Here is a 72,089-nt window from a genome sequence, read left to right as displayed (position 1 = left end):
CCCTCTGTCAGCTCTGCTCTACTCCTTAGTGGCTGAGCCCCTGGGTCTGGCGATCCCCAGTAAGGAGGGGGTGTGCGGTGTCACCTTGCCTGGGGGCACCGCCACCTCGTTGATATACCAATATGCTGACGACACCACACTGACGTTGGCAGAGGTGGCGGAGATCTCGGCCATTTTGGAGGTGGTGCAGGCCTCCTGCGCTGCCTCGGGCGGCAAGGTAAACTTGGAGAAGTCTGAGGTCATGCCATTGGGGAGGGCAGACCTTGCACCGCTCCTCGGCAACCCTTTCAGGGTGGAGACGGGTCACCTGAAGGTCCTTGGCGTCTACATTAGCGCTGATGAGCAGGCCACTGGGCTTCTCCTGTGGAAGGAGAAGCTCATTAAGATGAGGGCCAGGCTAAATCAGTGGAGACACAGGTCCCTGACCCTAAAGGGAAGGGTCCTGCTCGTTAACACACTGTGCCTGTGCCTCTTGTGGTACCCAGTGTCTGTGATGCCTCTTCCTGAATGGGTAGAGAACGAGATTAGGCAACTTGTGGTGGGATTCGTGTGGGAGGGGAAGCCTCCACGGGTTGCTCATGACACCCTCATTGGGGAAATCTCCAGGGGTGGGCTGAAGCTGTGTGATGTAGGCCTGAAGCTGAAAAGCTTTAGGCTGAAAGTAGTGAAGAAATTCCTTGACCTGGATAATGTCGGCATTTGGAAGATTTTTAATGGTACGGTACCTCGATGACTTGTGGGGGCTTGGGGCAGGAGACCCTCCTGATGAGGCTGACTCCGGGGCTGGTAAAACATCTGCCCCCCTTTTACAGGGAGGTCCTGCTGGCGTGGGGGGAGTTCATGTCCCAGCATGTCTCCTACACGCCGGAGACCCGGGCCCAGCTTCTGGAGCAGCCTCTGTTCCTCAACCCCCTGCTGGGGTCTCGATGGAACAGGCGGCTCTACGAGGCTGGCATATCCAAGGTCAAGGATCTTCTTTATGAAGTAAAGGACAGTTTTCTGCCCACCCAGGCTATTGTCGACGCTGTCCGAGAGGTCGACAACAAGCTGCCTGTCAGTAAGATCCATCAGGATTACGAGCAGCTCAAACTCGGTCTCCCGGACAGTTGGCTGGAGAAGCTCCGTCCACAAGACGGGGCAGCGGGCCCAGCCTGGCTGGAGCTGAGGGTGAAGTGGGGGGACCGTGGGGTGGACCTCCTGGAGTGCACCACCAGCATGTTCTACAGGCTGATGGTGGCGAAACGGTTCAGTGTGCCAATCTCTGAGGAGTTCTGTGGTAAGATCTTCCGCCACCTCGAGCCGACATGGATCTGGGCATGTCTGAGGCTGCCTTTCCTGCCCTAGAGATGCAAGCAGCTGGACTTCATCCGTCACAACTGCGTTTTCACCAAGATGGTACTGCAGCGCTTCCATGCTGAGGAGGACTCCCTCTGCCCTGTGTGCAGGAAGTGGACGGAGGGGCTGCTGCACCTCTTTTTTTTCAGTTGTGATGGATTGAAGGATTTGAGGGCGTGCTTGACGGATCTGCTGGATGGCCTGTTTCGCGCTGTCCGAGGAGCTGTTCTTGACGGGGTGCCCTGGAAAGAGCTGTTCCTCTTTGGATACCGTGGGTCTGCATCCCATAACCTTTAACGGCAGATGCCTGGGTGAGGATTTATTTTAAAAGTAAACATTTTAGTAAAGTCCGTTATATTGTTAAAATCTATAAGCATTATAAATATCAATTTTTTGCTTGTGCTTAAAAGTTATCGCTGCTAAATGTGTCTTATTCAATTATTTTAACACGTTTATGACCTATCCACTAAAATATAAAGACCAGCCCCACAATGCTCTTCTCAAAAAATAAAATAAGTTACATTTTTTGATTCAATGTAATTTCTTTTCTAGGCAAACACACAACATTTGAGGTTTGGGTTGCATGTGAATATTTTTAAGGTTTAAAGACTTTACATTCACGGTATGTGGAAAATTATTTCAAACTTTTGAAAAGCTGTTAAGAATTTCTCATCAAAAATAAGCTTACGTATTTTAATTCAACGTGATTACTTTTCGCTCTCGATAAAACACGTGTGATTTTGGGGCAGGGGGATATGGTGGGGCATTCTAAAACATCACAACCATTTGAAAACTGTCTTGAGCTATGTAGGCATGGTTACGGATTTGGAGTTTATGCTTAAATGAGCCGACTTGCCGGTTTTGAAGTGTGACACCTTAGCTGTCAGGCCCCAATATTGACTGCTGCGAAGATGGCTTCTTTGAGTAGTGAATCATCGGATTCCTCTGCTATGCAAACTGAAGAGGTAAGTTGCTAAAATATTTTTTCTGATAATGGAATTGTTGTTTCAATCTGCGCTTAGCGTATATCATTTTCAACACTTCGTCTTCTTTTTAGCAAAAGCTGACCCCGCACTCAGTGGTGTGTGACAGTGGCTGTCATGTGAGCACGTACGGGGAATCTGGTGTTGGTGAACCGTCAACGACTGATGATAAAGAGTCGCTACAAATAGTCAATATTAAACCGCGGTGAGTGTGGAGGAAACGAAAAACTCTAACACAAAAGAGGCATTAAAATGGTAAATATTTTAGGTAAAAAGCATGCCTATTTATTTTGTTAAGCCTTCCTTTTCTTTTTTCCTTTAATAGAATAACGAAGAGGTCGACGCATCAATCTTCAAACTACCATCGAGCTTGAATGTTTCGTGTCTGTGCATATGTATTCGCCAAAATGTTAATAATGATGTTCAATTTAGTTTAGCTAATGATGGCTCTAATGAGCCTGATGCTATGGATCAGATTGTAAAGTCGGTGGAATGTTGCATCTTCAGCCATTGTTTAAAGGGGGTTCTGATTGATGAATGCGAGGCCTGTTTGATTAATCATCCAGGTCAACGGGGTCACACATGCCTGGTTGACGGGTGCGCGGATGGGTACGAAGATGTGTCGTTTGCTGCGTTAGAAATTTATACGTCTCTCGGTTTAGCCCAAATTTTATCGGCTGTTCTGTACATCGCCAGGGGCCTGGGTGCCTATACCATTACAAATCATACTGAGCGGAGTATAAAACACTTGCTGAGAAACATAATTGACAACCGATCGCTCCTTACTTGAAAAGGTAGATGGAAAAATACTAGACGTGGCTTTTGGTGCATTGCAAAAGAAACATTATACTTATTTTTACACAAGAGAAAAAAAGATCTATGTAAAACCATGGCTGTGTTTTAGAGACGGGTGAGCCATCGTCCAAAGAATGAAGAATTCCGAATATATACGTTAGAATTCTTACAAAGAGTGCTTTACACCCTTCTTTCTGCAAAGCTTGAAATTAAAATCAATAAACAGAATGCTCATGTCCTTGAATTTGTTAAAGAGATAGATGTGTATGTAAAGAACATGAGTGAAATTACTGTGATTCTGATGTTTTCAGATTAGAAACTGAAGCCTAGCGGATTCAGCGGTGTGTATTCCAAAATACAACGTATTTTACATAGAACCTGTGGTTACACCGTCCCTCTGATCACTCAGGCAAATTTATTTGATCTGTTAGACAGAGTTGCCCAGTTTGGTGTTCATGGCTATAGAAATGGCGAGGGAAAGGGCCTTATGAATGCTTTTTCAGATGCTGCTGAGTTTCTGAACAATGTTGGGGTGATAGCTACAACTGATTTTCTGCACCAACATTTAATTGGTGATTGCAAGCAGTAGTCTGTAACGTGTTTGAAAAGTTCAAAAGTGTATACTGGGATGTTTCCTTTGATGTTTCTGTATTTGAAAACCTACTGATGAAGTAAAGTGGTTCACATTTCACATGTTATTTGTCCTGCGAGTTCTTTCCGTGAGACTTTGTGTGTATGTGTGTGTGTGTGTGTGTTTACACGCCCTTGCTGTATTTTGAGACTTGCTGTCAGGGTCAACCACACTGTCACCGGACCCTGGCTGCAACAGCCCACACCCCGGGATCTCGCGGCCCACTTTACTCAGTGTGTGTGTGTGTGTGTGTGTGTGTGTGTGTGTGTGTGTGTGTGTGTGTGTGTGTGTGTGTGTGTGTGCGCGCGCGCGCGCTTGATGTTTTTTGAGACATGCTATCAGGGTCAACCAGTCTGACACCTGGCTGCGGCTGGTGCCGCTTACACCCCGGGAACTCGCGGCCCTCACCAGACTCCCCACACACCGCCGTAACGCCCCGATTCCTTAGGGTTATAATAGAGCGCGCTGAAACCTACGGCAGACTTGATCACCTTCCAACCCTCGTCGCTAATACGTGCTTTCATACACTTATTTATAAATTGAGGGGGATGCGATGGTGGGTATTTGGACCCTGAGGCCCAGGGAGTGGAAGGCGGGACTACAACACTCATAATGACACACCATTGGCTCTGGAGGGGGCGGGACATCCTCTCGTAATGATGCACCAATAGCCAAAAAGGGGGCAGGACATCTGCCCATGGCGGCCTCCCATTGCCTGAAAAAGGGGGCGTGGTACCTGTCAAAAAGTTTGACGAAAGGTGTCACTTTATTCTACTCCCAGGCCAAAAACAGCCCTCGGCTCATCAACTCAATCCGGAACTCCTGGTCTCACAACCGCATTCCCTCGGTGCTTTCCTACCACCCTAACCCAATTTCTATCCCCAGGACCATCATTAACAATGACTCCATTTTACAGGACGATCCCTCCATCGGTACTCTTTTTTCCCGACCGCCCAATCATCTCTTATCGCTGACCACCACATAAGCTTCTTGTTCACAGCTCCCTCGCACTTGGCACCTTCCCCTGCAACAGCACTCGCTGCATCACTTGCAAATACATATCTAACGACATTCAGGGCATCACAGGACAATTCCGGATAACCCTGACAACATCCTGTATCTCATTTACTGTATCGCTTGCAAAAAATGCCCAGCTATCTACATTTGGGAAACCGAAAGGAGTCTAGGAGAACGCTTCAGAGAACATATTAGGGCTGGGAAGGTTAAAGATTTCTCCAAGCCCATAGTTTTTCTTTTCACCTCAAATGGCCAGGATCTCTCAATGACTGACTTATTTTAATGTAATCTTCTCTATTCTCTTGCAGGTCTTGACTTCATACCTTTCTTCACTTCTCTCCACTTTGCACTTCCTGAGTGGCCTCTCTGCCGCTCCTGCCTCCTCCCCTCTCCCAGCTTTTGTTCTTCTGTGCTATTTAATCTTTGTAACCTGCCCTGTCTTTCTCACACCTGAAGGCTTCACAGACGAAACGTTGAGTTTTCTCTCTTCTCTTTTCAGTATGGAATAAACCTATTACTTGTTCCTTTGCAGACTACACATGCTGACATAGTTTAGTTCAGGTGGGTAGCTGCTTTAATATACATTTGTAAATGTCAATTTAAAACTGTAAAAATAGTAAGATTATAACTCCATTTTAAAATGTGGCAAGAAATAGACACATGGCAGGCTACACCCTGGAAAGGACACCAGTCCATCACAGGGCAAAGATATAAAAAATAAACATATAGGCAGCACATATCAAGCCTTGCAAGAAATCATTAACACCCTCAACACACACCACAGGTCCATTAAACTCAAATACACCAAGCATGATAGACTTCCTAGACACCACCACATACAAAGTTTCTTCCTTCAACAACACAGACAAACTGGACATCAAGGTATTTTTCAAAGACACATTCACACGGCTTACTGCACAAGGATAGCTTCCACCCAAAACATACTTTTAAAGAACTGGTAAAATCACAACTCCTACACTTCCACAAAATCTGTACACAACAACAAGACTTTGAGGAAGCCAAATAAACACTCTTCCAAGCTTTATGCCAGAGAAGATACACACAAAGTTTCCTCAAAAATGTGGCACAAACATTTCTAAATAGAAAAACTCCAGATGACAGAAAAATACCCCTCAACACATCATATTTTCAACTCAGCATAAAAACCAACCAAAAACCATGATATTAGAAAACACAAACATACTGAGGGAGCACAAAATCATATCTGCACACAGAAAAAAACAAAAACCTTTAGCATTAATTAGACCAAAGCAAGCTAAAACCTGTACACAACAGATCATATACACCAAGAGCCAAACATTTCATAACAGAAAACAACTATCCAAAACAAAGAAACTAAAGAAATCTTCCAGTTGCAAAGGGCACTCTCAGAAAACATCAATAACGCCATCTACAGCATCCAGTGCAAAAAGTGCGGGGTGACCTATGTGGGGGGAACGGGTAACTCCATCCGAACCCAGCTGACACAACACAGGTACATCAGGAACCATGGGACTGGAAAGCAACCCCAACTGGACAGAGACAGAAAGAAAGAAAAAGGAAAGGGAGTGGATCAAAAGACTTAATACTATCTTTACACAAGACCTGTACATCAGAAAAACCGGGAGGGTTTTAGTCGTTGGAAGGAGAGTCCTCTCCTTGTCCCAGATGGTCCCCTCTCGGATAAAGTCTGGGAGAAGGAGCTTCGTTCCCCTCTCCTAACTAGCCAGATCCTACAGGGACTGGAACTCTTCACCATACTAACACGCAACAAACAGAAGAATAACTGAAACCAATCAGCTATGGAAACTCACACAGCTTGCACAGTCCTACTAGGGAGGAAAACAAAAGACCCTGATTGCCTATTGAGATGTTAATGGTCCATGCATAATCCCCACCAGGGAAAGCAGAAACCCATTCACCAACTGAAACTGCACCTACTCATACAGAAACGTACAGAAGGAACACAGACCATGGGATACAAACTAGCCCCCTAGGAGGAACTACAACACACTGCCCCTTACAAAACAGGATAAAAACAAGCCAGCATGGACACAGTGTTCCAGAACAATGCCTGAAGAAGACCCAGGCAGAAACATAGCGACACACAGAAAGGCAAGATAGTCTTCCTATGGAGCCACAGATTCTACAGAGTTAAAGCTGCCTAACAGTGGAAACCTAACGGTGTCAACGAAGCTTTAGGCATTTAAATGGTAAGTATGGATCAATCCAGAGTTGACAATGCACGCAACCGTATGGTCACCCTCCACACTGCCTACACAACAAACATGTCAGACAGGATACCTTCCACCAAGGAACCAGGATCATCTACAAAATGATCCAAACAGTCCACCATTTACAAAACACAGCAGTTTTATTGGACGGTAGAACCGAGCACCCGCCAGCCTACGATGGAAGACTGAGGAACTTATAAAACCTGCCAAGCCACCTAAACTCACATATCTGAAGCTGGTAAGCAATGCCAAAAATTGGCTTCACACCACACTGCAGATCCTCGAAGAGCACTAGGACGAAAATCTGTCATACAACTAGAGGATCTTGAGCTTCCCCACTGGGAGGAAGCTTTCACACTTACTTCCAACTGATCAAAGAAACATTATGGGAGGAAATTGCAGAACACCACCTTTGGACCCTACAGTACACAAACTATCAATACTGGGTTAGGGAAGGACACTCGGGCAGATCAAATTATCACAGCAGTTTTTAAATTCTACAACGACTTCTACTGGAAAGACTGCGAACAAGACCAAGTAAGAGTTAAGTTGTTTTATAAAGTCATTATTTTAGAGCAAGGTATAATTCTGATAAAAATACAATAAACAATATGGTGAAGCTATTGGAGAGAAAATTAAGGCTCGGTTAAGAAACTGAAACAGTCTTGACTTGTTCCTTTACACAAAAGTTATTTATTTTCAAAAGAGACCCATGAGGATTCCTCTGGTGTGCAAGACCTGCCTGAAGACATTTGACCAGTTTCCTCCTCACCTAAAGAGGGTGTGTATGAAATGAGCCTCAGCAGAGGAGATCAGCAAGGTCCTTCTCCAGGCCAGGAAGGACTTGTTGAATCACTTGAGGAATCGGCAGGTCGGGGATTGCAAGAGCATAGGGCTCATGTGTGGTGAGAATGTGAGACTGGCGGAGTCCATGGACTGTTTTATGTGGAATCTTGAAGACACATCAGCAAGGTAAGATATTTAGAATTTATAAGGGTTCTTCTGTTTCATTTCTAACCTTTACCTTTATGTAAGGGTATGTTAAAATGATATACCAGTGGTCCAGATGCCCTGAGCAAGAGGCTGCTGTCCAGGAGGAAGAGATGCCAGAGACTGAAGTGGAAGAGGAAGGGGAAGATGTGAGTTCTGGAGAACTTTCTATTTTTTCCAAATGTATCTTTTGTTTTATACTTGTATTCTAGTTTGTCTTAGAAGTAAAAATGTTTAAATGTGTATTTTGTATTCCTTCTGTCCCCCCATTTCTTAAAAGCCATCAGCAGGCTTTCAGGAAGATGGTGACCCAGGCTGGACTGGACAGAACGCACTCCCTGGATGCTCCTCACCTGGCTGGGTTTAAACAGGACCTTACCAAGGATCTTGGAGTGGCAGATTGCTCTCAGGAGGTATTTATTTTTTAAAGGCATTTAAAATTGAGCAGTGATATTTCCATAGCACATGTTTTTACTCCTTAGCTTAAAATTCACCCATGTGAAATCTCAGCCATAAACATAGTGACTCTACATTTATCAGGTAGAAAATGTTTCCAGATTCCTGTTTTTATGGATCCATCTGCATCTTCCTTAAACTTTGTAAAGGGCCTATCCAAAACAACAATTATTGTAACCAAATGAAGACCACTGGACTGTCTCACCAAATCATTGCTAATTATATTAAGAACATAAACCATTTTCCGGGCTACATCCTAAATGATATCAGTGTGAAAGTAGAGGATCCCAGCCTGGCTAACCTCATCATCAACTTCCAAAGTATCCTAAAGGATATTCAGAAGAAGAACAGTAAGAATGTTGCCAAGAGATTACTAAAATTAGGTCATTTTCATTATAAAACTTCTTTCAGTTGTACTTTTAATTTGAATACAAAAAAAGTTGATGAGTACGAATTTCTCCCACAGATATAGACAGTTGCAGAGTCCAGAACCAAGTACGAAGGATTGCTGGAAGGTGTTGATGGTTGCAAAGAGAGATGTGTTGCACAGACTGGGCAAGACATCACCTTGCCTGAGCAGCTTCTTGTACTGTATTACCTGCAGGCCTTTCTCCACCTGAAGCACCTGCAGCACCCAGGGGTGGTAAAGAACATGAGAGTAAGGATACTTTCATACAACAAAAGTAATAAATTACATATATGGGATTTTTACAGTTTGGTGTATTCATTTTTATTTTCTCGCTATTACAGTTCGAGAAATGGGTGCAAAGAAAGTGTTGTCTCAACAAGTGGGCACAAAAATGGTCATAATTCCTGTTAAAGAGCACAAAACCTAAAACAGCAGCTGGCTTCCTTTACATTTAGTGAAGAAGGGGAACATGCAAGTTGATGGCTACATTGATATACCCATCCACTCAATTCAGGGTTGTGGTAGAACTGGAACCATCCTGGCAAGCAGTGGATGCAAAGTACTGTATCACCCATAATGTGACACCAGTCCATCACAGGACTCACTCACACCATGGCCAATTTTCATAGAAGCCAATTAAAATCCATGTTAATACCGAACAAAAGACCTCCACCTGCATAGCTCCAATCATGTACAGTATTTAAGAAAATCTGGAATGTACCTTAATTGCATTTTATTTGTGTTTTATCAGCCGTTTCATCTTTACTTCACTAAACTACGCTGTAATGCCCAGGTCAGCAGCTGCGAAAGGAGACGAAGAAGATGGACTGGTCAGCCAATGTATCAACAGTGTCGAAGTGCTAGAGAATTGGAAGCCCAACACAGGACTGCCACCAAATGACATGCAAATTAAAAAGTTGATAAACTATCAAATCTGGGAAGGCCTGAGCATCACTGACGATCCTGTGAAGGGGAAGAAGTTTGTGACTTCCAGGTGTTTCCAGAAGGGAGAGGTGGTGTGTGATAACAATGGCAAGGTCATCACAAAGACAACTGCTGAAGCTCACAGGGAGAGATGAGATGTCTTTTCTTTTCAGATGAACCTGCACAAAAACTGCATTGATGCTCGTGAAAAACACTGAGCCTGCCTCCTGGATAAGGAGGCAAATCGGAAGATGGATAAATCCATCAAAGAGAAAAGACAATGTAAGGGCTGTAAGAAAGTCATTTATAATCAACGAACAGCCTGTCATAATTCTGTCTGTGACAAAAAGGGACATTGTTGAGGGGAGAAGAGCTCCTCTGTGATTACAGCATTTCCAGGAAATCATTTCAAGGTGAAGGACAAGCTCTGGAGTGGTTGGTTCACTGACCATTTCCAAAAAAGAAACTAAGTAAGTATATTAAAGTGCATATTTTGAAGATATTCATTTTCTTGTACCTTGGAATTAATGTAAAAATTATATTCGTGTTAATGTCTTGAAAATAGCATTTCTCATTCTCATCAGCAAGGATATAAGGAAGGGATATGGGACTGCTAAAAAGATACATGATTTTCAGGAGAGTATAGAAGGCAGATAACTATCCCACTCAATTGTTACTGCAAAGAAATGCCACAGTGTAAACAAAAAGGTGAACCATTCTTGAAATTTATTGACAGAATCTGAATAGCACAGCATTCCCAGACCAGGCACTGGAGTTTCCTGCAGCGTTAGATGGGTAGTTTCTTGGTAAGAGAGAGATCGACAGAGTACTGGACTTCATGAACAACACCTTTCCAATTCATCGAGAACAGAGCCCACAAGATCTAGAGTCTAGAGAACAATTTCTTACAATATTAGTGGTAGTTTCTGAATAGGTTAAGGACAACATAGTTGTAGAGCTATCTTGCAACTTCTTAAAAGTTGTAAAAGTGATTACCATATTGCCAGTGGTTTATATTTAAAACCTAAAGATTTTAAATTGAATCTTTCTTAAACAAAGGACTTTTTTCACAGGAACAGCAGCCTAAATCAGTTGATGACTGTAAATATGACAAGCTTGTGATAAATTTTAAAGTGCAAAACAAAGTTGTATTGTTTTGGTTTTGTCTTCAACATCATATTAATAGGCATGTTATTTTTAGAGCAGCTGCCTGCCATTCACCACCAGCCAAGATGCCACGAGGTACATGAAATGACCCAGAAGTACTTAATGATACAGAGAAGAGCATATGGGGGGAAAAAAAGAAGACAAGAAATATCCATTAACACGTGCATCTAGAAGCCAGAAGACGGGTGATGATCAGCATTTCAAAAGCAGACACTGGAGGTTGAATTCAAGTTTTAACAGTGATTGTCTATGTTTGGCCTCAACACAAATCATATTAATATGCTCACATTATTAATTTGTACAAAGTCTCCAATATTCATTACAGGCGACGTTCCCAGGAGTACACACGACCCAGCCAGAACATGGCTAGCTGATGTGCAGTGGACCTCAGGGAAAGAACTCTTGCCCACACGGATGTCTCTGCTCTGAAAACCACTGGATAAAGGTACATGGCGGTCTGTTCTCAGCTGTTGATTTTGTGAAAAATATTGAATATGAAAGATTGAAGTGTCACTATTCAATGAAGTTCAGACATAAGTATTATATTGAGAAGCTAGATCTGTTCTACTAATAGCTTTAGTACCTCAATATTGTACTGTTTGCTCTGGTTTTCAGACATCAGTCCAAGATTATTGGTGGGTTAATTGATTTCTGGTAAGATTGGCCCCACGTTTGAGTGTGTGTTTACATTTCTATCTGGCATCCTCAAAAGATGGTTTTGTTTCCTTTTCTTAATTGCTCTTGATTACTAGAGTTTATTTGGCATGATACATTTGTGATAAATGCTTTTTCTTTGTGAATAGTCTTATTTTAATGTACATAATGTCAATGAGTTAGTACCTTAAAGAACAAGCAGTAAAAGAAATGACATTTCAGGTTTATTAGCTAAAGTTTTTATAAGTGAACAGATTCCTTTACAGTGCAGAGACCCATCTTTAATATGCTGTGTGTGCTCATAATGGACTTGAAATTTGTTTTTGTCACAATGTAAAGGTATAATAAATAGATAATATACTCTATTTATCAAGACTTGACTATTTTAATTCCATACTTCCATTGACTGCTTTGGAATGCATTTCTTACAATTTTCCTAAATAATCATTGTCTTACAGTGTAGACCTGGGTGACATAACAGGGGTTAGGGCTGTGTTGACTGGAGGTATGTGTAGACTGGCCATTGTCTATGTGAGACTGTGGGATCACTAGGGGTTCCCCCCCCCCCCCCAACACCTGTAACATTGTCAAGTGGTATAATTACCTACAAAAGCTAAAGTTTCCTCCATTAAGGGGTCACTATTTGTTACATTCTGGCGGAACAAGAGACAAGATAAACCTCTCACTGTCACTGACGGAGCAGTCCGGGACACTCTATGCTAGATTGGACTGTTGTCTTTGGAAGATGGGGTCACAGGTGATGAAATAGACCACAATGGCAGTCCTGCCTAGCTGTTATATCACTGACAGACTCACCCACACATTGAGAAGAGAGCACTGGTTTCTGTGCAGAAAGCAGAACAACACACTTTAACTGGTCAATTAGGTCTAATTGTTATGGGTTCGGTAATAGGGACCGAACCAGTGAGTGAACCCACTTGCAGGAGCGAACAAAACCAAGTCGTAATCCGAAAGCAAACCGTAATCGTAGGAACGAGCCGAGAGTCCAGGGGAAGCCAGAAATCCGAAAGGGAACGAGTACCGAAGCCGAAGCGAGATCCGAAGTCGTAGTCCGTAGAGCAATCCGAGAATCCAGGGGTAGCCAGTAATCCAAACAGAGCGAAAGTAACCAATCCAAGCCGAGATCCGAAAAGCCGAAGTCCAAAGGGAAAAACCGCAAACCGAAAGCCAAGACGAACACAGAGTAGAAGTAGCGCAACCAGGAAGCTCGAAAGGGAAAACCAATACTGAGCAACGAGGTAGGGAAGGACAGGTGTTTAAGTAGGATGAGACGGGGGTGTGGTGGTGAATGGGAAAACTGATAGGTGAACTGATGGATAGGGGCTACGCCTATTTCTGCCTCCTCCATTGCCGGGAGGCAGGGATCGTAACACTAATGAGTTTTATTGCCCTTGACATCTAACTTACTCCAGCCCCCCTTGTGGAAACAACCCCTAATTACTGTTCATGAGCTCCTGGCCAAACTTGTTCCCAGTGGAACCAACCTGGAGCAGCAGAACAGAGGTTTTTGTTTCTTTAAGTTGTCTGCTGTTGTAAAACAAGTCATCCCTTAGGAATAAAAACTCTCCCTCTAGTCTGGTTGCTATCTCCTTTATTTGCCCTATATTCCCAGGGCAAAGCAGCTGAGTGATCAAAAGCTGAACTGCAAGGAGCTGAATTTCACACTGGGTTACAACAGACCCTGGTGGGAGAATGGGCAGGAGAGGGCCGGTTGTGCTCCTGAACTAGTCCCCTCCTCTCCTACTCTCGTATTTGCATCACAGTCTATAAACTCCAGCCCTATTGCTTTTCTTCCAGTTCATTTTTTTTAATACAGCTCGTGAATTATGTATACTCTTCTGAAGTATCAAGAAAGCACTCTTATCTTTATTTCACGTACAGTATACAACAGACTGCTTGATAGTAACCACAACTCCAATAACTTTAACTAGAGGAAGAAACCCAGCTTCTGCTCAAAAGAAAAAAAACATTGAAATCATAAATCTCCAACACTGGCTGGAGACTCTGTGTGTCCGTGCTCAGCGGTTATACAGGACAGGACTCAGCGCGCAGCAGGTGCGGCTCATTGCTCTACGCTCCCCGTGCGGAATGCACGTCTCCTCCTTCCAGACTCGTAACACCGCTGCATACTGTACATCCCTCTTAAATCCCAGAAACACAGAAACTCCGGGGTTTCTGTGAGTCAGTACTGGGTTTCTCTGTTCGAGATTACAAGCAGAAACCAAAAAAGCGCTGAAAGCAGGAAGTTATTTCTGTTCGTAGGCATAAACGTGTAAAAATACATTTTCTGATTCCTAAAACCCTAATAAAATCCATCTAAGTCTCCCTTTCGTTCCCAATGCACATAACTGAATATAAACCAGTCAAGTTCAGGTACTTTTCTGATGTACAGTATCTGAATAGTTCTGGCGCGGCTGTTGTAACAAAGATACTTACGAACTTTTTTTTCATACGAACTCTTGCCATTTTTAAAATGAATATTTTTTTGAATTAGCTAAATCACACGAAACACCAGCATCACTTATCGTAAGCATCTGACCAATTACATTGCTGAATGTTAAACCCATTTAGTCTTATATTTATTTTATTTATTTATTTTTATTTATTTTTAACTTGTTTTATTTTTTTTAAATTACACACCTGTTAATGTAGTCCGGATCGCGGTCACCGAGGACCACTCCTGTCTCCCCAGATGACACTTTTTATTTTTAAGATAAACGCGAGATAAACGTTTGTTTGAAACTGCTCCACAAATTTTCTCACATGCACGTATTCTCCAATATCACCACAACAAAACCATAAAGTTTGTTTCCACAGACATGACACTATTATGCAATAAACCAATAAATTAATGAACTAGCAGAATCCCAAAACACATGGCAACCCGGCAAGCACAGCATGTCAATATCATACATTTTTACCAACAAAACCGCAAAAGCAAAAACCAGCAAATATATATATATCCCATGTTTTTACCTTATTCTGGAGCATGATATATATCCAAAATAACCCAGACTAGTTTATCTCAAGAGCTAGAGACTAGTAAACGTTACTGATTACGTAGTAAATGTTTGAAGAACGAGCGCCAGAAATAAGGCGATTTGATTGGTAAAAATCGCTGTCATTCTTTGTATTTTCAGCCATTCAGAGCCCTTAGGGGGTGAGACTTCCTCTAGAAGCTTCAGGCTGCATTTTTAGCTGTCAATCATTGACTCAGAAGGGATAATCAATCAGTTTTTTATCAGTTTCTTATCAGTGCTCCTTTTTTTCACACCAGAAGGCAACTCTGAGGTTTTTTTTCATTGCATAACAGCAGATAAAGGCTCTCTAGCAGTGTCTTAAGGTTTTTATAGCAATTGCAATGGTTTTTATTCTTATTATTTTCAATATTTTTATGATTTTTTATTATAGGCGTGAAATTTCATTCCAGGTCCAGTCTTCACAAAACATGATGTAAAATTTTTTCTAATTGATCAATTTGTCCCAAATTTTATCCAAGCTAGTAGCCACCTAGAACAAGGTTTTCAAATCATTCCCAGGCCCTTGACATGCATATAGTTGAAAAATCTGACATCTGAAGACCAAAAAAAAAATGTTCGCCAGCTTTTTTTTTTTTTTCATATGTTTGTCTGCTGAGTGGACACATTAAGAAATACAAGACTATTCAAACTCAAAGCTATGGGGGTTAGCTTCAATTTAAGACCTGAACCAGGCTCCTGCTATGTTCTGCTGCAGAGATATAACAAATGTTTAAGGGGGAGGAAATTCCAGGCAGACATTGGCTAAATATGTCACTGGTAGTAAAAGGTTAAGTATTCTTGCCATTTTTAGCATATTGTAAGTGGATTTTTTGCAAACATTTTATTTTTTAAATCACATGAAACACAATCAACCCATTGTAACTTCACATTGATAATTCCTAAGCTTTATAACTGTGTATTATTTCTTTTTACCTTGTTTTAATATTTTTTATTATTTTTGCATTTTACAGAGCTTTTTAATATATTGTGAGCATTTTAGTGTCATTTTAAAATAGGACTATCAATGGTCCTGACTTTTAAACCTGTATTTATTCTGACATTATTCTCTCCACCTGCAGATGAGGGAGGTATTTGATTTTAAATTTGTTGATTTGGGGGGAAAATATACATTCATTTCCTTGTATGTATCACCAGTGGGAAACTTGGCATTTTTGGATGAATTGCAATCTTTACTGCAAGGCCTTCAGACTGATATAGAAATGACGGGAGATTTAAATGACACGTTTGATAAATCAGACAGGCACAGTACAACATCTAAAATGGCAGAACCCTCTAAAGTACTGAAAAATTTCCGGCACTTTCATAATAAATAAAATTTAATTTAAAGCATAAAATTTGCTTTAAAAAGAAAACCACAATTTTTACGATATCATATTTCAATATCGACGTTCAGATGAAGATTTTGAGGATTTGAATATCAATGGAGAGTACATTGATTTTGGGACAATGTTTGCATCTGAATAATCCTTCCTCCTGGAAAGAAGGAAAAAAAAAGTTTTGAGTCTCAGTCTTCAGGATCCCCCCCAAAAAACGTGCAAATTTGTTTCCGATGTATTTTGGATAAGATATAACTCTCATAGAAGATACATTTTATCAGTTGAATGCAGTCGATACTTTCGACTTTTTATATGATGATAGGACCTACATTTAGGGCTCAGTACTGATAACACTGCTGCTATTGATGGAGTAGAAATATCTGGCAGTTTTTTTTTTTCTGAGGCAAGAAGTCCTAGAACACCTCCTATAAAAATGTTAAGATTCAGAGCAAGAAATATTTTTCCACCTCACCTAATGCTATTGCATTAACGAGGCTGAAGTTGGCTTCTTATTCGCCAGTTGCTGCTTTGAGTTTTTCGTTCCATATTAAATGCTGGTGCTGTGATGTTATGTCGTCTTTCGCCTGTAGATGGCTCTCTACAGTCATTTTTAAAAATACTTATCAGGATGTATTACTGTATTTTTCCTCAGTAAAGGGGAATATGTAAGTAGAGACTGTCCAAATTGCATTTTTGTATGAAACACATTTCAGAAACACAACTCACAATAAAACAAACTGGCATGTTATACCACGAGTAAATAAGACAAAGGCAAAACGTAAATTCACTGGCACTTTCTGCATATTTTCCACGACCTTGCCTTCTGATCATAAAAAGACTCAAACTCTTGCATTTTACAAGAAATTTTAATATAGCAGTTTTAAATGGGACATTTAGAACATGGTATATGAGACTATATGGTTAACTGAGGATGAGCAGAGGGTGATCGAACCTACCTCCTGGTTATAAAAATGTCTAAAAATTCTGACACAGATGTGTGAGAGACAATGGAAAAGACTATCAAAATCCTGAACTTCAGGACATTGTACTGTACCGTTTTTTAAATACAGCCCTCTGAACATGGCATGAGAGAATACATTGTCAAATGGTTAATGCAATGTTTGCTATATTTCCAGGGCCCTCCCTCCTGATTTTAAAATCATCTCATATTTCTGACATCAAGGTGTGAGACACAATATAACAGACTGTCAAAATCCTGAACTTCAGGACATTTTATGATACCATTTTAAAAATATGACCCTCTGAGCATGGCATGTGAGAAAATGGCATGTGAGAATGCATTGGGAAAAGATGAATGCAATTTCTGCTGAATTGCTATGGCCCTCCCTCCTGATTACAAACTCGTCTCACAATTCTGAGACTGAGGTGTGAGACACAATGTAACAGACACTATTAAATTGTGAAGTACAAGAGATTATACTGTTACGTTTTTTTTTAATTTTTGACCCTCTGGCATGTGAGGACTTGTAGTCAACAAAATAGCACACATTTTGCCAATTTGCTTTGTCCGTCCTTCCTCGTTACCAAAACATCTTAGTATACCGAGACTAAGGTAAATGTCTCTAAATCCAGAAGTTAAGTTGTCAAAGTATATCGGAGTCAACCGATACTGATCAGGTTCTGCTGCTGCTGAGCCCGCAGCCTTCACCATAAGGTCCAATTCCCCAAGCCTGTACCCTTCAGAAATTGCAGTATAGAATGAAAAAAACTCCAATAGATATCGGCCACTGTTGGCGATTTTCCTTTAAGAGAGATAGATAATACTTTATTAATCCCGTAGGGAAATTGACAAATGATTCTCCAGAAATTTTACGGAGTGTATCACTTTCACTGAGACCGAGGAGTGTTAAGCTGTACATGAGTCTTTGTGGCTCGGTTGTTAACAAAAAGGGTGGTGGTTTGAGCCTTCCCAGGGACGCTATGAGCCTTTTAATGTACACACCCGTCTCACTTTACCTCCACGGCCGGTCTTGTACCGCAATCAAATACAGAGCCCGCAGGGGGCAGTAGGCTCGCAAATATAGCTCACTGTGTATATAATGAAGAAGCGGAGGTTAGTTTCTCATCTGCATGTTACAGAGCCTTATGCAACTCGCAACAACAGTTGGGGTTTGATCCCTGCACGGGCTATTAGTTGAAAGACCATTGTAAATGACGTGTAACAGATTTATCCAGCTGGCTTTTATGTTTCATACTAAATTGCTATCTTGAAACCAAAATAATTAGAAATATGGAACACAACTGTTGTTTCCCATGGAGGAAAGCTGTTTTACACTGACGTCACTCCTTTTTATTTAATCCAGATTTTAAAAACAACTCCGCCCTATCAAAGGAAAATGTTACACAAAAGTTGGAAAGCACACTCTGAATCCATCTGTATATTTGATTTCCGCAATCCGTTCAAGGCTGCCTATGTTAATCGTAAGTGTATAGATGAAACATTTAATATATTGTTCAGTTTAAATCAAAATGCTTTACTACTACAAGAGAGAAGTATAGTATGGAGGATGCGACAAATGTGTGATTTCTTGGAAGAAAACTACTTTTCTTTGCGTTCGAAATTAATTCGAAACAATTGACACACAAACCCTTTGTCTTTTTTAAAGAGATTATATCTTTAAACAGACAAATGTATAAAATGTGTTTTTTTTACCTAGAAATTTTGGACAGGGGCGATGTATTACTAGTAGAGGCTGCTCCCCGTCGGTAATCAAACCCCGGTTTCCCGCGTGACAGGCTGGGACACAAACAACTTTACTAACTAGGAGCGCTTGCTAGCTATTAGGAGGCATTTACTCTTAAATATGTTACTGTTTTGGGTTTCGACTTTAATTTTCCCGATACCAGTTTTTTACAAAAGTAAAGGCACATGGCACATGTGTGGCACATCACGTCCGAGTTTAGTGACAACTACCTCAGAGATTGTAAGCTGGGTAGTTTCAGATCACTTTTTTTTAAAGGTTCAAGCAAACCCGAATACCTTTGTGTAATCGTTTTTCATAAAGTGTAATTGTATTATAGCATGTGCCCTTAATGATTTTCTTGATACGTTATATGTGCTCTTGTTTGTATTGTATGTAGTTTTGTTGTTCAAATAAAACGTAAAAGACACAACTTTCCGGATGCGGCTGCTGTAAAAATAAAATGACATCAAGGGTGCTGTACGCAGAGGTCTGAAACCTGCTCCACAGAAGATCTTTATCCAGAGGTGTTAAAGAAGTCGAGATCTCGCCATGAGAGGGGAAGCATCTCAGAAAAAGCAGGTGCAGTCGGTTCCACGGTCATAACGCCACTAATTCGGGCGACAAGAGCAAAACCCACCTGGCTTCCTCCGGGCAAGTAATGAAACAAAGAGACAGTGCCCAGCGGGTAGCGTGGCCGAGCGGTCTAAGGCGCTGGATTAAGGCTCCAGTCTCTTTTGGGGTGTGGGCTTGAATCCCACTGCTGCTAGGAGTTTTTGTGTTACAACCACCAAATGGAGCAATGTGTTAAAAGCTACTTTATCAGCTTAACATCAAAGCAGGGAGAAAAAAGTGCTTCTTCTTCTCAACACAAATTATCGTTTCCACCTTCGGCATGGAAGTTTGTCTACCAAGATCACTTTTGAGTCAGTGCAAATCACAGTGCGCCCTCAATTTTAATGTCGGTTGTGCTCCTTTTTTCTGTGAAACGTTAATGTTCTGCATTTTCAAGTCGAGTCATCCTCAGGGGTAGAGCTGATTATGTCTTTCCGCATAGCGCTCCATCAGAAATAACTTGTCTAAGTTCAAAAGAGATTGTGGGTTTCACTTCAAGCAATCGCAAAGCATACCTCACATGTCAGATCTAAATGGGGAATTTGTTGGTTACGAAGCTGAACGTTTTTCCATGTTCTGCTAAAGTATCCACTGGCTTGCCTTTATAAGCAGTCTTGGAAAGATAAGCTGTGCTTCATCTCAGGAAAAATCATCAGTACTGTCATTTTATTCTGTGTGTATGGCCGTTATTTAAAGTATATAAAAATCACGAGTTCATAGACTTATCCAAATATCAACGGCACCTTGTAAACCTGTCATAAGAATTCCTTCAATCCAATAGTTTCACTCCAGGGAAAAGGCAGGGAAACATAGAGAATTCTTATTTAAAGACAACATTTGTATTGGATTGCATGTAAGCAGGCACCACTCAGAATTCCTAATATGATTTTGAATTCAGTTTTGCAGTGCTTTAGTGCTTTACTACTTTCAGAGAGTCCTTTATTGACCTTGCTGAAGCAGAGAAGCGACATAATCACAATTGTGACCAGTTTTTCTGCTGTTTCTGGTTAATACTGATTATTATTTTGTATTTTGATTAGTATTTTTCGTAGAGTTCTTCCTCAGCTTTTTAGTTATTTGGTGAGCAAGAACCACTGAGAACGAGTCTGAATCAATCAAGAACACATATGGTACTGCTGTCCTGTGTATTACTGCTTCATCCTAATTGAGCTTTTCAGTGTTGAAGAAGACGTTTCCAATTTCGATTGCTGGTTTCAGAGGATGTGCTACAAGATCACAGATTCATTTGAAAAGATTTGGAGATGCATTGGCTGGGATTCAAACCTGGCTCAATTGCATGAAGGCACCTATACTCAGCAACGAGAGGAAAGGAGAAGGGGCCAGAGGTAGTGTGGCTGAATGGTCTAATATGCTGGATTTTAGGCTCCACTCTCTCAGGGGCGTGGGTTTAAATCCCACTACTGCCCAATGTTTCAAGACCTTACTTCCTGTGATTTGTAATATGGTCAGTAAAAGCACTTTATGTAAGTATCTCTTATGTCAGCGCTACAAGTCACTTACTGCTCCACAGGACCGGGGTTCAATCCCTGGCATCTTCAGGTGTTTTATATAACTGTACTCACATCGAAATCTTCTGTTGAGTGAGAACTCTTTGCTCGTGTTCATGAGAGCCAGGTTTACCTTTTGAATCTCACCCGGGATTTCCTGAGAGATCATTCAGTGAGCGAGTCCTCCCTCTGGACTCCGCACTGAGCTGAAAGCTGCACGAATTCCTCACTGTGTGTCCTGTACTGTTACAGGTGGTCCAGCGTAAATGTGCAGCACAGTGATATGAACAACTTGAATTTTTCTGTATGTGAAGGAAAATGCAAAAGAGCATGTAAAGTATTGATCATATAAAATATCCATGGTACAACTCGAGAAAAAACTGAAGCACAAAACAGCGACTTTTGATGATTACAAGAGATTCAAGAAACACAACCGTCCGCAGATGGGTTCGGATCCTGAACGCTTAAGTCAAAAGAACAAAAGCGAAGTAAACTCTCTTCATTGTCTTATAGTTTATGTAATAAAACAATTTTTTACTTTCTTTATAATTTCTTACTGTTGATAGACGATTTATTGAATTTTAACAGAATCACAATTACAAATATTTGGGGTTAAACTGTTATTCACATACTCTAACAAAGAGAAACGTTAGTGTCTTCCGGTGTGTGAGCCAATTTCTCAAAACATTAAAAAATAAGTTATAGAAATTGAATTGTTCTACTTTTTAGGCTTGCATAGTCTTATTCATATTTCAGTTAAGCCTTTTCTTCTGTAGTAATTTCATTTGATATTAAAATTAGTCCCGATTTACAAGAATTTTGTAATAAGTTTCAGTTTAGGAAAATCGTGCCCAGAAGCTACCAAAACTGGTAATGTTCACATAATGTGTAATGCCAAAGCAGCAGTTGGGGTGGGAAACAAAAGGATTCTTGGTATGAATCCTTAAACTTCATAGATGGCGTTCTAGGACTTCTTGCTTCAGATAAAGCTGTCAATACATCATAGATTTCTACTCAATCAATATTAGCAGTGTTATCACTACCGAACACTAAATATAGATCCTGGCAATAATTCATAAGTTGTTTGTAAGAAAATTGTTTATGGTTTTTTTTAACATATTTTCAATACCAGACAAAAAGTCGAAAGTTTCAATTTCATGCAACTGATGAAATCTCTCTTCAATGGAAGTTATAAGTACAGTACATCCAAAATACTGCGGAATCAATCAAATTTACATGTTTCTTGTGGATCCAGAAGATCATTTTGAGACTCAAAACATGCCTGTCTTTTCTTTTTTCGAGGACGAAGGAGTAGCAGCAGTAGTAGCAGTTATGGCAAGAACGTGTTTAGAGTTCAGCACTTCTCATTTCTAATGCAGAGCCATTGACTCGGAAAGCACCGCCATCGATAAAAGAAATTGCAGAATTGGTCTGTTCATGCTGCCTACACGCTTTGAATTGCTGGCATTTTCTGCAAGCGTTCCTTTTTGAGGGTTCATGAAATTCCTCACATTTGAGCCAACACTAAAATATTTCATTCGGGGTCGCCTAATTCATAGTGCAAACCGAATCTACAGGGGAATGCTGTGGCACATGAAGCCGTTTGTTATTCTGTTGTGAGGTGTGAGGGGCGGAATGCAAATCGAGTTGGTGAATAGAAAATGAAACAGGAGTCACTTCTTGAGCTACGAATTCCAAAAAGTATGAAAACCTGTGCATTTTAACAGTGCAGAATACTCACAAATTGCACTGAGTTGCTTGCTTTCTTCTGCTGCTTTTATATTTCAGTCATTCACTGTAGCACTGGAACAATTCAAGAGAGGTAAAAGCAGAAGCTGTCAGGAGTGGCATTTGAACCCACGCCTCCATTTGGAGACCAGAACACCCAAGCCAGCTGGAAAGACACATGTCTTTGAGTCTGGTGCCTTAGACCACTTGGCCACCCTGACAAGCACAAGCAAGTGGTGTGCTGAATGCACCAGTAGTTGACTAAACTGAGTTTATTCCCTGAAATTATTTGCTTGCGAAGAGCCAAGTTGCCTTGAATGGATCTTGGAAATCAAATATACGGATGGATTGTTATTCGGTTGTGAGTTTTGAGGGGCGTATTATAAATTGAGTTGGTGAAAAGGCGCTTTTTGTTAGTCTGTCGGGAGGCTGCACAAGGTGTTTAGAGGGAGAACTTCTAAAGGGCAGGCTCTCTATGTTTAACATCAAGAAAGATTTTTTTTTCTCAATGGAAATGCTCTTTGGCGCTTTCAGCTTTACGTAGGGAACAACGTCTGCCGAGACCACTTTTGAGCCAATGCAAATGGTAATGTGCCACCAAGTACATTTAATATTGGCTGTGGTAGCGAGCTGCTTTTGTTTGTGAAGCTTTCACTTCTTTAAGCTGAATCATCGGCAGGAGTAGCTTATTAAATCTTTGCTCATTGCGCTCCATCAGAAATACCTTGTCCATGTTCAAAAGAGATCAGGGGATTTACTTCATGCTTTCACATGGCATACCTTACACGAAAGATTTAAATGGGGAATTGATTGTGCTTCTTGATGTTGTTCCTGTGGTTGCCTTGGTTACAATGGTGAACGTTCTTCCACGTTCTGTTAGAGTATCCACTGGGTGGGCTTTATCAATTGGCTCGGATAGGTCATCAGTGCTCCGTCTCCAGAAAAATAATCAGCACTGTCTTTTTTCTGTGCGCATGACCGTCTTTTAAAACATATAAAATCACGAGTTCATTGATTTCTCCAAATAACAACAATACGTTTTAACCCTTCAATCCAATAGTTTTACTCCAAGTAAAAAGCAGCGCAATATATAGAGAGATGACATTCAAAGATTTCAACGTTCTTATTGGATTGCCTGTATGCAGATATCGCTCAGAATTGCTAATATGATTTTAATTCAGTTTTTCTCTACTACTTTCAGAGTCTTTTATTGACCTTGCTGAAGCAGAGAAGTGACATAATCACAAATGCAACCAGTTGTGCAGCTGTTTCTGGTTAATAATGATTAATGCAAAAAAAAAAACAGCTCCTTGCATTAAGAGTCCTCCCTCTGGATTCCTCTGAAAGCTGCGCGAATTACTCACTGCGTGTCCTGTACTGTGTAGCACAGTGACAAGAATGCCTTGAGTTTTTTTCCGTATGTGAAGGAAAATGCAAAAGAGCATGAAAAGTATCGATGGTATAAAATATCCATGGTACAACTCGAGAAAGAACTGAAGGACAAAATAATGACATTTGATGATTACAAGAGAAACACAACCGTCCAAACATGGGCTTGGATCCTGACCGTTTGCGTTAAAAGACAAAGCAAAGGATATAACCTGTAAATGTCTTCATGTCTTACAGTTTATGAAATAACACAATTTCTTACTTTCTTACTATTGATAGATGCTTTTTTAAATTTTAACAGAATCACAATTACAAACAAATGGGGTTAAACTGTTATTCACATACTCTAACGAAGAGAAACGTTAGTGTCTTCCGGTGTGTGAGCCCATCTCTCAAAAAATAAAAAAATAAGTTCTATAAATTGAATTGTTCTATTTTTCAGGCTTGCATAGTCTTATTCATATTTCAGTTAAGCCTTTTCCTCGGTAGTAATTTCATTTGATATTAAAATTAGTCCTGATTTTTGGACATGGTTCATCTTAAAGAATTTTGTAATAAGTTTCAGTTTAGGAAAATCGTGCCCAGAAGCTACCAAAACTGGTAATGTTCACATAATGTGTAATGCAAAAGCAGCAGTTGGGGTGGGAAACAAAAGGTATTTCTTGGTATGAATCCTTAAACTTCATAGATGGCGTTCTAGGACTTCTCGCTTCAGATAAAGCTGTCAATACATCATAGATTTCTACTCAATCAATATCAGCAGTGTTATCACTACCGAACACTAAATATAGATCCTGGCAATAATTCATGAGTTGTTTGTTAGAAAATTATTTATGGTTTTTTTTAAACATATTTTCAATACCAGACAAAAAGTCGAAAGTTTCAATTTCATGCAACTGATGAAATCTCTCTTCAATGGAAGTTATAAGTACAGTACATCCAAAATACTGCGGAATCAATCAAATTTACATGTTTCTTGTGGATCCAGAAGATCATTTTGAGACTCAAAACATGCCTGTCTTTTCTTTTTTCGAGGACGAAGGAGTAGCAGCAGGAGTAGCAGTTATGGCAAGAACGTGTTTAGAGTTCAGGACTTCTCATTTCTAATGCAGAGCCATCGACTCGGAAAGCACCGCCCGCGATAAAAGAAATTGCAAAATTGGTCTGTTCATGCTGCCTACACGCTTTGAATTGCTGGCATTTTCTGCAAGCGTTCCTTTTTGAGGGTTCATGAAATTCCTCACATTTGAGCCAACACTAAAATATTTCATTCGGGGTCGCCTAATTCATAGTGCAAACCGAATCTACAGGGGAATGCTGTGGCACATGAAGCCGTTTGTTATTCTGTTGTGAGGTGTGAGGGGCGGAATGCAAATCGAGTTGGTGAATAGAAAATGAAACAGGAGTCACTTCTTGAGCTACGAATTCCAAAAAGTATGAAAACCTGTGCATTTTAACAGTGCAGAATACTCACAAATTGCACTGAGTTGCTTGCTTTCTTCTGCTGCTTTTATATTTCAGTCATTCACTGTTAGCTAGCTCTGGAAAAAGTCAAGAGAGGTAAAAACGGGAACTGTCAGGAGTGGGATTTGAACCCACACCTCCATTTGGAGACCAGAACACCCAAGCCAGCTGGAAAGACACATGTCCTTGAGTCTGGCACCTTAGACCACTTGGCCACCCTGACAAGCACAAGCACGTGTTGTGCTGAATGCACCAGTAGTTGACTAAACTGAGTTTCTTCCCTGAAATTATTTGCTTGCGAAGAGCCAAGTTGCCTTGAATGGATCTTGGAAAACAAATATATGGATGGATTGTTATTCGGTTGTGAGTTTTGAGGGGCGTATTATAAATTGAGTTGGTGAAAAGGCACGTTTTGTTAGTCTGTCGGGAGGCTGCACAAGGTGAGTATCCACTGGGTGGGCTTTATCAATTGGCTCGATAAGTCATCAGTGCTCCGTCTCCAGAAAAATAATCAGAACTGTCTTTTTTCTGTGCACATGACCGTCTTTTAAAACATATAAAATCACAAGTTCATTGATTTCTCCAAATAACAACAATACATTTTAACCCTTCAATCCAATAGTTTTACTCCAAGTAAAAAGCATCGCAATATATAGAGAGATGATATTCAAAGATTTCAACGTTCTTATTGGATTGCCTGTATGCAGATATCGCTCAGAATTGCTAATATGATTTTAATTAAGTTTTTCTCTACTACTTTCAGAGTCTTTTATTGACCTTGCTGAAGCAGAGAAGTGACATAATCACAAATGCGACCAGATATGCAGCTGTTTCTGGTTAATAATGATTAATGCGAAAAAAAAAAATAGCTCCTTGCATTAAGAGCAAGAGCAACCAACGCGCTCGCTTGTTGAGTTGGGTATTTTCCGAGCTACTCTTCCTTAGCTGTGTAGAGGTTTGATGGGTTTACTGAGACAATTATTAATTGTAGCAGTAATCACGAGGTGGTTCGTTGTGGCTTTTAGAAAATCAATCGTCAGAACAACTAACAACGCACACACACGGGTTCAATACACGAGATACAGTTATTAATATAAATTGTGCACCAAACATATACCAGTCTGCCTGGATATAAGCGGCAGACCTTACTGTGAGGGTTATCAATATACAAGGTATATAATCTCGAAGAGATGCAAACACAAAGAGATACACAACAAAGAATATATGTCAATATATATCGTTCGGTTACCAAATCGCTAATCAGTGTTATTACCCACTGTTACTCTAAATTCGGAAGTAAATGCAATACTCATGAATTAAATTGATAACAACTTGTGTTGAGGTACAATTGAATTCTCGAGACGCAATGTAGAACATGGGGTTTACTTATCCACTGTGTATGGATTTGGAATTTCCCGGCACGAACACCAAACCAGCTGACAGGCTCTATTGCAGCCTCGGTTCCAGCGGTTGTCCAATGGGCGTTGTCCCGGCGTCCTCTGGCTACGGGCCAACCAGTCGAGGTGCAGCTCAGAGTAGGACGGGTGGAGGAATCTGACTGCGGCGCGCAGGGCAGTCGTTGCTCCGAGGGGATCTACCAGCAGTCCGGCTGGCTAGTAGAAAGTATCTATGCACAGAGTGTGACCGCGAGTCCTCACAAGTCACTCTTTTGCCCGGGAAGAAGCTGGTTCGTTCCCGGTCCAGCGCTGCTTCTGAATAAGCTATTCAGGTTGTCGACGAGGGTCCAACTGTAGGCTGCCGTTGATCAAGCGGAGCATTCACATTGGTAGAATTCTGAGTACGTACGGGATCCTCGGCCTCGCGCTTAGAACAAAGAGACGTGATTGTCTCTGAGGATGCGCGAAAATGGCCAAGGAGAGCCCTGATCTGGGCTTGCACTCCTTTTTTGACCAAGACACAGATGTGTGCTGATTGGTTGAGAGTTTGGCGGGCATTGGAGACCCACGGGGTATTACCACGCCCTGCCAGTCCCTGATTGATTGATCAAGGTGAGATATGAGTCACTTACTCCTGACACTTAGGAATGCAGTCCAGATGTCCATTCGGCACTCCCTAGACAGATAGGCGCCAATGGATGACCATTGATCATGATAGCCAGGCTTAGCTAAATGCATCCCCGTTTGGGAGCTGTCCCTTATCAAAAGAAAACATCTTAAATCAGCCTGCATGAATACTTTCTCTGTGGCTGCACCACAGAGATGGAGGGTGAGATGGGGTCTCATTTAGGAAAGCACACCAACGCTTAATTCTGTCTTATTAACAAGCATTGCCGCTACACATGTCAACCAGGAAGCCTGTGTCATTATGTCTTTTAAAAGAATTTAAAGCCTACAAACAGGATCAAACAACATCACAATCCGATGAACTAATGCATATACAACACAGCCACAGTGTAACGAATGATACAATAAACATAGTACAATACATACAGATGCAGCCATTCAAAGTGCGCGGCACAGACATGTACCGGAGGTTATTGGCTACGGCCTCGGGCATCGCGAAGCGCGATGATGCAAAATATCGCACCACGAGTGCCACTGTCGGTCAACCAATCACGTACCGCGGTATTTTGCGTCATGATGCGTGAGGCCGTAGCCAATTACCCGCGGTATGTGTCTGTGCCGTGTACTTTGAGTGGCTGCATTTGTATACATATAGTCGTATTTTCGCCGTGATATATACGTATATTCAACGAATCACTGCCCACTTCTTATTTACCTTGTGCAATCGTTTTTCATAAAATGTAATTGTATTATAGCATGAACCCCTGGCGATTTTCTTGATACGTTATATGTGCTCTTGTTTGTATTGTATGTATTTTTGTTGTTCAAATACAAAGTAAAAAGCACAATTTTCCGGATGCAGCTGCTGTAAAAAAATCAAGGGTGCTGTACGCAGAGGTCTGAAGCCTGCTCCACAGGAAAACTTTATCCAGAAACTTTATGTTAAAGAAGTCGAGATCTCGCCATGAGAGGGGAAGCATCTCAGAAAAAGCAGGTGCAGTCGGTTCCACAGTCATAAAGCCACTAAGTTGGATGACAAGAGCAAGAGCCACCCGGCTTCCTCCAGGCAAGTAATTAGACAAAGAGACAAGGCACAGCGGGTAGTGTGGCTGAGCAGTCTAAGGTGCTGGCTTAAGGCTCCAGGTTCTTTGGGGGCATGGGTTCAACATTTGTCTTTCATCTTTCGCAAGCTGTATAGATTTCTTTAAAAACAAGTTTTGGAAAAAGGAAACGAACACTTGCATTCACATAAATTAAAAGGCATGGGATTTGCCTATAACGATAAACTCTGTACAGTAAGACATGAAGAAAGGCACCGCTGGGAATTGGACGCAGGATCTCGTGTTTACTAGCCAGCTAAGCCAATTAAGCTAAATCTGTTCTACAGATGTACAATGTGCCTTTCCTCTTGTCGTATTCAAGAGTACTGACTGCGTGAGCTCCTCACTATGTGTCCTGTACTCTACTGTGATTTCATTTAGATCATCTACGTGGAGTACAGTGACAAGATCGCCTTGAATATTTTCACTTTGAGTAAGTCATTGAAGAAAACAGAAGATGTCAGAGTGGCCTCATCAACAATCCACTCAGGCAGCACTCCTCTGTAAAGTGCTGTTTGTTCACATCGATTGGCTTTTTTTTGCCTTCATTCATGCAAGTAGTACAGGCAGATGCCCAATTGTGCCGTGACCCAGATTCGAACCAAGGTTGTTGCGACCACAATACAAAGTACTGACCACTATACAATCGTGGCAAGTTACCAAAACACACGCTGGGGGTGGAAAAGGCTGTGCTCTCTCGTGTGACAGGAGTCACCTGCTCTTGCTTTCCAAAAGATCAGCACCATGTACGAAAGAGACGCATTAAAACCACTCAAACATGTGCAAAACGTGCGAGAAGAGGGGGCTCTTGTTTCCACCTGAAGACTTCTCGCATGTGAGACGAACTGATCATTGCTGCAGCTCGGAAACCTGCAGGAGGTGGGAGGGGTACTCTCGTAGACAGTGCTGACCTTCGGCAAGAGGATTTATACTCTCCAAGATGATATTTGCACTTTCTGGAGAGGAGATTTTCTCCATTTCAGTCGCCCGATTTCGTCGATTGCGTGGAGAGGGCTGTAGAATGTGGCACCGCCTTTCCTGCTCTGTCCATGACAGGCATGCTGGTCTCTGGAGAATGAGCAAGGTCCATCAGCGCACTCCAATAAAGGCACTGGAAGCTGCTGAATCGCATTGGCGAAGCTCGGCACTGGGCCACTGGGAACAGCTTCCCACCGTTTCCATAGTGTTGTGGTTATCACGTTTGCCTCGCACGCGAGAGGTCCCTGGTTCAAAACCAGGTGGAAACAGACCGGCTTCTTTTGTCGCCACGCACACTGTTTGGGGATTCGCCTAGCGCTGTGATTGAACAGACCCACTCACCTCTTAGTGTGGCGGGATCTGCACAGTGCATGTCGCAGCGTATCCTGCTTTCACCTCAATGTGCTTCCTGATGTACCCCAGTCTCCCGCGTCACAGGTGGGGATACTAACCACTATACTAACGAGGAAGACATCGCTCTCTCCGACCCCCGGCATTGTGTCCCGACCAACCATGCTGGAAGCCGACGCGTGCTGTGATTCCTTTAAGGAGCAGAAATGAAAACCGAAGAGCCGAGAGATCATTTCAGCATTTCGCATGTGAATGGAAAACACAAATGACCAACTCGGAATGACTTGCTTTTGATGCTTTTCAAAGCATTCTTTGTGCATCGAACAGACCCACTCACCTCTTAATGAGGGATCTGCACAGTGCATGTTTCCTGCTTTCACTTCAATGCGCGTCCTGATGTTGAGTCGTGTGCCATGCGGAGGCTCTGAAAGTGAGAGCAATGAAAAGGTGCACGGCGCTGTGAAAGAAATGGAGGTAAATACGTCTCTATACATGGATGACGTCACCCTGCTCCTCTCTGACAATGCCTCAATTAGCAGAGCTCTGCAGTGCTGTGATTGGTTCTCTTTGGCTTCCTCTGCAAAAATTAACAAATCTAAGAGTGAGATTTTATATCAGAACTGGAGGGAGCCAAAAGAAGGACATGATCTCAGGCTGCAAGAGAAGAGAATTAAGGTCCTGGGGGTGTATTTTGGAGAAGAGATGGGACCTCGGTTTTACGCCTCCCCCGAAGGACGGCGCCTGTTTGTGCAGCAGAGTGTCGCCATTAGGATGCTGGGGCATAAGAAAGCCACCCAGACCGCAGGGTGAGCGCTCCCTACTGGTCCCAGTCACACCTCTTGCAGGAGCAGCAGCAACCTGAGCTTTTCCAGGGGGAATCTTCCATCCGGGTGCCGGCTAGGCTCACACCTGCTGAGCTGCCATGGGTGAGCCCTGTCGAGAGTCGCAGGGTGAGATCTAGTCACCGGGGAGAAACGATACAAGCGAAGGATTACTCGGCTCCCAGCACTTGAAAAGACCGACAAATGACTCGTTCCCGCCGGAGATGAATGTACCTGCATGTGTCGTGTCGTCTACTTCCCCCGCCCCGCTGTGTTTGCTGTATTGTCTTTGAAGCCGGCCCCCGAGACGAGACGGGCTGTTCCTGTGACCCAATTAACACTTTACAGGTGCCATTCCCCGGCATTGTGGCCATTGTCGGTGGTCACACACCATAAGATAAGGTGGAGGAGAGCGGGGCATGCCCAGCGCCAGACATTCAAGGAGGGGGCTGTGCGAGGTGAGGTGAGGTGCGACACGCGACACGAGGTGAGGTTGTGTGCGCTGCAGCGGTGCCGAGAGAACAGCACAGAAGGCAGCAGGCTCTGGAGAGCGGGTAAGAGACGGAGCCTTGTGGGCAGGCGAGCAGTTTGTTTGTTCTCCTCCAGACAAGCCAACATAAGGGAGCACATTCGCCAACATCCAGGTACGCAATGCGATTTGGAAAGAGGCTCCTTTCAAAAGAGTTGCACACGAACGTTCCTTCAGTCCCGCTCAGGGGGCACGGAGCCCCAGCCACACACAGCTTCAAGTAGCGAGTCAGGCGCCATGGCTTTCGCTTGAGGCCACACCACCCTGAATGTGCCCGATCTTGTTTGATCTCAGAAGCTAAGCAGGGTTGGGCCTGGTTAGTACCTGGATGGGAGACCGCCTGGGAGTACCAGGTGCTCCAAGCTTTTGCTCTCTCGGCCAGCAGGGGTCGCCGTTGGTACCGTAGGCTTTGGGAGGAAAACCTGGAGGATGGAAAGGTGATCTATAGCCTCATCTCTAGAGATGTTTTGTTGCTATGGCATGTGTGTGACCCATATAAAAAAGAAACCCGTTTGTAAAACGAATATCGAAGCTGCCTCTAAATCTGCAAATTTCCCCCCGGAAAAGCTCAGGTTGCTGCTGCTCCTGCAAGAGGTGTGACTGGGACCAGTAGGGAGCGCTCACCCTGCAGTCTGTGTGGCTTTCTTATGCCCCAACATCCTGATGGCGACACTCTGCTGCACGAAGGCGCCGTCCTTCGGGGGAGGTGTAAAACCGAGGTCCCGACCCTCCTTGGCCATTAAGAAATCCCAGGGCATCTCTCAAAAAGAGACGCCGGGGGTGTCACTCTGGTGTTAGTGTTCCCCTTTACCAATCAGTCGGGGTCTCCTCCTAATCCCCGTCTCATATGTAACAATCAATGACGAGGCCCCCCTGTCCCGCGATATTGTACTTGTCTCCTGGCCGCTGGCTGGCGCCGTGAGATTTAGTACTCACACCAGAGCGCGAACGCGGTCCCCCGCCCCCCACAAAGTGTGCGCTCCAGGTTCCCTCTCGGGGCTCTGCAACACAGCGGAAAGGCAGCGAGAAGGAGCCTCTTGCTCTGACGCCGCAAGGCCACAGGAGGGCGGAGGCGCCGCACGCCCGGCCGACGTGTTGGACTGGTGCGCTTTATGTGCTGAAATAAACACGCGACAGCCCAGAAATGTTTTGAGTGCTGTGCACTGGAGGTTTTTGTCTTGTGAAGACTTGCCTTGTGCTCCTCCGAGCAGTTTGTTTGTTCTCCTCCAGTGCGGGACAAGCCAACACAAGGGAGCACATTCGCCAACATCCAGGTACGCAATGCGATTTGGAAAGAGGCTCCTTTCCAAAGAGTTGCACACGAACGATCCTTCAGTCCCGCTCGGGGGGCACGGAGCCCCAGCCACACACAGCTTCAAGTAGCGAGTCAGGCGCCATGGCTTTCGCTTGTGGCCACACCACCCTGAATGTGCCTGATCTTGTCTGATCTTGGAAGCGAAGCAGGGTTGGGCCTGGTTAGTACTTGGATGGGAGACTGCCTGGGATTACCAGGTGCTCTCTTGGCCAGCAGGGGTCACCGTTGGTACCGTAGGCTTTGGGAGGAAAACCTGGAGGATGGAAAGGTAATCTGTAGCCTTATCTCTAGAGATGTTTTGTTGCTATGGCATGTGTGTGACCCATATAAAAAAAAAACCCGTTTGTAAAACGAATATCGAAGCTGCCTCTAAATCTGCAAATGAAGATGAGTCGATAAACCACTTGTTTTTCGTATAACTATACATATATTCCTTTATTACTGATTTCATTCATTGAGCACCAATAGAGGTACAGCCATTCACTGTTTGACATGTCTGCACTGGTACAGAACCTAGCAATCAGAAAACGGGTGAAACTGTCTTGAGAATTAGCATACAGTACCGAGGCCCCCATGACCAAATAAAGGCTAACCTCTATAATCAGCCTAAATAATCCAGACTACAGCAAAACGACTGACTTTGAAAAGGGAATGAATGTCCGGAAGGAGTAGTGTAACCAGCCTGAAATGCTTCTCCGGACCTCTAACTAAAAGAAACCGGGAACCAGCAGTGGCATCGAATCTTAACTCTTCCGTATCCAATATTGGACCAAGAACATCAGGGAAGAGCGCGAACGCAGTCCCCCACTACCAGAAATTATGCAGTCGAGATTCCCACATTTGGGGAATTCGCAGGGGTCAGCACAGCCAGAGTGCAATGGCCGAGCCTCGCTCTGGGTGAACCGAAGAACTTTATTTTCTTTTAAAAAAAAATACAGGACATCACAAATTAGAAAGCTTTACATTAATATACATACTTAAAACAGTATATTTGATCACATCTCATTACTTTTTGACACAATACCAGTTACATAGCAACAATTTCTTTTTTTCTGGTGCAAATCACATTCTTTACTTAAACATGATAATGTTTTTCACAGTCTCTTGAGATATTGACCTATGCTCTCTATTTCCCACAGATTTTCTGCTTCCTCCCTCCTTTCTCTCCACAGATCTCTGAGGTAATAGTTCTCTCGGGTGATGAACAGGGCCAGGCTACCTGCTGCCTTGACTGGGACCTCGATGCCTTTGAACAGCCCCATGTTCCTCACTCTCCACAGGGCGTCTTTCCCACTGTTCACCACGGCCCAGATCCTGTCAAACACGTCAGGAGGAAGTTTGACAGGAGAGATGCCGTTGTAGCGGCAATGCTTGTTAATTAGACAGAATTAAGCGGTGGTATGCTGTCCTAAATGAGGCCCCATCTCACCCTCCATCTCTGTGGTGCTTGTGTATTAGCGTGAGTGTTTTTTATTCTGATCAGGAACAGTTTTACAAGTCCGCAAAGGATCGAGGAAAGGTTTATCGCCAGCTGAAAAGAGACACAGCACTTCGGCTGTGGAGACTTGTTCGGCTGGCGTTCGGGGAGTCGCGTTTTTCAGAATTGTATTGAGATCGTTTTCCACAGAGCTCAGATGTCAAAGCACAGCAGCAGCTCTCAACAGCGATCCTCTATAGCGCCCTTTCTCCCGCAGCTCCGTCCTCATTCGAAGGAAGCAAGAGTGAAAGGCTGAAGTGAAATAGAGCGGGGACGAAGGCAGTGAAGAGAGAGAACATGGGAACGTGCAAACCCTTTATAAAGGGGGTTGTAACTGTTGAAATGTAACCAGTCACATCCCAAATCATGAACAAAGGTTATTTGCCTTCGCCAGACATCAATTATTATATCAATGATTATTCCTATCTAATATCAGTTCATTTCATATAACGAACCAGATTTTGGAGAACAAACGTTCAAACTGCGCAACAGAACCTGAATCCATCTGCTGATTGTCACCGAAGAATGTCGTTACAAATTATCCGCTGAGCTGTTTTAAGTATCCGGCCACCTCTGTCCTTCCTACTTTGCAGGGGGCACAATTCTTTCAGTTTCTTCTCTTGTATTTTCCTTGTTATTTTACTGTCTCTTTCTTCCACGAGGAAATGGATCCACAGCCCAAACCCTGTGTTTCTGCAGTGTCAGTCAGTGTCGAGAGAAATACTTGCACAGCTCCAGTGCACCACTGCACCAATCATTCTCAACAGCAGTGTGCAGTGAAGTCATGCCCAGGTTGTGAGTTTCCTGGAGAAGTCTCGCCTGTGTTTTCAGCTGCAGAAGATCGCTGTTGAATTTATGTTGGTTCTTCTGTTACTTTTTCTGCTCGATGGCCTCTATTAAATCAGGCACACCTGCTTCCTCGGCAAGTTACTTTATCGCTTCTCACAAACCAACATACTGCAGGCACCTCTAATACCGTCACTGCTTGTGGGCCACGTGTTCCTGCTGTCAGCCTACTATACCACGTTCGTGCACATCTAGAAACATTACTACTCTAGTACAAAAGCGAAAAATGAAATGAAAACACAACCACTTAAAAAAAGGTAGTGCTTTGCTGTGGCTCACTTGGTAAAAGTGTTTGCTTAGTAAACAAGACATCCTAGGATCAAATCCCAGTGGTACTTTTATTCCTGTCTTTTTGCACCATTTATCATTATAGACAACATGCTTCTGCATTAAGTTTAATGGAGGTGTTCATTTAGTTTTTGGCACAACTTGTTTTTAAAAAAATACACACATTGTGTGTAAGTCTTACATGTGTTCTGTCACATCTGGGTGTTAAAGTAATAGATGTGTTGTGTTATTTAATATGATTTGACTCCACGCTTGTGTTTCTCGGGAGACAGCAGAAATATTGGGGATTTGCGGCTACAGAAAAATATATGAACTTTATGGGCAAATGTAAGGTTACGTTAAAGAAAAAGAAATTGTCACTGATGAGGATGGGATTCAAACCCACACATGCAGAGCACAATATATTAGTAGTCAATCACCTTAACCACTCAGCCACCTCACCTAGAAACCCACTCCCTTCAGACATGATTTGGTGCCATTAAGATTACCATCTTTCTGCATTCTTGAGGGTCATTTTCCTCTTCCACCTGTAATTTCACTATTTTCCTTGGGAGATGTCAAGTCACCAAGCCTGTGCTATGCTTCAGTGGCGGGTGTAGAGGACACCCTGTTGTACACGGAAAGCACATTGATCTCCTTGGACATGAAAAGTGACAGATAAAAGCCATTTCTCATCCTGTCTCTTACCATCGGGGCTGCTAGTGCATTAAAGGAGGCAACTTGCTTGATGAGTAGGCTCAACGCACACCGAACGCAGATGTCTCATGGCGGTGTGTCCAAGCTGCTATAAAAGAAGAGTGCTCTGCCAGCGCCATGACAAAGTTGAGTAAAACACATGTTTAATAAAGAGGAGATACTGGATCCGAATTCCAGTGGTACCTTTCTTCCTGTCTTGTTTTACAGAACATGTAATTTGGGACACTCACAGAGGTCTTGATTTGGTTTAATGCGTGTATTTATTTCCTTTGCGGAACCCATCTTGCTTTTTTTTTAACCATATAGCTTACGAAAGATGAAATGTGAGCGAATTTTTTGTTCACCAAAAGCATGTAAATGAAAAAAAAAGCAAGGTGCAAGCATTTCTGTGGTGCAATCGGTTTGCGTGTTCGGCTATTAACCCAAAGGTGGGTGTTTTGAACCCACCCAGGGACGCACTTCTTCCTGTAGTAAACATCATCACCGCAAAAATTTTATTTTTCCGCAAAACCTGAACTATTTTGATATTTGCAGTAGTAAACAATTGAGAAAAGAGTCAACATTACCGGGAATTTCCAATAATTACCGACATCGGCAACTTCCAAGCAGATAGTATTCACCCATGTTCATTTATGTTCCAATGGGTGGCTGGAAAATTCACTTCTACTCCCGTTGCATCTTCAGCTAAAGTAATTTAAAAAACAATGCAAAATTGTTCGAGAACTTGACAAGCAAAAACAACAGATCGCCGGAGTTCTATTTTACTATTTAACTATTTTCGTATATTTACCTTAATTTGAATATAAATGTTAACCGAAGTGCTGTTCAATATAATGTAATGTTGTTGTACTTTTAAAATATTTTAGCTGAGGGTGAGAGGGGGGATATTACGCCTTGCCAAACATCTAAAATAACTGTAAAAGGGGATGGCATTTTAATAAAACTGGCAATCAAAAGAAAGTTACAATTTGTATGGTATTATGCTCAATATCCCTCGATATTGAAGGTCAGATGAGGAATTTGAAGAAACTATCAAAGAAACAACGGCAATAGCAGAGGGTGTTGATTTTGAACCAGTGTTTGCACCTCAATAATCCATCAGTCTTCGCTTGACAGGCTTCCTCAAGATATTCGGTGTTCTATACAAAAAATCGACAATTAAGCGCAAATGTGACAAGAGGCAAAGACTGCGGTAGAGGAGGAATAAACTCCACACGATGACTGTATGTATACGTCTGTCTAATATTCGGCCCCTGCAGGGGCATCATATTCGCTGAACTGCCTGCCAGCGTGTGTACGGGCTTATAATTCAAGAATATCAATGGTCAGACGCTTACAACGGGTGTTTGTGTTTGTATTATTTAGAGAACTGAAAAAACATTTTCAAAACTACAGTTTGAATGAAATTAAAAAAAAAGTTTATTTGTCTCTTTGCTGTAACAACTGTGCCAAAACTATTCAGATACATCAGAATAGCATCAGAATGTAACTAGATTTTATTGGATTTTAGGAAATGTATTTTTGCGCATTTCTCTATACGATCAGAATACCTTCCTGTTTTCACAGTGTTTATTGTTTCTGCCTATGATATCTCGGAAAGAAAGACCCAGTATCTGTTCACCAAAATATTTCAGGAGTTTGCTGTGGTTTGAGAGGAGTGTATGAAGGTAATGAAGGAGGGAGGACACGCGCATTCCGCACGGGGAGCGCAGAGCAATGAGCCGCACCTGCAGCTCTCAGAGTCTTTTCTTATACAACCTCTGAGTCCGGACACACAGCCTCTCCAGCCAGTGTTGGAGATTTACAGTTCAGAAAACGGCTGTCTCGAGCAGAAACTGATCTTCCTGCTTTAGTTAAGGTTTGGTTATTGTGGGGGTTTAGCGCTTGTATCTCTCTTCTCTTACTAAACACTATCTACTGTAAAGTATATAAATAGAAGCTAAAATGCAGCTAAAATACTTCAGTAAGGCCGAGCACAAAGGAAAGTTTAATAAAAATGTTCTATGATCTGTGTTCTAGTTGCCCATATATTTTAAACTCTCTGTTCGAGCTCTGATTTAATCCTCTCGGCTCCTGCCGCTGTCACCGGGAGAGTGGCTGCATTCCGTAGGGCTACAGGCTGATTTCACAATGCCACATTTAATGAAATACAGGGGAAACCGCAGGGAAAACAATATGTTTTAATACATCTTCTTCTGGATTTATATTTCGGTCTTTCACCTTTGAATGCATACCTTGACCGTAAATCTTTACTCGATTACAGGCACCCCAAACAGTTCCTAAGGGAGAAATCGAAGCCTATTTGACTTTCTGCTAATCACATTGAAGTGTTCACGAAGCATTTCCCTGCCCATCATGTGCCCGCAAGCCGGTTTCTCCGTTTTCTTCTTTCTGTCGTTGTCAGCGAGCACAAGACAGGAAAAATGCAAGAGAGGGAAAAGCTGTCAGGAGTGGGATTTGAACCCACGCCTCTATTCAGAGACCAGAACACCCAAACAATGGAAAGACAGGAGTCCTTGAGTCTGGCGCCTTAGACCACTCGGCCATCCTGACGAGGTATGTAAGTTGGGGTGTTAAAAGCACCAGTAGTTCACAAAACTGAGAAATGTTTTGCTGGAGAAACACCACGTTGCCTAATGTTGCCTAAACGGATCACGGAAATCAAATATTCGGATCGATTTAGAGTGTGCTTTACAGCCTTTGTGTAATATTTTAAATTGTTTTAAAAAAGTGTGTACTACGTTTAGGACTAGTTAGTGTGGTAGAATATGGAGATCATCTCCAGCTCTGAGCTCAACTGCAACAACACGTTGTGCTGAACAAAGTCAGAGTTGAGTTGAACCTTTGCTCAGTGTGGTGCTCAGGACTCAGGAGTATTGTTGTGGTTCTAATTAGCACGAACTGCAGGGGCTCTGAATCAGAACATTTCAATTTATCTGTTCAGTAAGTTAAAATGCAGGACACGTTAAAATCGGATTATTACTGTGTCTCTGTCCCGTTTGTATATAACTGAATGTTTAAAAGATACCAGTAAGGACACACAACTACTAATGTGGTACTTATTGGAAATAGTCCCAAAACAAGTACGTCCGGCAGCTGGTAGACCCCTGTAATAATTTTGCAGTGACACTTTGAAGATTTACACTCTATTTAAATATTAATTTACTAAATTTCAGTTCTCTTTTCTCACACTCCCTGGCATAACTGAACTCTCACTCTCGCATACTAAAGGCTTTACATGCATTAGCTGTGATACAGATTCTAATAAAGACAGAATGAAACTGTTTGTTTTGTGTCTCATGGTGATCCTCTTCTCGATCCAAATTAAATGTTTAATATGATCCCTCGAGAAAGAAAAAGGAGTCAATTTCCGCCTGGAATGATTGATGCTCCATCAAACATTTTGTAATATCTCCGGAAGTTTATACAGTAGAATCCTGGTTTGTGGCTTAAATTCAAGGTAAACAAGACTAAGGAAACGAGTTGGAAACGATGTCAATCTGGGATTTAAATCATCCGGAACATTTCACTACATTGGGCAGTATGTGCCAGAGAGCAGCTCCTGACATCTGTTGATAACTCAGTTGGTAGAGTGGAGGACTGTAGTTGAAACAAGAGGGAATCCTTAGGTCACCAGTTTGACTCCGGCTTGAAGGAAGGTGCCCTTTGTGTATTTTGTTAAAATAGCTGATCTTTTTTCACTCAGACTTTGATCAAAAGCTCAATAAACGACGAAGCAGAGGCTCTTGTTCCGAATTCAGCTCATGTCTGATTGTCTTGTTTTGGCCAAGATCTGATCTTTGAATTCAGGGACTACTCTGTCTGCTTTGTACAGTAATTCAAAAGTAGATACAAATGTCACATTTTTATTTTAGATATAAAGGTGTTCTCTGTTTTTAAAGGATAGGTACTTAATTGGCTTTATGATTTGGATTTGATTTTGTATCGTTGTATTATTAAGTTTGTGCTTTTTGTGTTTTTAACATATTGTGAACTTATTTTTTAAACAAATGCTTACAAAGGCAGACATGGCACACATCTGTTTATACCAGCGTTGAATTGTATATTTGTATTAAGTATAAGCTACTGCGCACTTCTGGGAGTATAACAGGTTCGATATAAAGTGGCAAAAATATAAAAGGGGAAAATACCCCAGACTGGGTGTAAAGGCCTCGTTGTGACTGTTGTTTTATTGTTGAATACGGCATACTGTGCATGAAATGTTGCAGAAACACAATCTGATAGTTAAATAATTATTATTTTAATAATTTGATAAGTATGAGGCCCCGGATCCAAATATTCAGTTCTGATTTTTTAAAGTGATATCTTCCCTTCCTCTGGAGGAAGTAACACGATGTGAGCAATTGTTTTTTGTTCTTTTTTTTTCACGTTGCGATCCAAAAAGCCTCAGATGCACAGTCTGACAGCAACCAAACCAGAATGGATTCTGCTGGGAGCCGGACTGAGCTCATTCTTGCTCCCTGTGCTGAAAACAGAATTAGCGCTTACCCGAGCACCATCTACAGCTGCTGGATGGTACTCTACGTCCTGCTGCTCCAGCAATTATTTTGACGAAAGACAGATCACTTGTACGCTTTTAACCTTCTCGCAGCTACAGGCAAGACTGAAGCTGGCGATATAAAGGCACGCGCTGGTACACCTTCAGCATGCGTATCTGCAAAGGAACAAGTAATATTGTAGGTTTATTCCATGCTGAAAAGAGAAGAGAGAAAACAAACCTGAAGAAGGTTTCACAGCTGAAACGTTGTGTTTTCTCTCTTCTCTTTTCAGCATGGAATAAACCTATTACTTGTTCCTTTAATATATTGTTCGGTTTGACTCAAAATGCTTTACTACTACAAGAGAGAATTATAGTATGGAGGATGAGACAAATTTATGATTTCTTGGAAGAAAATGTTTTTTCTTTGCATTCGAAATGAATCGAAACTTTAGCGCGACACACAAACCCTTTGTCATTTTTAAAGATATAATATTTTTAAACAGACAGTATAGAAAACGTTTTTTTTTACTAAGCAATTTTGGCCGGGGGCGATGCATTACTAGTAGTGGCGCTGAGGTCACTATGGTGCAGTTGAGCACCGTAAGATTAGGGCCAGTGACGTAATGTATAACGCATCTGACTGTCTGAAGATCAGCTCCTGCTCTGAGCTCAATAGCAATGCAAAACTGTGCGAAACAAAGCTGGCGAGCAGCTGATCTTGTGCTCAGTAGTCAGTACGGTGCTGAGGGTTCAGTTCTGGCGTTGTTCTAATTAGCACGAACTGCAATGGCTCTGAATCTGACCATTTCTATGGAAGCCCGTTTCCGCCAGGGAGTAAAAATAAAAACGCGCTATGGTATCTCAGAATTCCGACTTAGTAACTGAGAATTGCGACTTAAAAACTCAGAATTCCGACTTTATATCTCGTAATTACGACTATCTCACATTTGGGACTTCGAAATAACCCATATTTCATTGTCTGTCCTTTTGTTATTGTAACGGATTCGGGTTCCAGGGCTTGTGCCCTCGCCGCTCCCACCCTAGTTCGTGCCTCACTGCATTGGCTCGAACCCAGGCCTTGCCAGCTGAGCTAAAGAAGAGTTTCTTTTTTAAGTAAAAAATGACATACAATGGAAATATTTAAAAAGTATAAGTTTCAGCTTTTATAATTGTGAATTCTTCTGGATGTGAAGTGTCTATTTCTGTATCTTATTTCATATTCTTTCTTCGTTTTTGTATTTCTGGTGTTTAAATAAAAAAAGAATTTAAAAGCCCACCATCCACTATTCCATCCGTGTACTATGGAAGCCTCACTACCGGAAATGGGATTCCATAAAAATTAGTGTAATTAATTTGATTTTTATCAGGGCACTGTACAAGACAAGTCTTCAGGCTTATAGATCCTATGATCTTGTACGATTCATCAATATAGTGTAACGGAACGGCCAACATACAATTTGTAGTTCAGGTGGGTAGCTGCGTCAGCATGCGTAGGCTGCAAAGGAACAAGTAATAGGTTTATTCCATGCTGAAAAAAAGAAGAAAGAAAATATGTTTTGGCCGAAATGTACCAGTAAACTTTACATTAACAATACCAGCCAACGATACATTATCATTTCACACCGGTTCTACAGGAATCTACAGCAGAGCCCCGAGTTGACTCCCGGAGTCCCACTGAGCCCATAGAATTCCACATCACCCATCACTCCTGCGCACAGTCCGCTGAGAGCGCCTGTCCATAAACTACTGGATTGAGAATGGGATCAAATAATTCCCCATTTTCTTAATTCTACATCAAAGGACTGTTAAAGGTCTATTTGAAGGCATCGATTTGTATTCTTAAACCAGATGAACGCCTGGAATAAGTTAATATTACTTTAAAAAATAAACAGTTGTGCTACAGTACTCCAGTTGAAGGCACGCTTCTAGCTTTGCGGTACTCTGGTGCGTCACAAATTTATGTTTGAATTTCTGTGGATGAACTACTATAGGTGTACCCTCGCTCACTTTCTTTAGCAACAGTCGTTGCTCCTCATCTGAGTGATGTATTTGCCTTGTTTACAGTTCACTTCCCTGCAAGGAATATTCACCTCAGAGCTCTCTTTCACAGACTGCAGGCGCTGTTTGTTAACAGGTATTATAGTAATGACATCTTTCTGTATGATCAGGACAGGAGCTGCAAGTCCACTGTGTTGTGGCTGCAGTACAATTTTAGCTTATTATTATAATACTTTTTAACAGCGACAGATTCTTAAGATCACGAGGTGTTTACGATATTATTTCAGTATTAAGCTGTTACTACATTCGGAACTGTCCCATAGGATTCAGTGTTCCATTAGTTTGGCACTAAACTGCTTAGTCTATTGCAGGAATTGTACTTAGTCCTGTCCTGTAGTGTCCTCTAGAGAGCAGCAGCTGTTTCCTTGGGCTCATTGCAATTGGGAACATTGTGATTACTGAGCAGGGGACTAAAGTCAGCAGACGAGCGAGTTGCAAATCGGTATTAATCTGGCGTACAGAGCTGCATGCTAATCTCTGGATCATTTCCAGTTAATGCGATGCTGTTCTTACCTTGCAATTGACCCAATCTGACTACTGGCACCAACAACCCTGTTATTACAAATAAACTTCTTGTGTACCTACCGTGATACATAAGTTTGCTGGAGAGGTTTGGCAGCCTATATTCAGTCAAAGGTGTGTGTGCAGATCACTGTGATATACAGGCATCAACAAACTGACATACAATATTAAATGTTTAACTGATAAAACCCAAATGAACCAAACCTGAATAAATTAGTGGTGGAAAGGAGTCTTTTTATATATCAAAAGGTCTCTGAGCCTTTGGTAATAACGATGGGTATATAACCCATTGTCCTCAATATTAGAAATGAATCCTTGAGCACTGCTGTTGTACCAACAGTCCTCAAAAGTGCTGCCATTACCCCCGTCCCATAAAAGCCTAACATTACCCTTTCTTGCATAAACTGTAGAACGTGCCTTCACATTTCAGTTGCAGTTTAATCTATTATCACCCTACTCTCCACTTCATAACCTTCACTCTAATTCTGGTCTCCTAACTGTCCCCCAAGCCCGTCTACACTGTATGGGTGACAGGGCCTTCTCCTGTTATGCCCCCAGGCTCTGGAACTCTCTGCCCAAGGATAGCAGAGTCAGCGTCCCTAAACTCCTTCAAATTCAGACTCAACACCTTCTTCTGTAGAAGAGCCTTTACTGAACTGGTTCCATTCTTTAGCCCTCTGCTTCTACTTTCCTTAGTACCACCATCCATGGTCTCCTCTGTCTATTGGAATTGTGTTATCCTGTGTATTCTTATTGTAATTCTGTCAAGTGCTTTGAGAAGCCACCTTCAGAACCATTATATAAAATAGTTTAGCCTAAATCCTTGAAGCTTTAATAGGGCACTGCAGTAGGGCTAAGAATTGACAGTGTTAGTGGGCCAGCAGGATTTGTGCAAATTATAGGTAGTCACAAAGGAAGACTAGGATTCACTTGAAATTCATGACATGGGACACTGAAACAGGGGAGAGGCTTTGTGTAGTAAGCGTTCAATCTCAATCTACACAGTCTGTGCTGCTGGCAGAGGTAGTTGTGAACACCCGCCTTCCCAGTCAAGTACTGGGATCTCCAGTCTCACTCCTAATACTTCCCCATGACTGTCCAATACCACTACTGTGAAACCAACACCCATAAGACAAGATCTCAGAGATTCTAACTGCACAATTATTCACTGATGTTTGTGCACCAGAATTGTTCCTCTGCTAAGGATGGGAAGGCCTACTTTACACCAAGCCCCTGTTGACAATTCCTTCCTTGCGTTTCTTTTAGTCAGTTTGTGCAGCCTAGAATAGGACACCAGATCTCACTCTTACTGGGCACTACAGTAGCAACTCACACTCCATAAGCACTACCCATCTCGGAAACAGGAGGATTTCCAGTATATTGAACACCTCCGTCTCTCTCACAGTAAAAGATCACACTGCCCTGCCCAAGGAATAGTGCGGCCATCTTCCCCCACTACAACGCTTTATTACTCCAGCCATTTTGAGTCCTCATTGGCAGCAATACGGGAAGCATTCTTGAAAGGGGAACCCCCACAAATACTTCCATTGATTAATGGGTCTCACTTCCCTTGAATTCCTCCACCCCATTCAAACCTATAAACCATAAAGAAACAAGAGCAGGCAGAAGGGTCTTTCACAGTTTTATTGAAATGTTGCCATTACAAGGCAAGTGGAGGCAGGAGAGTCACAAGGGCCAGGCTGGAGCCTTCATTCAGGCACCTGGGGAGAAAGAAGGAGAACAATCCAGCTGAACTGCAGGACACCACCCCTACAGGAGCTCCTCCTGCCAGACCCTACCTGTCCACTGGCCAACATCTCCAAAGTCCTCTGTTCCCTCCACATCCTCACTGGTGCTCTCTGCATCTTCACTGGAGCTCTGAGGGTCTCCCTCCTCATCCTCAGTCCAGTCAGCTCCCACATCCAGAGGAGCTTCTACTGGTGCCACAGCCACCCGACTACTGGTCACCAGGCTCCTGGTACCTGTGGACAAGCAGCACCCAGGAGTGAGGGATCCGCTATACCCAGAGACCCACAGTCTACTCATCTACACAGTCTCTTTGTCCAGCATGGGATCATTCCTCAGTTGTCCAAGCATGGTTGTCTCTTGGGCAGAGATGCATCCACAAGGGATAGAGAACCAGACCCACCTTCATTCCAACTGCCAGCACACCTGGATTCACAGCAGGCACAGACCTCATGGTCACCATACAGCTCCTCCCACCTGGAGGAGAGGAGGACAGGTGAGGCCTCCACCTGGCATGTCCCAGAGCACCCTCAGCAGGCTCCTCACAGAAGTACCTCTTCGCCTCCCTGTTGTAGGTGCAGGACTTGGTCCCTGGTGTTGCTTTAGCAGGAGCCACAGCCATGACACAGTGCATGTACAGCTCAGTCACTTCATGCTGCAAGAGGGAAGGTCACAGCATTAAGGGATCAAGGCCAATAGAGGGACAGAGAAGGACCTTCTGCCATCAGTGAAGGCAAGCTGGCAGCTCTAGGCACTACAGCTGCCACAGTCTGGTTCACATTTAGATCATGGATGTGAAAGCAGACCATGGATCAGTAGAGCAAGAAGGCTGAGCAGCCTTTGAGAGCAGTACCTTCCTGGACAGCTTCTTCTGGAAGAGGAAGGCATCAATTGTGAAGCGGAGTACATCCTTCTGCTTGGAGAGGACAAACCTGGACAGGCAGCCATCTGCCTTGCTGTCCACCATGCACCTGGGGACAAGGACAAGGATGAACCCCTGCAGGCTCTCGGGGCTCCTGCCCACCTCTCCTCCCAGAAGGGGCCGTACCCCAAGTTGTCGATCACAGGGAAACGGGGCTGGGAGTGCTGGTCTGGTTTCTCCGTTACGTAACACGAGTGGATGTACAGCCTCTGCTCTGCTGTGGCAAAGTAGGCAGTGGCCTGGAAGTACATGGGCTGACCCAGGAAGTACTCATCCTTAGGAGAGAGCCGGACCCAGCGGGCTGGAGAGAGAGAGGCAGCATTACACCTGCACACAGCACCCCTGCAGGCAGGAGGAGCCACTCGCTCAAGGAGCTTACAGTTGGTGGTGAGCAGCACAAAGCTGTGTTTGTTCTTCAGGTCCTTGAAGAAGGTCCTTCTCCTGGCCCACGTGGGGACATAGCCAACCTTGTAGGAGTAGTGGAACCTGCAGGACAGAGGGGATGAGGGGCATCTGGACACTTTCCTAGCGGCTTCTCAGCAGCAGAGCCCTGCCTACCTGTTGTAGGAGCACTTGACAGGCACAGAGAAGGGAATGAAGCGATGCACAGGTGCACTGGAGGAGGGCGGGGCATAGCGGAGAGTGTTGGAGTACACCAGGCGGCCCTGGACAACCTGCAGGGTCACAGAGGAAGGGATATTCCCAGGAAAGGCAACCCCGACACTGGCCCTACAGCTCACATCGATACACTGCCTGTAGATGAAGACCTGCTTACCGATCGCTCGGTGCCGCACTCGTGAAGCCCGTAGATGAAGTAGAAGTAACTGCGTGTGGTTCGGCTGACGCTGCAGTTGCCCAAGGTCACCTCCGATGGCCGACAGCTGAAGCCGAACAGGAGCCGACTGACCCTCACATACATCCTGCTGGAGTCACACCACACAGCCACTCCTCGAGTGCCCCCGATGGCCGGGCGAGCCGGCTGCCGCCCTCGCTGGGGAGGAAACAGGACGCTCTTGATGTAGGCGGGTAAGGGGCGGCTGCCGGCTTCGGGCTTCATCTTCTCCTTGTCGAAGTAGGGCGAGTACGCGTCTCTGGACACGGGAAGGCGGCGAAAGTCGGGAGCCAAGGACTGCGAGTCGTTCTCGTTTGCAGACAGGTCTTCGGAGGGCGCATCTGCCAGGTTCAAGTCCTCCAACTGGGCTGCGTCTTCAGGAACCGGGAGGTCGGCCTGGAGCGCCATTTCCCGAGAGTCCCAGCCAGCCGGCCCGGCGGAAACCAGTGCGGGGAGCCCGGCCCCTGTGCACAGGCACAGCATAAAGAGAAACGAGCGCATCGCCAAATTAACGTCCCGCTCAATTGCTACAGGAGTAAAATAAGTAAACCACAAAACTGTGTTGAAGCAAGAAAGCATAAAGTGTGAACGCGGTGACTAAGTTTTTATACTGGCAGGACCTGTTACCGCACACCTGGTCACACAATCAACACAATCAATTACATACAGAGATCCGGATTGTTCTCAGCGTCTAATTAGAACCTGATTTCAGTCTGAGGCGGGACTCCGTGAAGCCGCCTGAACATTTTCCCGTGTGTATCTGACCTCAGCGGAGGAGTTCCACGCAATTTCGACAGAATTAAATCACCCACACGTGTAAAATTTGCTCAGATTAATTTATTGTTCAATTAGTTTCTAATTTCCGAGGAAAGTGTGTTAAACTCGCTGTCAGACAGAGTACGGAACATGCGACACGTCCGTCCACACTTTCTTTTATCGAGGGGGCTGTTCTATCAACACGTACCGCAATGAAAATAATTTTACTATTTTTCATGTGTAATTGCATGTCATATTAAAATGTGTAATACAAGCATTTCTTTGCTTCCCAGTAAAGAAATACTGATCAGCTTTTGACATGATCTGATAATAATTTGTCTGATTTTCCAGAGATTGCTTTTGCTTCGCAGCACCGAGAACCTATGGAAGCCCGTTTCCGCCAGGGAGTAAAAAAAACGCACTATGGTATCTCAGAATTGTGACTTAGAATCATAGAATTGCGACCTAAAAACTCAGAATTTTGACTTTATCTCTCACATTTGCGACTTCGAAAAGCCCATATTTCATTGTCTGACCTTTTGTTATTTTAACGAATTCGGGTTCTAGGGCTTGTGCCCTCGCCGCTCCCACCCTACTTCGTGCCTCACTCTATTGGCTCAAACCCAGGTCTTGCTAGCTAGAACCCGAATCCGTTACAATAACAAAAGGACAGACAATGAAATATGGGCTATTTCGAAGTTGCAAATGTGAGATATAAAGTCGGAGTTGTGAGTTACTAAGTCGCAATTCTGAGTTACTTAGTCGGAATTCTGCGATACCATAGCGCGTTGTTTTGTAACTCCCTGGCGGAAACGGGCTTTCATACATTTCAATTAGTCTGATCAGTGCAGGACAAGTTAATGTAGAATCATTACTATGTCAGTCTCTTGTTTGTATATAAATGAATGTCTTTGACAACTTAATGTTAGTTTTTAATTTAGTTTTACGATGTAGGTCATGTGTTAACATATGCACGAGCATACGAAATGTCTCCCTCCTGATTCAGCTCATGCTCCATAGGAGAGAAGAGATTCCTCCTGCTTCTCGTACAATCATATCAGAACAGAAGCCCGTGTCGCCCAGCTCTGATTCAAGAGCGACTCGCATCTTCAGCCCTTTTTTTATTCGTGATCCTAATTTTCTTTAGTTATGATCAATATTGAACTTTTTCTAAATAAAACGACAATAATCAAACATGCAGGCAGACTTTTAAAAAGTATTAGGAGCTGACAGGGTGCCCCTTTGGAATAGTTGTCAGAAAATGTGAGAAAAGGAAAGGTACGTAAGCTCTCACACACAGCATTAGAGATTGGCATCTGATGGAAAAAAAAAAACTACCTGTCTCCCCAGCATTTAACGGTGCTGTTGTTTAGATTTTACATATTGTTAGCATTTTAATGAATTGTTAAAAGATTGATACACAAATCGCTAAATAAGAAAACGTAAAAACCCTAGCTGTAAGCAATTGGCCATTCATATTCCTGAATTTTAAATCCCTGTGTTTTTCTGTATCCGAATGCCTGGTGCAGCTAATTTGAAAGCAGAGTCTACCATTTACAGAAGCGTATTGTTGCCACCAAGGAAAAAAAATCCTGAGTTTACAGGAGTAAAGAGGAAACAAATGCAAACACCGTTTAGAAAAAACACACACGTCTCAGGCCTTAACCATGACAAGGATAGGATTTGAACCTAGACGAGCAGAGCACAATGAATTAGCAATCCAAAAAGTGACTCCTGTTTAACTTTCTTTTCGCTTGCTCGATTTGTAGTACGCTCCTAAATCCTTACAACCGATAAACAAAACGGCTTCATGTGCCACAGCATTCTGCTACAGGTACGGTTTGCACCGTGTATTAGGCGAACCCGAATTAAATATTTCAAATATGTGAAGAATTTCATGAAACCTGAAAAAAGATCACAGCCAATGTCAGCAATTCAGAGCCTGTAGGCAGCTTCAACAGAACAAAACGATCTGAAGCCGCAATAATTTCATAGAGTGTATTATGACACTCTAACCACGTTGTTGCTATTACTGCTACTTCTGCTGCCGTTGCTTTAAACTCTACTCAGCAGGCAAGTAAAGTTGTACAAAGAATAGACTACTTTGAGCCGTCCAAATTCCATTATGTGAATTTAAGCTTTTTTTTTTATTAATAACAGCATTAGTAATACAATGCGTGCTCAGAAACCTTACTTATTAGCTTATGAAGCAATAGTGTTTCGACAATTTGCGGTCTTCAAAAAGTAAACGCTGAAGTTTTTATACTTCCTTGTGAGCAGATCACCTTTGATTTAGAAAAGGAAAACTTACTCCTCTGTTGCTTTCATTGCAATATCTGAATCGAGACCCAAGCGCTAAGAAAGCTGAAAAACGCAGAAGTCATAAACCCGATTTTAATTTAGACACACATTTTCTAATGCAGCCTTCATTACAAGACAGTCTATTTCTCGAAAGCGTGTTATGTAAAAAAGAGAAAAACGAAAATATATGGATGACAATATTTAAAAGCTTAAGATTTTACTTTTGAGAAACTGTCATTTTATGTATCTAGACGCTTTTCAACCACTGCTTTTAGAACTTTGCTGTGCTTCCTGAATCATTTTCAGCGTTATAAACTGGGTGTGGAAGTAGCGATCACTTTGTAGAGCAGTTGATAGACTGGAGCTGTTCAGACTACTCTTGTTATTTCTCAAATGCTTCCATCATTTTTCTTTCAGGCTAGGACGCGAGTGTGTACATGTGTTTGGTTTTCGTTTCACTGATTCCCATTGAAGATTTGTGAATTAACAAGGAAAGAATCAGTTGCCTCGGAAAGCAGAAGGTTTGGTTCTCAACGATCTTGAAGACACGCCCATGTAGAGCAGCGTGTGATGATTCGTACTATAAAAGACCAAGTGCTCAAAGTGACGTCTGTGTTTGCCGTTGAAACTTTTCATCTCGGGCGCACTTTTAGAAAGCAAAGATAGAGCAGTTGTGTTGAATCACACTACGACAGCTGTCAGCAGAGTGGCGCAGCAGAAGCGAGAAGGCCAGAGGTCGATGTATCGGAACCATCCATTGCTATACACACCGTCAGTCTAATGAAGTGTATTTAAACTGATCTTTTTCTCTCGTGTATGTGCAAGCTTCACACTTACTGTATTCGTTAATCTTTACCAATAGCAGATGCCCAAATGTATCTTTGGTTGTTCTGCGATCCTTCATAGTTTCCTCAATTCCTTCAAATGAACATCCATATCAAAGCAATTATATATATACAGTGCCTTGCGAAAGTATTCGGCCCCCTTGAACTTTTCAACCTTTTGCCACATTTCAGGCTTCAAACATAAAGATATAAATTTTTTATTTTATGTGAAGAATCACCAACAAGTGGGACACAATTGTGAAGTGGAACGAAATCTATTGGATTTTTGAAACTTTTTTAACTAATAAAAAAATGAAAAGTGGGGCGTGCAAAATTATTCGGCCCCTTAACTTTCAGTGCAGCAAACTCACTCCAGAAGTTCAGCGAGGATCTCTGAATGATCCAATGTTGTCCTAAATGACTGATGGTGATAAATAGAATCCACCTGTGTGTAATCAAGTCTCTGTATAAATGCACCTGCTCTGTGATAGTCTCAAGGTTCTGTTGAAAGCGCAGAGAGCATCATGAAGACCAAGGAACACACCAGGCAGGTCCGTAATACTGTTGTGGAGAAGTTTAAAGCCGGATTTGGATACAAAAAGATTTCCCAAGCTTCAAACATCCCAAGGAGCACTGTGCAAGCGATCATCTTGAAATGGAAGGAGTATCAGACCACTGCAAATCTACCAAGACCTGGCAGTCCCTCTAAACTTTCAGCTCAGACAAGGAGAAGACTGATCAGAGATGCAGCCAAGAGGCCCATGATCACTCTGGATGAACTGCAGAGAACTACAGCTGAGGTGGGAGAGTCTGTCCATAGGACAACAATCAGTCTTACACTGCACAAATCTGGCCTTTATGGAAGAGTGGCAAGAAGAAAGCCATTTCTCAAAGATATCCATAAAAAGTCTCGTCTAAAGTTTGCCACAAGCCACCTGGGAGACACCCCAAACATGTGGAAGAAGGTGCTCTGGTCAGATGAAACCAAAATCGAACTTTTTGGCCACAATGCAAAACGATATGTTTGGCGTAAAAGCAACACAGCTCATCACCCTCAACACACCATCCCCACTGTCAAACATGGTGGTGGCAGCATCATGGTTTGGGCCTGCTTTTCTTCAGCAGGGACAGGGAAGATGGTTAAAATTGAGGGGAAGATGGATGCAGCCAAATACAGGACCATTCTGGATGAAAACCTGTTGGAGTCTGCAAAAGACCTGAAACTGGGACGGAGATTTATCTTCCAACAAGACAATGATCCCAAACATACAGCAAAATCTACAAAGGAATGGTTCACAAATAAACGTATCCAGGTGTTTGAATGGCCAAGTCAAAGTCCAGACCTGAATCCAATCGAGAATCTGTGGAAAGAGCTGAAAACTGCTGTTCACAAACGCTCTCCATCCAACCTCACTGAGCTCGAGCTGTTTTGCAAGGAAGAATGGGCAAGAATTTCCATCTCTCGATGTGCAAAACTGATAGAGACATACCCCAAGCGACTTGCAGCTGTAATCGCAGCAAAAGGTGGCTCTACAAAGTATTAACGCAAGGGGGCCGAATAATTTTGCACGCCCCACTTTTCATTTTTTTATTAGTTAAAAAAGTTTCAAAAATCCAATAGATTTCGTTCCACTTCACAATTGTGTCCCACTTGTTGGTGATTCTTCACATAAAATAAAAAATTTATATCTTTATGTTTGAAGCCTGAAATGTGGCAAAAGGTTGAAAAGTTCAAGGGGGCCGAATACTTTCGCAAGGCACTGTATATTACAATTAAGGTACATATTAAAAATATCAACGCACATTTCTATAATGCTCATTTAATAATGATTGTCAAGGATTGTCAAGTTCTCCAACAAATCTGTGTTCTAATTTTAAAATAGTTTTGCTAAGGATACAACGGGTGTATAAATGAATTCTCCCAACAGCCAGTTAAAGAAAAATTCCACACGTGAGGATGGTTTTCTTGGACATTGACTTAGGTACTGAATTGTTTACTTGTTTTAGTTGCACACGAGTAAAACACGAAGATTTCCTGCAACATTCAAGAGGGTTTGCGAACAAATCCCTTCAATTTTTAGCGGAGATTATGTTTACATCATCACAATCTGAACCGCGTCCCTGAGTGCGTTTGACCCACCAGCCCTTTGTTTAACAGCTGCAGAGGGACACATTCCCGTTGCTTTTCACAAATCACTGGCATTTTTTTGCAGCATTTCTTCTGTCCTGAGAAGCAAGATTTGTATTTTATCTTTCAGAAGTTGTATGAATTTCTTGAAGTTCAAAAACAACTTGTTCCTGAAAAGAAATGAACACTTGCTTCAAAGTAAATCAAGACGTATGTGTCTCTTGCTGTGTGTGCTCTTATCTGTCCATCTCTCTCTCCTCTTCTCTCTGGCAGTCTGTGTAGAGTATCTGAAGGGGATGTAACACCACTTGGAAAAGAAGAAAAATTCTCAGGAAAAATTCTCAGGAAAATTCTCAGGCAGAATAAAAAATCATTATTCTTTTCTCAGTCAGATTCATTGCTCAGACTCACACTCAGACAGGATCTCAACTCCGTACTGCTCTCTATCCTCACAATCCAGAACCAGAAGATATTCAGACAATCAGTGCTGCTACATGAACAATATCAGACAGAACAGCCTGGACTCATGTCACATTTCCCCCTTTTATCCTTCCTCCCAGCCCTCTTAGAGACATAGAAGAGCCCCTGGTTCTCCTCTCTGTGAACTGGGCTCAGGGGTCACTGATCTGGCAGTTGTGGGCTCTGTTCCAGGTTGAAAAAAGAAGGTTCTATTAACGCTTTCCAGGACTTCCAGCCCTTCAGTATTACTTTCTTTACTGTATGTCAGCCTCCCAAAATGTTTATAAATGTTTTATAACACATATGAGTGTGGAATTATCTTATTATTTATATATAGTATTTATGTAATAAACACCAGTAGTGACACTATGATCAGTATATTGATTATTTGTAGCCGATGGTCCGATGGTCGTGTCTACAATAGTGACCATTTGACCAGTCTGTAGCTCTGGGCAGTGGGACTCAGATCACACAGAAGACCCGTCTGTGTGTGATTCCATACGAGCCCTGGGATTCAGCTACTCTAACAAATGTCTCATAGACCGTCTTATAAATTTACAATTAGATGAAGTCATGTAACAGTTTTACAGATAATTTAAATAATCAGACAGCAGTTTTGGCAGTGGATACATCTCCACATGGGGGAAAGAAACTGAAATATATGTGCTCACTGTGAAGTAGGAAGAGGTGGTCAGACAAGCAAAACAACTTTGCAAATAATGTGAAGTGACATTGTTATGTGTCAATCAGCTCACAGATTTCGCTTCATGTGCCTTAAGCTGTGCAATTTGTATGGTTGTTGAATGAGATTGGTTTCTTCACAAGCCCAGTCAATTGCCCAGCTTGCCGACGCACACCTCCATGAAGACTCTCTTTAAGATTTAATTGTCAAGTCGCCTCCTTTGCATACAATAGTAGCACCGACACTAAGAGAAAGGATGAGAAATGGCGTTTATCAAGCGATTGCAGTGTTTGTTTGACTGAGGATCCTTGTGTGCTGAACTGGCCTCTGGAGAAGTGTAGTGCTGTAAAACAGAAGGTTTGTGTCACTCAAGATTGTTACAGAACAGAACAATACAATTACAATACTTTTGTGAGAGTAAATATTACTGGTGCATCACAGTTCTTATAATGGTGAAAACAGGAGCACCTTCTCTACATTTTTGACTAAAGTATTTAAATGGAAAGAAATAATATCACTATGCAATTCATAAATGCAATTGAGCTCCTATAAAAGTTCTAGTCTGATGAAACAATGTATAGAATTAGGTGACAATATCGGAATTAATTCAAATGCACAAGATTAATTTTCAGCAACAAAAAAAGTGCTCGGAAATATTTTACAAGAATGAAACCTAACATTCACCTAAATAAACATTCACCCTCTACATAAGTAGAGAACAGTAGGACAGAAGGTTAGTGTCACTGGACACTGCGTCAGAGAGGCCGATCTCTTCTCCCTCATTATGCAGGCTTACCCACTCATGATGAACTGTCCTCCAGTGATACTCAGCTGCCATCATCGACTCAGACATGACGTTCATGTACATATTATACCTTAATATGGCACTGCGTTACAATAATTTGATCAAAACAACTGGTGAAAAAATAATAATCAAATATTTCTTTCCTTCTTTTAGTAAAGATAAAGACTTTGTCCAAAAAAGAAGCATTTATACCTTTCCTCTCCTACCACCCCTTACAAGTCACCCAGTTTTTAATTTAGAGCTGGATTAAAGCTCTAGTCTCTTTGGGGGTGTGAGTTGGAATCCCACTGCTGCCAAATATCTCCAACTATCTCAGTGTTAAGAAGCAAAAAACACACATTTGCTGCAGAAGTAACAGGAGAATTTGTGCCATTCAGCCTTATAGCGTGATGTCATTTTCTCATGCTCATTTTTAGATGCTTGTGATCGAATCTATGATTCTTATGAGTGTGCCCTCCATAAAGGTAGCAGATATAACGTGCCAAGTTTTCAGAGAATCGCATTAAATACAGGTCAGAAGAAGGTGACAAAGTGTCCGCTAGGCAGTTCAGCGATTTCAACAGTGTTCTCTGTTGTTTAGGTCCAGAATGACACCCGTTACAACACACAGTGTCAGGCATCAAAAAGACTTCCCAAAACCCTGATCCTCTCCTTGATCCGGTGATGGCATCCAGACATTTCCTGCAACAAAGCCAGGATACGATCTTCAACAACACGAGTGAAAGGCTAATTTCCAACCTTTGCAATCCTTTGCAAAGAAGGACCGCATGTGCTCAGTGTTAAATGCACTGTTCATTATTATTAATCATAATAATAATAATCTTTACATTATATACTGTAGTGCCTTTAAAGGTGGCTTTCCAAAGCGCTTTACAGAATGAAACCAATAAAGTTAAATAATACACAAGATAAGCAGGATGAGAATACACAGTTAGAGGAGACAATAGATGGTGGTATTAAATACAGTAGGAACAGAGGGGTAAAGAATAGTTCATTAAAGGCTCTTCTTTGTCAATTCAATGAAATGTTTCAGAAATGCTGAACGATTGATGTGTTTCACGCGCAGCGCGGGCTCTCCTTTGCTTACAAATATTTTTTTCCACCAATTTACTCAACTACGATTTTTGCTGAGCATTTTGTTTGACTGCTTCCTATTGTATACTGCACTGATTTCTGTATTGTTCAATTTCCCTGTTGATTTTAATTTCTTGTTTTCTAAGACAATCAGACCAGCTGTTCTGACCATACCTTGCACTGGAGCCACTCTTTTCTTTCCAAAGGCGTGGAGAGAGATGCTACTGCAGGTAACACCCCATGAGAAACATCATGAGCATCTGTAAAAGCTCTCTACCTGCCCGCTCCCCACACCGACGTGTGTGAGCAGGGATTTAAAGGGACATTTTGAAGTGTAGAAACATTTTATTGTTACATACTTTTTCTGTGCAGTTAGTTCTCCTTCAACTCCGCCCAACAACAGAGGTCAGTTTTAATACAGGAGTAAAGGCACATTGCACATCTGCAAAACATCACATACAGGTTTAGGGAGAGCTACATCAGTGATTGGAAGGTAGGAAGTTTCGGGTCACTTTTTTATTATAGATTCAAGCAGCCCTGAATACCTTTTCAAGAAACATTTCAGAATCCCAGTCACGTCCAGTATGATTGCTACACAGGTCTACAGTATACAATCAGAATACTGTTTGTGCGTTATATAAAACACACCGGCCAAAGTATTTCTAAAACAGGAATTACACGTTTCTGAATGCGCCCTCCTTTATAAATAAAATAAAAGGTCTGAAGCCTGCTCCAAAGAAGCACTATATTCAGAGCTGACAAAGAAGTGATAGGAAACATCTCGGAAAATGAAGGTGCAGTCATTTCCAAGCATCGCACAACAAGAGCTGAACCCACCCGACGTTCTCCAAAAGAGTAAGGTGTTGGGAGTGTGGCTGGGTGGTCTAAGTGCTGGGTTTGTGCTCCATTTTCTTCGCTGGGTTAGGTTTGAATCTTGCCGCTGCTAAGTGTTGGTGGGTTAAGACCTTCCTTCTATTGCGAGTTCAATGGGTAAAAGCTTTGCTTGACAGTCTGTCGAGAGACTGAACTAGGTGTTTCAAGATAGTCTTTGTCAGCTTAACATCAAGGCATAAAAAAGCCTCATTTTGTGTTCCCAACAGCAATGCTCTTTGGTCCCTTCAGCATTATGCAGGGAACAACATCTGCCGTGATCACTTTTGAGTCAGTGTGAATCGTAGTGTGCCGCAATTGTTTTTTAAATTGGTTTTGTAGGCATGGTGCATTTTTCTGTGAAACTTGAATGCTGTGCTTTTTCACGCAGAATCATCGGCAGGAGCAAAGCTTATTCAATCTTTGCGCACAGCACTCCATCAGAAATACTTTGTCCAAGTTTTGAAGAGATTGTGGGATTCTCTGCACACGTTCACATCGCGTACCTCAGACAACAACACCATTCGATGGGAAGTTGATTCTGCTTCTTGCAGTTGTCCCTGTGGTTGCAGTAGTTACAAAGTTGCACTTTCCTCCACCTTCTGCTATAGTATTCACTGGGTGAGCTTCATCATTTGGCTCAGAAAGGTCAACTGTGCTTCGGAAAAAATCAGCTGCAGTGTCGTTATTTTGTCGGTGAGTATGGCTGTCTTTTAAAGCACATGAAAAACACGAGTTTGTGGATTTCTCCAAATAGCAACGAATTCAGTTGTGCAGTGCTTTACTGCTTTCAGAGGGTCTTTTATCAACGCTGCTATAGTAGAGAAGTGACATAATCACAAACGCAACCATTTGTGCTGGCTGTTTCACTAAGTATTAAGCTTTTTCAACTATCACATGATTTTAACTAATTTAACATCATCTCCAGGAGAGCACCTCGCACTGCTCACTGAGCTGATGTACAGTATGTGCCCATTTCTCAAAAATTAAATATCATCTGAACTGATTTTTTCTATTTTAAATGCTTTCCTACTCTTTTAATATTTCAGTTAAATCTTGAAGTACTTTCCATTGATATTAATCCTAGTCCCGATGAACGATTCTGGGACATGGTGTACCTTGAATAATGTTCTTATAGGTTTCAGTTTGGAAAAGTGCGCTCTCCAGAAGCTACCGAAACCTCCAATGGTCGCACAAAGCTTAATGCAATAGCAACGTTTGGGGTTGAAAAAGAATATTACTTGCTATGAATACGAACACTGTTACAGGAGGCGCGTAAGGACTATTTTAGCTCAGATCATCAATTTATCTTACATTTCTACTCCATTAATATCGCTATTGAGTGCTAAAGGTAGGTCCTGGCAATACTTCATGAGATCTTCTTAAGAAAACTTAAAAAAATAGATTTCCAGTGCTGAACAACAAGTAAAAAATATCGATTATGTGCAACTGATAAAATCTCTCTTCCAGGGATGTTGTAGCCACATGCAAATTACTTTATCAGCTTTAAAAGTTTCTTTTGCATTTATAAGACGATCAGCATGACACTCAAAACATACCTGTATTCAGTAAGCGCTGAGTCTGCTGGCTGAGCAAGTTGCCTCCTCTACACACAATAGCAGCCCTGAAGCCAAGATAAATGAAGAGAAATTGCTTTTATTGGGCACTTTTCATATCCGATGAGCTTGACATCTCCCAAGGGCGATGGAGTTTTTTTGCGACACTGCTTTTCCCTTTTTTCTTCTTTCTGTACTCTGATGGAAAAAAAAAAACGAGAAATCATGTAAGGGAAAAATGTATTTTTTTTCATGGAGAAAACGTGCACCAGGAAATGTTTTGTTTTGAAGAAGTGATTTAACATGATACATGACCTAATTTACTGGAGTAAATGCTCACACTGCAAGGTCTGCTTTACTACAAGAGAGAAGTAGAGTGAAAGATGTCATAATTTCACTGCGTTGTTCAAGAAAACATCTTTTTCTTTGAATTCTAAATTCTTCAGAATTTCAAAGTGACACACAAACCCTTTGTCTGTATTAAAGAGATGATATTTTAAAACTGATAAAAATGTAGAAAACACGTTTCTCACTTAGAAATTTTAGATGGGATGGTGTATTACTAGTTGCAGCGCTGAACTTACCATGGTGCAATTCAGTTACATGATTGGCCAGTGGTTTAATGGATAACGCGTCTGATTTTGCATCGTGAGATTGTAGGTTCGACTTCTACCGGGTTCGTGTGTTTTTAAATCAGGCTACTCAGAAATAGATGTCCATTATGTGAATGAACCGCACCTGAAAGCAAACGTTGGTCGGGTTTCCTTCTTTCCAGCATGAAATAGCAAATCGTTACAAAAAGCACCAGCTAATGTCCAATAGCGTTAGTCATTTTAATTAACATGAATATACTGTAAGGTCTTGGTACATGGGATTGGATTTCATCCACAATTTAAAAAAGGGCAAATTATATTTACAGGCTTCAGACACTTTTTAATACAAAAGTGACCTAAAACTCTGTAACTTTCAGGTTAGTTTGAACCTGTAATGAAAAAGGGGCCTGAAACTTCCATTCTGTGATGTAACTGTCTCTAAAGTCGGACGTGATGTTTCACGGATGTGTAGTGTGCCCTTTCTCTTGTCGTGTTCAAAATGACTTGCTGTGTAATTTCCTGAATGCGTGTTCTGTACTGCTCTGTTATTTCATTTAGATTATCTATGTGGTGTACAGATAAAACCAAACTGCATGGTATAATTTCCGGGTTCGGCACCAGCTGAACCTGAACATACATCAGCCAATCTCTACATGATTTGAACACACAACCTTCTGATGTGGTATCAGATGCACTACCGTTGCACCACAAGGTCACTCCCCATAAGTGCTTTTAATTCCCCCAAGGAGAAAAATCAGCGTCCCTGAAAAAGATTTTTTTTCATTCTCTCTTGTGAGAAGCGTCGCTCTTCCAACGAGGGTCTCTTCTTCCCAGACCACAGATTATTCTTCCTGTCCGGCTCTCATACAGAGAACAGACACACTGTCTCCACTAATGTGTTTACTACATCTATAGATCTGACCCCCTTACAGCCCTGATATTCCTGGACAGGATCCCATATTGAGCAGTATTTCTCGCGTTGTGAACTTACAGATGCAGCCATTCAAAATGCGCGGTAAAAACCCGTGGTACAGTAACCTACCCACAAGCCACCGCGGGGCACCGGAGGGTACCGCAGGGCAAGTGATTGGCTGGCCAAAATGACCGACAGGGGCACTCGTGGTGCATTGGTTGGTAGTGCAAAGATTTAATCATTTAATGTCTTTACTGTGCACATTTTAATCTGCTTAGTTTTGAATATTTATATGGATTTTACCACTAAAGGGAAATTTTAGTAGCTGAGCATAAAAAGAAGAGGAGCATAACGCATCTGAAGGTCATAAACGATATTAATTTAGGAACATAAACATTACTGTATGTATGTTAACTGTACTGTGTATGGCTGGTCTTGGTAGTTTAAAGAAAAAATACACACCAGTCTTCCATTTCTCCCTAAACATTTTAAGCATGAAAGTTTTATGAAACGGTACCCAAATATGCGATTGCTGTATAGAATGAATTTTAATTTAAAAAAATTATTTAACACGAACATTAAGCTGTTTACATCTTCCGCCTGAGAACAGTCACCCGTTGCTACCCAACGCAGAATGGTGATTGGCTGACACCATCTGACACCCCTCTGATTGGAGAAAAAAGACGTGCTGGTTTGCTATACATACTGTACCAGGAAGAGGATTTCTTTCTATTCAAAACCTGTATTTTAAAAGTTTAAGAAGTAAAAACCTTACAGCGTACACAGATTTCTAAACTGATCAGGATCGTTATCTTTGTCTTATGCATAATAATGTTCACCGCTCTGTCCAGCAAATTAATAATAAACTTTATTTTATATAGCTTTTTAAACGAATAAGTAATTAGATTGCTCATAAACCTAATCACTTGCTTTTTCTTTTTATTTAGGCTCAGATTTCAACTATAGATCGTATTATTAATAACCATAATAACAACCAACCAACAAAAACAACCATATAAACATAATACCAACCAAAAACATAGATAACAACCACAATACAAAATCAAATAATCAAACCATTTTACTCTCGCAAGTCGTCCAATTATCATAATCCCGCCCCTTATGCAAAACCAAACCTTCCTCCCATCCCAGTTTATCCTGTTTATCATAAACAAAATCCACCTCAATTTTCAACATAAAGCATTACACAAAATCAGTACCTCAACACTCCATACTCAACAACGATAATTCACAAACAGCCAGAACATGTAACTACACATTCCCAAACAGACCTAATTTCCATAGCCCCGCCCCTTATGCAAAACCTACATCCCTCCCCTGTTCTCTCTCTCCCCTGGTGGTTGTAATTGTTTTTATTTTCAAATAAATTTTAGCAAAGTCATGTATTTTAAAAATCTTAAGATTTTTATATTTATGTCTTTATTTAGTGGTTTCATTAGTGACAAAGGCTAAACTTTCTTGGAAAAATGTCTTTTATGTAAACCATGTTTGCTATTAATTCATTCAGGGCTAAAATATGTTCATTGTCTTCTAATGAAAGAAGGGTTCCTTTCACCGTAGTCGGGAGCCTAGCCTTTAACTAGTAAGTACTGTATTTACTGGGTTTTTGAGGGGGGTATCTTTCGCTGGAAATCTCGCCTTCTACTTTGAAAATACCCGTGAAACCGGTTCAATTCGTCACAGCCAGCACTCCTGCAGAGAGTTGGGCTGTACTTGCAGTGTATACAGTACACGCGTTATGCTCTTCGTTAATGTCTGTGAAGTTTTATTTAATCTCTGAGCCATACTGATTCTTCTGGAAGCCAGTTTCCGCCAGGGAGTAAAAAAAAAAACACACTATGGTATTCTCTCCAATGCAGTGCAGTTAAAAACATACCTCTGATGCTGCTCCTAAATGAATATCGTTTATGACAATCAGAAGCTTTATGCTCCTTTTCTTTTTTCCAGTTGATTGAACAGGGAGAGGCATTTCATGATGTACTTTTCACTGATGAAACAACAGTGGCTCTGGAACAGTTTTCAACCAAGTCGTTTTATAAAAAGGGGAGATATGTACACGTTACTGAAGCTAAAAGTTTAGCCTTTGTCACTAATGTAAACACTAAATAAAGACATATAGAAATCCCTACGTTACAGACTGTATATGGCTGGTATTGGTAGTTTAAAGAAAAAATACACACCAGTATTCCACTTTCTCCCAAAACATTTTAAGCATCAGAGTCTTACATGTGGTTATTTCGAAAACGTTTGTACGTGCTCCTTCTTACCATGTTACTGTTTACTGTTACTGACCATATTAAGTTTAAGTGCCTGTGGGCACATTTCCTGTCCGTGGGGGGTGGACCGTCTTTCATTAGAAGGTTAGTCTGTTCTACTCTGAGAATGTAGAGGGGGTGGAAAGTGCCCGCGGTCATTTAATTAGTATTAAAATCTTAGTTATCTTTCTAGTTCACAGGTTTGCATGCATAATTTAATTTTGAAAGCTACTGAGACATCAGGTACTACTGTTGTATTTATGAAAAAGAAACAAAACAAAAAACATACTAACAACTGTGCCATCCTACTCCTTAGTTAATACATTTTATTATTCATAAACAGTTAACATTGTTAGCAAAATATTTTGAATTATATTTAACCCTATTTTTTCTTTAGTTTTGTATTTAACTTATTATATGATAGTCAGACTTAATGTATATTAATGTATATTTGAACAATGAAAATATATTTTTACAAGATTTTACATTAAGCACTTAAAATTAATATGGTTAATAATAGTAAACTGTAACATGCTGTAACAAGATCGGTTAAACTGCGAAGAAAATCCTTTCAGAGAAAATGTTTCAGGTGTGAAGAACATAGATCTCCAATGCAATTTCAACCAAACCTGTTCCCACACACCCTGCCCCTGCTACCATTAGAATATACACAAACATTTTAGCGTTTCATTCTGAGCAGAAGACCCTCACACCTGAAGAGTGCTGGCTGTGACGAATTAAACCGGTTTTACAGGTTTCAATCACAGACCATGTGACATGGGACTCAGTAAAGTAACACACAGCGCCACTGGATTTGATAATACTGTATCTAACCAAAATCCGCAATATGGAAACAGAACCTGTGTAATTGTTGATAGATGATGTACTCGTAACATTTTTTCAAGACGAACTACAACATTTAAAAAATGACTTGTATGTACTTGATATCTCTAATCAATCCACGGGTTCCAGCACAAAACGATACTAAAACGCATACCGTTTCGCGCTTCTTATTAGTTGCTCAAAAGTAATTTGACCGTATGAAATGCATAATATAAACCTAGAAACATATACATGAGCAGTACTTAAGCACTGTAGTATCGGTGTTAAGACATACCTCTCAAATACTGTAAATCAAGTTAGAAATATCTCAAGACCGATTCTGGTCGTAATGAAACCATGTTTCGTGTATGTTTTCTTTTTCATCTTGAAATAACTCATTTCTAAATACCTTTTTCACTGTTAACATCTTGTAGCAACTTTGCGACAAAATATACACTCTGACAGTTCATCCTGCTACCAACATTAAATAAAACAAATCTTAAGATTTCTATATTTATGTCTTTATTTAGTGGTTTCATTCGAAGCTTACAATGTTTAGGGAGAAATGGAATACTGGTGTGTATTTTTTTCTTTAAAGTACCGAGACCAGCCATATACTGTATGTTTATGTTAAGATTTCCCTTCAGTGGTAAAATTAGATATGAATATTCAATACTTAAACGGGCACAGTTAAGACATTAAATATACATATACATATTGTATACAGTACAGTTTGCATACGGTAATATGTTTATGTTACGCGATTAAAAAATAAATAAATAAAACTGGAAGGTCCAGCACCACCATTATGTTTATATTGTTGTTTTTCTTGGTTGGTTGTTATTATGGTTATTAATAATACGATCTATAGTTGAAATCTGAGCCTAAATAAAAAGAAAAAGCAAGTGATTAGGTTTATGAGCAATCTAATTACTTATTCGTTTAAAACGCTATATAAAATAAAGTTTATTATTAATTTGCTGGACAGAGCGGTGAACATTATTATGCATAAGACAAAGATAACGATCCTGATCAGTTTAGAAATCTGTGTACGCTGTAAGGTTTTTACTTCTTAAACTTTTAAAATACACGTTTTGAATAGAAAGAAATCCTCTTCCTGGTATAGCACACCAGCACGTCTTTTTTCTCCAATCAGAGGGGTGTCAGATAGTGTCAGGCAATCACCATTCTGCGTTGGGTAGCAACGGCTGACTGTTCTCAGGCGGAAGATGTAAACAGCTTAATGTTCGTGTTAAATAATTTTTTTTAATTCAATTAAACGGGCACAGTTAAGACATTAAATATACATATACATACTGTATACAGTACAGTTTGCATACGGTAATATGTTTATGTTACGCGATTAAAAAATAAATAAATAAAAATGAAAAGTCCAGCACCAGCTGGATTCGAACACACAACCTGCCAGTTGGTAGTCACGCACCTAGACCAGTAGGCTACAAGACAGCTCGCATAAGCAGGCAGGCGAAACAGCCCTCCCGCAGTCCACGGATATAATCATACCGTTATTAAATTCTTGAGATACGCGATTCCATATTATATTCCCTTTAAATCAAATTCTAAAAGTATGCTTGTTGACTCCGGTATCACGTTAGTTAAAGACTTCGAAGCTTACAATGTTTAGGGAGAAATGGAATAGTGGTGTGTATTTTTTTCTTTTCATGATAGGTGTCGCATTTTAAATCATTTTCGTAGTTAGAAATTATGAAACGCCCTGTTAAAAGCAAGGAAGTTTTTATGCCCGTTGAAGTAAAACAAAATGCCTGACAAAGTATGGCTTGGACAGATTCCAAGTGCTTGTACAAATGTGCTAAAGAAATTATACTTTGAGTATACAGCTTGTCCAAAGTCATCCATTATTAATACTATTAGTAATATCTTCAGTAAAGGCTTTGATGCATAAATATTTCTGATAAAGGTAGGTTGTGTACTTTTGTCCAACTGAGCAATCTTGCTTTCATAAAATATACCAACATTTTAATGACTGATGATTAACATGCTGTAATACACAGTTCAAAATTAAAGGCTCAAATGCTGTACATGAGAGGTTAAGCTCCCCCTGGCGGTTTTACAAGGCGATGCCGGATAGTTAGCGTGAACCGCGTGATACCCCGGTGGGCGTCGCGGTATGCCGCGAAATACCTCACCCATTTTGAATGGCTGCATCTGTACAGTGTGTACACAATGTACTTTATACACAAAGTAAGTGTTTTCGTAACTCTTGGACGTTTTGTGAAAATATTACTGGCATGTCAAAATCGCCCCCTCAACTGAACAGTTCCACCCCCCTCAGTTTTGGATAAAAGGTTTGGATAAAAAGTTTTTGAACACTTTCACTTACTTAACTTGAGCCGTAAAAAATAGTTGTACTTTGTCAATGGTCAGATAACTATACTAACCCCGAATTCACAGTTACTACATCAGACTGTTTGATGTGCAGGGGGCTATCCATCCAGGAACAGCACGTTACATAGTGTCTATGTTTTGGGGTGTCAACATTATTATGACCTTATTTGCTCAGGTGGACCAATGGCTTGCAGTAGTTTATCCTTATACTTACAATCGTTATATAACTAGGACTGTAGTTATAGAAGTTTGTACTTTCTGTTGGTTTTACAATGATTTCTTAATGATTCAGATCCTCGTTACCGTTGATGTTGTTGAGAAAAAGAACACATATGGTTGATGCTCCAGGCAAAAATAATCACGTGAGTTCTGATGAACGTGGAACTGTTCTTTATCACTAAATACCAGATTGCTTGTCGTTATCTTTTAACATGAAATACTAATCAGTGGCATGCTTATGAGAATTCACTTGGATGGTTGCAACGGCTCCGTTTAAACCAAAATATCACTGCCCCCCTCAGGATTTCAGACCCCCCCCTACAGATCATTCCCCTGGCGCCAGTCCTGGGTATAATGATGAACATAGCTGCCTTGCAAGCAGTGAATCCGGGTGTGATTCCCACCTGACCCATCGACAAACCTTTTCCAATGAATATTTGATCGATTTTAAAAAGTCTTGAAGCTGGTAGGCTAGGGAAGAAGCACTGTTCGAGTGCACTGAGGAAAATGTGCTACTGTGCTGTGCTGCTCCAGTAGCGCAATTGGTCAGGTTGTGGTGCTTTTGTAGTGGAGTCATACCAAGGTTGTGAGCTCAATCATCACGTGGAGTAGGTTCCGTTTTCAGCTGCAGAAACGTGCTGTTGAATTTAAGTTGGTTCTTGTGTTACTTTTTCCTCTCAATGGAGCTGTATTAATGCAGGCACACCTGCATCCATGTCAAGTTATTTTATCATTGCTCACAAACCAACACACTGCAGGCACCTCTGATATTGTCACTGTTTGTGGGCCACATGTTCCTGCTGTCAGCCTACCATGATCATACACCTATAGAAATATTACTGCTGTAGTACAGGAGCGAAGAAACGAAACGAAAGCACACCAAGTTTAAAAAGGTCAAAATGTGTCAAAGCCCTTCCTCGAGGAGGATGGGGTTCGAACCTACTTGTGCAGAGTATCATGTACTAAGAGGAGAGTGCTTTAACCACTAGGCCACCTCCATACACACTTTATCCCCCTCCGGACATGAGTTGGCTCTTTCCCCATACTCAAGGGTAATTTTCCTCTTCCACCTACAATTTCAACATTTACCTTGTGAGATGTCAAACCACAGAGCCTGTGCTGCGCTTCAGTGCCGGCTGTAGTGGACAGCCCATTGAACATAAAAAGCATATTGAACTCCTTTGACATAAGCCATTTCTCGTCACTTTGCTCAGCGAGCAGGCTCAGCGCACACTGAATGCAGGTGTCTCAGAGCAATTGAGATGTGTCCAAGTGGCTGTAAAAGGGATATTTGATGCCAATGCCATGGCTTAGTTCTCTGGTTGGAGTATTCTCGGTCGCATTTAATGGCAACGTCATGGCAACGTCAGCTCAAACCACCAAATGGAGACGGGCGTGCCGACAAGCTGACCCTGCTGATGCAGGATTAACACTAGGATGCGAGAATGCTGTGGCTTGGTTGGTTAAAGTGCCTGCCTAGTAAACAGGAGATCCTGGGGTTGAGTCCCAGTGGTGCCTGTCTTGCCACACAGTTTATCATTATGGACAGCAACATGCTTCTACATTAAATTTAATGGAAGTGTTCATTTAATTTTTGGAGCAACTTGTTTTTAAAAAAATCCATACAAATTGCAAAAGATAAAATACTCATCTGTTTTGTCAGTGCAGAGGAATTACTGCCAGCTGGCAAGGAAACGAAAAAGATTTTTTTGTCTTTAGCCAAAAACCTGTGAATGTAGAAGAAAGGTGATGTGCGTTAGTTTCTATGGCACAGTCAGTTAGCGTATCCTTCAGTTAAACATAACGTTGGTAAATCAAAAGTCCCCAGAGACGCATTTCAAATTAATCTGACCTCAACACCGTCTCCCCTAAATGTGATGGGGTTTCTTTGGATGTCCTTAAGCATCCTGATAGTTGCAGAGATTTCAAACTTTTGGCACAAGTCAAACTACAAGAAGTTAATAGTTGAGCGCCTAAGTCAATATCACGGGAATGTGACTATGTAAACTTAAATAGTATTCAAAATATTGCAATTTTGTTGTAGTTTAAAAATGTATTTTAGCTGGGGATCCTCAAATGATGAGGGTAGAAAAGAGAACTATTCGACACCATCAGGAGTGCTTAACATGTGATAAAAGTGTTTTTTAATCACAAAGTGAAAATAGTGAATTTGTCTTTCACTTAGGCGTTCATTAAAAGCTCATTAAACAATGAAGGAGAGGCTCGTGTTCCGAATTCTCTTCGTGTCTCATTGTCTTGCTTTGATTTTTAAAATGTACACTGTTGGCTATTCACTCTTCCTAACACAATTAAAGAGCCGAGTTTAGTTCAGAGGTAAAGCATCTCATGCATCGTTTTCTATCACCAGCATCTCCACTCTGGATTTCTTTTTAAGCGCGATATCTTTTCTGTGATTTCTTTCGTTTGAATTCCCTCATGTGTGAATTTCAGCGCAACACATAAACTCGTTTGTCTGTTTTAAAGAGATGCAATTTTTAAAACAGACAAAATGAAAGACTGTTTAACTAAATACACATAGAAAACGTGCACCTAATTGAGAAAATTTGGACTGGGGCAATTTATTATTGTAGCGGCGCAAGCTCATAGTGGTGCACTTGAGGAATGCGGTACAAGGGCCAGTGGTGCATTGGATAACGCATCTGATTACGGATCAGGAGACTTTAGGATCGTAATGCTCTTAAACCCAGTACCATAACCGTAGTGTGTTCAGTCCTACACAACCTTTCTATCGACTGAATAAGCCTCCTGTTCCATCTCCATCTTCTTCCCACACATTCCGGCTATTTCAGCACCGTTATTGTTGGACCACAGTCACAGATACGTAAGGGACACTATTCTGAAGAACCGTCTTAAATAAATAACGTTGCAAAAGGTAACAATAAGGGTTTCTTAATGTAACCTTACATTTGGCCAGACAATACAATTTTCTGTACCCTCAAAAAACTAAAAAAAAATATTACTGCTTTCTCCTGAGAAACACAAGTTTAGTGTCAAATCACAATAAATAATACAACAAATATACTAAATTAACACCCAGATATGACAACACACAGCTATGACAGAACACATTGAAGAGTTGAAAGCCCTTTAAATTTTTATTTCCTTAATTTCCATTCTCTTCCCTCCCCAGGATAACTGAAAACTAACTATAATAAAGACTGTATATGCATTACTTGTAATACAGCTACTAATAAAGATATACATGGAACTTAATTATTAATAAATAACACTTTTATTAATAAATACGTGTAATGATAACATTCATTGTGAATATTTGTGGTGTCTGGAAAGCAATTTTAGTTAAATATAATAATAATTTTCAAGCAAGTGGTGCATAACCTTGTTACTTAATGAGTCCATTATTTCCATTACATTCAAGACGGTTCTAATGTGATCAATTGTTCTGCTTAGTCCGCTACTGAGTTGCTTAAAACCTATGAAGGGTTGGTTTAAGCTAGACTCCTAATGCAGTAACATCTAACGGGCAGCAGCTGTTATTTTAGGTTTGTTGCAATTGAGAACAGGTTTAGTACAGAGTTGCTGACAAATTTCAGCGGAGTTTATTGAATACAAGTTTATTGCAATTGACCCATTGTAGCTACCAATCAGCAGCAAGGAAAAACAAACTTCACTTGTGCCTGTCAAAAAAAAAGGAAACAGAGTAGTAGTTTATGTGGTAATTTCAGGTACTGTACAATGTAAGAACTAATGTTAACTACTCCCATAGTAATGCGTGGGGTCCTATCAATAGAAAAAAACAATTGTTGTAACCCGAAAATACAACAAACACAAAACAAGAAGTCTTCCAGGAACCTAGGTAAATCCCGGTAGTTGTCTAACAACTACGAAAAAAAAAACCAAACGCAACAACTTCAAAAGAAAAAGAACATTAAAAACAAATCTGGGGAACAACAAAAACACAGAGTCTAATGCGAGAGCTTTTTCAATTCTTCAGTGCTCCTCTCGTCTCAGTAGACCTCTCTCATATATTTGTGTACAGGTCAGCTGGAAATACACAGCTGATGGTAATTTAAGTAGGGAGCTGCGTCAGCATGCATGGGCGTCAAAGGAAAAAGTTAAGGTTTATTCCATGCTGAAAAGAGAAGGAAACACAATGTTTCAGCTGCGGAGCCTTATTTGATTGTGACTCGAAGTAAACCTTTACTTCTTCGTTTGATGTTAATTTATCTTCATCAGATACCTGATAGTATCTAAACTTAACAGTTGCTTTCAGTAGCTAAAGACACTAGGTGAGGCTTGAACTCACAACCTCGGCATGACTCCGCTGTGCACTACTGTATAAGTACCGCACGCTGACCGATTGTGCCACTGGAACTGTGCGAGGTATGCAGAAACACAGGGTGAAAACGGTTTCGGTTGTGGATCCATCTATACATGGGGAACACTAAAATAGCAAGGAAAATACAAGAAAAGAAACTGAAAGAATTGTGCTAACAGCAAAGGGGGACGGAGGGAGGTGGTCGGACAAGTAAATCAGCCTGGCAGATTATTTGTATCGACATTTTTTGAGTCAATCAGCAAACAGATTTCTCTTCATGTGCCTTAAACTGTGCAGTTTGTATCTTCGTTGTAGATAGGTTTCTTCAGAAGTCCAGTAAACTGACAATAATGGAGAACTAGCTGACGCACCCCGTCGTGAAGACCCTCTGTAAGGTGATTACACGTTTCATTTTCAAGTCGCCTCCTTTACACGCAATTGCAGCCCGGACACTGAGAGAAAGCAGGAGAAATGGCTTCAATTTCAATGTGAAAGCGCAGTACAGGCTCGATGGCTTCACATCTCCCATCAATCAAATAAAATTGCAGTAAAGCGATCTAAATATGACTCTGAAGTACTGGGAAAGATGATTATTTTGAGCGTGCCTCCCAGGGTCTGCTACGAGGCTGAAGTTACAGTAGCTTCTTATTCACCAGCTTCTTATGCGTGTTTTTCGTTCCACCTTAAATGGTGCTGCTGTGATGTTATGTCACCTTTCGCCTGTAGATGGCTCTCTTCAATCAGTACTAATCCGGCTGGAATACTGTAGACATCTTCACTGAAAGGGAATATCCAAATAGTGACTGTCCAAATTATATTTTTGTGTGGAATATATTTCAGAAAATCGCAAACCAATTTTAAAAACTCACCACAACACGGACTTACACTGGGAAAAGGTGATTGCACTTTCTGCTTATTGCTACGGCCTTCCCCCCGATTATGAAAATGTCTCACAGTTCTGACACCGCCGTGTGAAAGACAATGTAACAGACTATCAAAATCCTGAAGTACAAGAAATTTTAATGCACCAGTTTTTTAAATATGACCCTATGATCCTGGCATGTCAGAATACATTTCGAAAAAGTATGGCACGAATTGCACGAATTGCAATGGCACAAATTGTTGAGAATATCACTGACCTTGCCGATATTTGCAGGGGATACGAGTGTTTTGCACATGTTGAACTACGACACGTCAAAATTGAGCTCCTTAGTCAATATCACCGGGAATGTCCAATAATGACGAACATCAGTAGCTTCAAGGAAACTTAGACTCGCACATGGAGTTTTATCTTCGAATGGAGGTTGGGAGAATTCATTTATACTCTCGTTGCTCATTAGCTAAACTATTTAAAAAATATATGACACAGATTTGTTCGAGAAAATTGTAATTGCCTTAAAGAGAGTCTTCTTGAAGATGTGCACCAGCTAGCTCTCCACTGTCAATTGACAGGACTTGAGAAGAAACTGTTCTCATACAACCAACATACAAATTACACATCTTAAGGAACATGAAGAGAAATCCGTGTACTAAATAACATAAAACTGTCGCTGCAAATTATCACCAAGCTGTTTTATGTGTCTGACCACCTCTTTCCTACTTTGCAGCGAGCACAAATCTTTCTGTTTCTTCATCGCTATTTTACTGTCTCTTTCCCCCATGTGGAGATGGATCCACAGCCGAAACTTTAGGTCAGTTCCTGTTATTCTGTCTGATTGAAAGAGCTGTTTTAAAGGCACTCCCATCTCTGCAGGAAAGTTATTGCTGCTCTCAACACAATATACTGCAGCCAAATATAGCGATACTGTCACTGCCTGTGGGCCACGTGTTCCTGCTGTCAGTCTATTATGTCATGTTCATCCACACCCAGAAACATTACTGCTGTAGCACAAGAGTTATATAGGCGCAGTCCATAGAGCAAGAATCTCTTAATCTCAAAACTGTGGGTTCAGCCCCCACATTGGGTCCCTCTGTGTCAATTTCATCCCCCCAATCCTCCTAGCATGACCTGATGGCGTAACAGTGATACCCAGTACCCAGCGTAATTCAGCTTTCTTTCCACTTGATTCAGATTTTGATCTGAAATCATCGGCCGAACAAGAGTTTGTCTAAATCAAGGGAGATCTGCTCACAAGCAAGTATTAACCACATATTGTCATGCCACCTAATTTTTTTTTCTAGCTTAAAAAACTTCAGAAATTCTTTGATCTCATTCCCTACTCCACCAGCCACAGGTCTGGCCTCCTACCTCTCTGTCCTCCTTTAACATGTGGCATTGCCAACAATCTGAAAAATAGGGAACACATCTGAATGAAGTGGAAACATAATTGAAATTCAACTCCCAATGGATGTTAATAGTGTAGGAGTGCAACAGATGTACAAATCCATTCAATGTTTTTATTTCTGTGTTTAATTTTTGAGGGACCCTATATTTTGATATAGCATCAATCACAAAACAGCATTCTGTCAATGTCAAGACCACCAGCCAACTGGTGGAGATCAACATGTGTTAATCCACCAGCACATGCTCTACTGTGCGGCAAGCAGCACTGTTTTAACCATTCAAACCCGCTTCCCGCTACTCGGTATTGAGTCTTCTCTTTGAGAGCTCTACCTCGCGTTTACTCTGAATCTCGCTTACTGGTTATGGACTCTCTTTTGCCTCTCGACCTTGGACCTCGCCTGACGTTCTGGATTGTTCGCCTGTCTCAATAACTACTTACATCTGCACAGGATCTGCATACCTTTTCACTGAGGAT

General features: G+C 41.6%; 1 protein-coding gene, 1 long non-coding RNA gene, 4 other non-coding genes and 2 pseudogenes across 6 annotated transcripts; 2 read left to right on the top strand and 6 right to left on the bottom strand.

The window, feature by feature from the left end:
* Positions 1 to 22,634: 22,634 nt before the first annotated feature.
* Positions 22,635 to 22,747, bottom strand: trnal-caa (transfer RNA leucine (anticodon CAA)). The gene is made up of 2 exons: positions 22,710 to 22,747; positions 22,635 to 22,680 (listed from the first exon to the last, which is right to left on the bottom strand). It is a non-coding gene; the product is annotated as a tRNA-Leu (tRNA).
* A 2,742-nt stretch (positions 22,748 to 25,489) lies between these two features.
* Positions 25,490 to 25,602, bottom strand: trnal-caa (transfer RNA leucine (anticodon CAA)). The gene is made up of 2 exons: positions 25,565 to 25,602; positions 25,490 to 25,535 (listed from the first exon to the last, which is right to left on the bottom strand). It is a non-coding gene; the product is annotated as a tRNA-Leu (tRNA).
* Positions 25,603 to 29,677: 4,075 nt separating this feature from the next.
* On the top strand, positions 29,678 to 29,750 carry trnaa-cgc (transfer RNA alanine (anticodon CGC)). The gene has a single exon. It is a non-coding gene; the product is annotated as a tRNA-Ala (tRNA).
* Positions 29,751 to 31,428: 1,678 nt separating this feature from the next.
* LOC148665092 (5S ribosomal RNA) lies at positions 31,429 to 31,547 on the top strand (annotated as a pseudogene).
* Positions 31,548 to 33,276: 1,729 nt separating this feature from the next.
* Positions 33,277 to 33,411, bottom strand: LOC148665091 (U1 spliceosomal RNA; annotated as a pseudogene).
* A 4,835-nt stretch (positions 33,412 to 38,246) lies between these two features.
* Positions 38,247 to 38,357, bottom strand: trnal-caa (transfer RNA leucine (anticodon CAA)). The gene is made up of 2 exons: positions 38,320 to 38,357; positions 38,247 to 38,292 (listed from the first exon to the last, which is right to left on the bottom strand). It is a non-coding gene; the product is annotated as a tRNA-Leu (tRNA).
* Positions 38,358 to 44,514: 6,157 nt separating this feature from the next.
* Positions 44,515 to 44,863, bottom strand: LOC148665089 (uncharacterized). The gene is made up of 2 exons (XR_015937158.1): positions 44,685 to 44,863; positions 44,515 to 44,606 (listed from the first exon to the last, which is right to left on the bottom strand). It is a non-coding gene; the product is annotated as an uncharacterized LOC148665089 (long non-coding RNA).
* Positions 44,864 to 44,966: 103 nt separating this feature from the next.
* Positions 44,967 to 46,931, bottom strand: LOC148665088 (zona pellucida sperm-binding protein 3-like). The gene is made up of 7 exons (XM_088630925.1): positions 46,329 to 46,931; positions 46,112 to 46,227; positions 45,933 to 46,039; positions 45,680 to 45,854; positions 45,485 to 45,602; positions 45,186 to 45,286; positions 44,967 to 45,108 (listed from the first exon to the last, which is right to left on the bottom strand). Exons 1-7 carry the CDS (start codon positions 46,884 to 46,886, stop codon positions 44,967 to 44,969), a joined length of 1,317 nt encoding a protein of 438 aa, XP_088487051.1. The 5' UTR covers positions 46,887 to 46,931.
* Between the last annotated feature and the right edge of the window lie 25,158 nt (positions 46,932 to 72,089).

The sequence above is a fragment of the Lepisosteus platostomus genome, chromosome 5 (assembly GCF_059453375.1).
Source record: "Lepisosteus platostomus isolate fLepPlt1 chromosome 5, fLepPlt1.hap1, whole genome shotgun sequence".
NCBI lineage: Eukaryota > Metazoa > Chordata > Actinopteri > Semionotiformes > Lepisosteidae > Lepisosteus > Lepisosteus platostomus.
The sequence above is the reverse complement of the archived record's forward strand: the minus strand, read 5'-3'. Positions and strand labels throughout refer to the sequence as shown.

What these genes read in the sequence shown, in the direction of transcription:
- LOC148665088 (XM_088630925.1), bottom strand. Translation starts at nt 46,886, where the DNA reads ATGCGCTCGTTTCTCTTTATGCTGTGCCTGTGCACAGGGGCCGGGCTC. An exon ending in GTCAAGTGCTCCTACAACAG is followed by an intron (nt 46,040 to 46,111) that starts GTAGGCAGGGCT and finishes TCTGTCCTGCAG; the next exon opens with GTTCCACTACTCCTACAAGG. An exon ending in TGTGCTGCTCACCACCAACT is followed by an intron (nt 45,855 to 45,932) that starts GTAAGCTCCTTG and finishes CTCTCTCTCCAG; the next exon opens with CCCGCTGGGTCCGGCTCTCT.